Source organism: Mesoplodon bidens, assembly GCF_964165515.1.
Source record: "Mesoplodon bidens genome assembly, contig: HAP1_SCAFFOLD_186, whole genome shotgun sequence".
Lineage (NCBI taxonomy): Eukaryota > Metazoa > Chordata > Mammalia > Artiodactyla > Ziphiidae > Mesoplodon > Mesoplodon bidens.
The window spans coordinates 237-72,325 of record NW_027671824.1 but is presented as its reverse complement, the minus strand read 5'-3'; the positions used below and the strand labels follow the sequence as shown (position 1 = coordinate 72,325).

The following is a 72,089-nucleotide window of genomic DNA, read 5'->3' as shown; positions in this document are numbered from 1 at the left end:
ACTCGGAGTCCCCAAAATGTGTTTTCTTGCTGATTCTCAGCTCTCCCTTCTCCAGAGTCCACTTCATCTTCAATCCACACAAGGGGCCCCTTGGTCCTGAGGGGTGCCTTCATAGAGCCCCATGTTATAGCATCCTTATTATTACTTAAATAGAGGATGCCATTCAGAGAAGAGAACAATAGCTCTTGCTTAAGTCCTGGGTTTCGTTCCTAGTGCCCAAGTTAGAGCTTGTGCCCAACTCTGAGCCATCACTGTAGCCACAAAAAATAGGATGGTCTTCAACCCATCTGGGCTCATGTCTGGAGCTCGGATTTAGCTCAACCTGCCTTAAATGGCTGAAAGGGTAAATACCCCTGTGGACAATTGTTCCCAATTGTCATCTCTATTCTGCATTGTTATCACCATACAAACAAGCCATGGTGTTAGCTATCTTTTTTATTTTTATTTTTATTTTTGCGGTACGTGGGCCCCTCAACGCTGCGGACCCTCCCGCCGCAGAGCACAGGCTGCGGACGCGCAGGCCCAGCGGCCATGGCCCACGGGCCCAGGTGCTCCGTGGCATGCGGGATCCTCCCGGACAGGGGCACGGACCCACACCCCCTGCACTGGCAAGCGGACCCCCAACCACTGCGCCACCAGGGAAGCCCAGTATTAGCTATCTTTGATTCTATACAGGTAGAATCAATTACCACTTTCTGCTACACTCCCCCAACTGCCCCCAACTTCTAAATGCTCATGTTCCTCGAGACTTTTTGGACTCTTCACATTCTCCCGGTGCCTCGAAATAACATCTATGTGCTGATGGCTCCCAAATGTGTAGTTATAGGTCAGATTCTCCCCCAAACTCCAGGCTAAAATATTAATCTACCTACCTGCTATTTCCATTCAAACGTCTGAGCTGTTTGACCATAAGGTTAAAAAGGACTTTAGTTTCTCAGAGCAGTTTTAGGTTCACAGCAAAATTCAGAGCAAGCTACAGAGATTTCTGATATACCCGCTGCTGCCCCCCGCCGTATGCATAGTATCCCCCATTACCAATATTCCCTACCAGTGTAGTACATTTGTTACAACTGAGGAACCTGCGGTGACACGTCATTATCACCCAGAGTCCATAGTTTTCATTAGGGTTCACTCTTGATATGTACATTCTATGGATTTGGACAAATGTATACTGACATGTATCAGTCCTTTAATATCAGAGTACTTTCACTGCCCTAAAAATCCTCTGTGCTCTGCCTGAAAGCTCAGTCAGTTCACAAAGAAGATACAATAATTCTCAATCTGCACATGAATAGATTTTCTAGGGCTTCCCCAGTGGCGCAGTGGTTGAGAGTCCTTCTGCCGATTCAGGAGACACGGGTTCGTGCCCCAGTCCTTGAAGATCCCACATGCTGCGGAACAGCTGGGCCCGTGAGCCATGGCCGCTGAGCCTGTGCGTCCGGAGCCTGTGCTCCGCAACAGGAGAGGCCACAACAGTGAGAGGCCCGCATTCCACAAAAGAAAAGAAAAGAAAAGATGTTCTACATCATTATTCATTAGGGAAATACAAATGAGGCACCATTTTAACCCATTGGGATGACTGAAATTTAAAATACTTACAATAGGGATAGTATTGACAAGGATGTGGAGCAAATGGCAGTCCTATACTTTGTTTATGGTAATTGAAGATGGTCAAATCACTTTGGAAATGGCTTGTAAATTCTTGTAATGTTAAAGACACACCTACCCTGTAATCCAGCAATTCCACTCCTGCTTATTTATACATGTTAAATGAAAACATATGAGCATAAAAAGACTTGTACAGTAGTGTTCACAACGGCTTTATCTATTAACAGTGGAAAACTTGAAACCACCCAATATTCATCAGTAGATGACTAAAAGAAAAAAACCCAATCGTGGTGTATTCATTGAATGACACCCTTCTCTGCAATAAAAATGAATTGCTGATACATACAGTAACATCTGTGGACTTCATACACTTCCTGTTGAACAAAAGCAGATGGTCAAAAGAATACATAGTGTATAATTCCATTGATAGAGTTCTAGAATAGTCTAAATTAATCTATGATGATAGATATGTTGATAGAAGTCAAATCAATGTTTCCATTGGGTGAATGGGGAGAAGATTTTCTGCCAAGTGTCCCAAGGGCACTTTTCTGGCAGGAAGAAAATGTTTTATATCATGATTAGAGATGGTTACATGAAATTATGGAGTTGTTAAAATCTCTCAACCATACACCTAAAATGTGTACTTATTGTGTATAATTGTATATAAATTATATAAAGTTGACAGAATAATGGACTAAGAGGCTACAATGAAGGTTAATGATGATGAAGTCAATAGAAATTATAATATAACAAATATGTTAGTAATTCATTAAGAACAGATCCATTTCAAATAGAAATAATGTGTAACATGTTCTTGGAATGTTGATGATCCAAATAATGATGAGTAATGAGTCAAATGATCAAACTGGAAAAAGTACTGAAATTTTGACATAAAATACTGACATATAAAACTCACAATCTGTATCTAAAAATGAGAAAATCTATGACAACCTAGTAGTAATGTGTTATCAATTCCAAGTACTTAGGTTCAATCATTACACCAGAAACTTTATGTGTTCTGAATTCTTACAGCTTATCTGTGAAAAAAGGCTTGATCCAAATTTTTTAAACTTGACAATCCTAAAATGTGCATATTATCAAACGAAGTATTAATTTGAAATGTTCATAAACACAATAAAATTTCATCAATCTTACTAGAAAAGAGACTGAATTACATTTGTGTTCCTTGTATAGAAAATGATCTTCAACCTCATTGCTGAGATAAAAGTGTATGAAGCCCAAATATATAACTTTTATAGAGTTGTGTTTGCAGCTTAAATATTATTTTTTTCTGAATTTTTAGTATTTGTGGGGTTTGTCCATTTAAAAAATTTGTAATTTGTGCTATTCATTTCAAATAAATATTAAAGACACCCCTCAAGTTGTGTAAACTTTGGGCTCTACAACTCCTGAGCATACCTTGGGTCAATAAATCTCTGAGTATAAAAAGCAATTCACGGAAAAATGCATTCAGTCTAATTTGATAAAGCTCAAAAACACGCTAAGCTTCAAATATTTACAGATTAAAGACAAACGTGGTAATATTATAAGGAAAGACCCACAGCGGGCTCCAAAGCAGGATGAAATTATGGCTTCAGTGGCCCTAGGCACTTTTTGCCTTCAGGGGCACTCTCCTCCTTAAAAATACCAAAATTTATATTTTATGACTGTATTGGTATAAAGACAAATAAATGGTAAATATTACAAGATTTTCTTCAACGTAATATTCCACTTGTTTTTCTGATTTTATAAGAAGTTAAAACATTTCTGTGTGTCCCTAGCCCAAGCTACCCTGTAAAATGGAGGAGCCCCTCTGTTCAGGATTCACGGTAATATTCCGTTTCTTACACTGTGGTGAGTAGCTTAGCATTTTATAAATATCCTTTCATGGCTACTTTAATAAAAACGTATGTAATACATTCTTCAAGGATACACATTAAAATGGTTATCTCAGGGAAATAGAGATTCCGGTGATTTTTTTTCCATCTTCTCTTTCAGAAAAAGTTTTTTTTTTTTAATAGCCAGCCAGATCCCTATTTTACAAAAGTATTAATATTATTTTAAAAAGGATACCTACCCAATTTATAGTGCAATATAGTTCCGCACAGTTTTGTAACTTTCGTATTTAAACACTGGATTTGAATTTGGCCAACACAGTCCGCCTGACAGAGAAAAATCTAGAAACGAGAATAACAGTCTTTGCCTCCCGCTGGGATTGTTAAATTTCCATAACAGGCATCGGGGCTTTCCGATAAGCCACGCCCTCTTTCTGGAATGTTCTTCAGCAGGACCCTGCCCACTTCTTCCCTGGCTCACCCCTTCTCATTCTTTGGTTAGGGTTTTCTGCTCAGTAAGATCATCGCTGGCTGACCGGTCTGGATCGGGCCTAACTCAGCCTCTGCTTTCCTTTAGAGCCTTGATCAGAACTAGTAATTATTTGTTTTTCTGTCTCCTCTATTAGAGTATAAGCTAGTGGTGACGCCTCATCGTCGAAGTCAGCAGTAAGCGTTAAAAGAAAAAACAAAAAATGGGTAGGCTTCCCAGGGGGTTTTACTGTTATATTCTGTACTGTTTTTCCTCTTTCCAATACTTAATGTATCCCTTTTCTATGATACAAAGTATATACTTCCCCCAAAGTACGTGTTGATTACATATTATATTTTAGGTCTCTAAAGGAAATCGAAAGAGAAAAACAATTCCTTCGCAACCCGTAACACCCCTGCTGAAACTCCTGAGGCGTCTAAAAGGGAAGAAAAAGGACTGGGCAGAAAAGACAGCAGGGTAAGCGTCCAGGTCGCCGGGGTGGGCGCATCGGTGGGCGGCCGCTACCGGAGAAATCCGGGTCAAGGCCGCGGTGTACCCTCGGCCTCAAGCTTTCCCCCAGACCCCGCCCCTCACGGACGCTCCTGATTGGGCGGCCCTGGGAGCCCGGAAGTGACGCCGCGCCGGGCTTCCCGGCCTCCAGGCGGAGCCCGGGCGTGTCTCTTCCCGCGCCCCGCCCCTCGGGGCACCAAAACAAGAAAGCGGCGGCCGGGGCGGGGCCTGCGGACGGCCGACGCCACGCAGAGGGCGGGTCCTGCGCTCGGGGCTTCTTCGGTTGGGTGGTCGGTTACGGATGTTGGCGACTGATCGCAGGCCCGCACTTCCGTTCTCGGCCGACTGTTGAGTTGAGGCACGGAGGCGGAGGCTGTTTAGCGGCCGGGGGGAGGCCGAGACGGGTGAGGAGAGCATTGAACTCACGGCTGCTGGCCCGGTGAGCGTGGGAGTGCGCACGGTGTAACCGTCGCAGCGTGTGAGGCCCGGGCGGGTGGGGTAGGGGCGGCGTGAGCTCGGCCGCGTCCCTCAGGACAGTTGCGGCGCCCATTGGGGCGCCCTCCGGTCCTCTCCCTTCGCGTCGTCTGCAGTGCCGTCCCGTGTGAGCTCTTCTGAGTCTGGGCGCTGCGTAGTTTCTGTGGGAGTGAGTGGGGTGTCTCACTACAGAAAGTCTCTGTCCGCTCGGCGCCCCCTGCTTTCTCCTGCTGGGGTTCGTGCCTTTGGAGAGTGTGCCCCTCCCGAGTGGCCACCTGAGCCCTCCCTGCCCCACCTGAAGGCGATGGAGCGCTGACAGCCAGCCAGAGGGCCCTTTGCCGTCCTCCCCACCTTCCAGGAGCGACGATGTGCCAAGACCTGTGTGGCCCAGAAGGAATCGGGCCCGAGGCTCGAAGGAAGAAGAACCCTTGGCTGGTCAGTCAAAGCGGCAGAGGTGTTAGCTACTGACGATCGTAGGGCTGAACTCACCTGCTAATTGCGGGACTTAATGACAAAGTGCCTCGCTGTCCCCAGCGTGGAGACGAGGTCCCCCGTGGAGCCACTCCCCCTGTGGAGTCAGAATGGCAGTTGCACTGTTTCTTCATTCCTTGTTAGATCCACAGGCATGTTGTCTAACCTCTGGGAGCTTGAGCCCTGTCATCAAATGGTAATATTGGTGGTTCTTTATAAGGATTGATGTGAAGCCCAGGTGAGAGAGCGAGTCTAAAAACCACTTCCTCAGTTTTGTTTTGTTTTGCTTTTTCAGAAATGTTGGGGGCCAGAGTCTGGTTATATATGAATGCAGATCCTCACCCATTCTCAAATAAACCCAGGAATCTCGACTGAAAGGATGGCTTCGCTGTAGGCCATTACCCCAGGTAATTATTTGTTTTTTTTTAATTTTAAATGTTTACATGTTTTATTATTTATTTGGTTGCATTGCGTCTTAGTTGCAGCAGGCGGGCTCCTTAGTTGTGGCATGCGAAATCTTAGTTGTGGCATGCATGTTGGATCTAGTTCCCAGACCCAGGGATCGAACCTGGGCCCCCTGCATTGGCAGCGCGGAGTCTTAACCAGTGTGCCACCAGGGAAGTGTCGGCAGTTATTTGTTAAATAGACATTTAAGACTTTTTTTTTCAGGCACTTAATATGTGCCAAGCACTGAGAAGTAAGACAAAAGAAAAAAAAATACAGAACGGATCCTTGCCCCCTAACACACGCAGAATTGCTGAGGATGGAGCTTGTAGGTGGGAGACAGATAAGTAAACAGCTCAGCCTAACATGGTAAATGCAGTGATAGAGACCATGTACAAAGTCCTGAGGGGATAGAGAAAAAAGTCATCAAAGACAGATTGGAAGGGAGGGAATGAGTCAGACAAGCCTCCAGGCATGATGATGCTCAGAGGTAATTCTCAAATCTGGCTCCTCCCACCCCCGCCCCCGAAATATTTACTTATTTATTTATTTTGGCTGTGCTGGGTCTTAGTTGTGGCTTGCGAACTCTCAGTGGCGGCATGCATGTGGGATCTAGTTCCCAGACCAGGGCTCGAACCCCGGCCCACTGCATTGGGAGTGCAGAGTCTTACCCCCTGGACCACCAGGGATGTCCCCCAAATCTGGCTTTTTATCAGACGTACTGGTGGAGTCTTCTTTAGAACGCATCTGAATTTTCTCAGTGGTATCTCACCATGTGCCTTTGCTAATTTTTTTTGCCAAGTTCCTTTGGTGAGTCTGAGGCACATCCAGGGTTAAGAAGCAGGCAAAGGTATGAAGAGTAGGTGTCCAAGGCAGATGGAAGAGCTTCCATAAAGGCAGGTAATGCCAAACACCAGGAAGCATTTTAGGAAGTGCAAGTGAGGGGGAATGTCAAGAGATGATGCTGAAGCCAGGTCATGGAGAGCCTTGTGTGGTGAGGTCAGAAATTTTAATTTTATCGGCCAAAGGTAGAGGAGTCATTTGTGCTTTTAGAGTCTGGTTTTGGCTTTGGCCTTTGGCAGCACTTTGGAGGAAGAATTGATGGTGGATCAAACAAGAGGCAGATCATTTAGGTTTCTTCTGTAATCCAGACAAATAATGAAAATGTATTGAACTAAGGAAATGGCAGTCTCACTGAGAGTAAAGTACAGAGGTAATCAAGGTGGTAGACTCTATAGAACTTGTAGAGATGGGGGCTAAGGGAGGATAGCATAGGAGAATTCACAGGTTACTGGTTTGAAAAGTGAAGTCATGGTAATACCGTGGATACAGAGAATACAGGACAGATAACACATTGACGGGAAGGACTTTGTTCTGTTCTGGTCCTGTTTACTTTGAGGCAACTGTCAAGTGAGTATAGATTCACTGTACAGTTGGATATTGAGTACGGTCAGCCTTCCATATCTTTGGGTTTCCCATGTGTGGATATAGAGGGCCAACTGTGTTCCCTGTACTCCACTATTTTATGGAAGGGACTTGAGCATCTGCAGATTTTGGTGTGCATGGGGGGTACTCCTGGAACCAATCCCCTGCAGAAACTGAAGGGCAGCTGTATATCTTTGTGGAATTCTAGGCTAGGCTATCATTTATTGAGTAGCTGAAACACAAACATGGCATTGAGTTTTACCTACGTTCTCAGTCTTTGGGGAAGCTTCATTATAAATAGTAGTTGAAGAAATAGGTTGAATTGTCACCCACAAAGAGGATATTGAATGAAGGGTTAGAGTCCTGAGGACAAACCTTTGGAAATGTTGATATGAAGCAGGGGGAAAAGGAACAGATGATTATGGGGGCTGGGTAGAGGAAGTGAGAGAAGAATGCTGTGTTGTCGTAGCTAAGGAATACATGCTTAGCAGTTTCATATGCTTTAGAGGAGTCCATTAAAGAACCTACTGGATTTGGTATTAAAGAGATTATTAGGGACTTTTGTGAAAACATTCAGTGAAACATAAGGTAGAAGCCAGAGTGCAAAGGAGCTAAAGAAGTGAATCTAAATTATTTTTTCAAGGGGAGTTCCCTGGTGGTCCAGTGGTTAGGACTCGGCGCTTTCACAGCCGTGGCCCGGGTTCAATCCCTTGTCAGGGATCTAAACTAAGATCCCTCGAGCCGCTCAGCGTGGCCGAGGAAAAAAATAAATAAAAGCAATTGTGAAGAAGTTTAAAATAAATAAATTTTCAAAAAGTTTAGCTAGGAAGGATAGAAGAAAGTGATTGTTATTTGAAGTTTCTGGCCAGCTATTATTGATAAATGATATCCCCTGGATAAGTCAATAGAAAATTACAGTTATACCTCTGGTGAAGCATCCTATGTTATTGGCAAAAATACTGTCTCTCTGATGCACAGGAGCCGCTCTTACTTCTGTCATGCAGCTTGAGGATTCCCTGGACTCCCCCATTTGTGGTTCAGTAATGATTCCAAGCAGTAAAAACACTGATGAACTTAACAAAACTGTCCTCCAGAAGAACTGAATTGTACAAAAATTTGCAAGATTCATAGTCATCTACCAGCAGTTTTCCCTTAAAAGAAAAATTTCAGTATACCCTGTTCAGATTTTTTTGGGCTTAGCTATCAGGCCAATGATGATTTTAGTTTTAGGAACATAACCACACCCACTTATGGCCTTTGAGAGAACTATGGAAACATGTTTCTATTGTTGATTTGCTGTAGCACTGTTCTCTCTGTTTTCTAAATTCCATGGCACTTACCTGTTATATGGCAGTAACTCCTATCTACATTGAGAACATTTAGTTTGCTTTCTGGAATGTGGAAGTAAGCCAGCTCTCTGAGTGAGTGAAATAAAAAGCAGCCTCCATAATTTTTTTTTTTACTAGAAAGTTTATTTTGGTAACTAACTTCTCTGTTAATAATTATTTTAAAGTATACAACATTTTGGGCTTCCCCAGTGGCGCAGTGGTTGAGAGTCCACCTGCCGACGCAGGGGACACTGGTTCGTGCCCCAGTCCTGGAAGATCCCACATGCTGCACGGAGCGGCTAGGCCGGTGAGCCATGGCCGCTGAGCCTGCACGTCCGGAGCCTGTGCTCTGCGACGAGAGAGGCCACCGCAGTGAGAGGCACGTGTACCGCAAAAAAAAAAAAAAAAAAAAAAATGTATACAACATTTTATTTGTACTTCAGTACCTTGATTTTTTCAAAGTTGCAGTTGACTGCAGTCTTGTTTCCTGCTCAAGTCAAGCTTGAAACAACTGATGTTTGAGAAATCTTCCCTGAGTTTCATTTTCTGTCCTTGCATTGTCTAGAAGGGTGAAACTTGTTGAATTAGATTACATCACTGGAAAAACACAGCTTCTGCAGACTTTTAACTTCCTGGTATTATATTACTGGTTTTTCAAGTATGAGAAGTTCTTTGAGTGAAATTTATATTCTGCAGAAACATAGTGTCTATTCTGTTACTTCATATTCCCTAGTTTGCAGCACCCTTAAAAAATGTAATTGAATTAGAATTAGTGTTAGGAAAGGGCAGGTCTCTCCAGCCGAACTAGCATATTACTTTTTTTAATTTTTCACACAAGGACTGTGTAACTCTTACTATTTTTCTGCTCTACTTTTCAGGAAGCTCCTAAATTAGGCCTTACTGAAATTAAATTTCTTCTACATAAGTTTTGATTTCTCTCCCTTTCTAAATTGCCTTCGAAAATGTCTTTTTCTTTATACTTTAATGTTGAAAGCTGCCCTGAATTCTTTTCAGAAGCCTGAAGAAAGTATACAGTTAATATTTAATAAATTTTAAAAATCAGTTCACAAGACAAATCCATGTTTTTGATTGTACAGAAACTATAAATACTGTCAAGATGTGATCAGTTTCCCATTAGCAGAGCTTATTATGCACTCTGAATTTTTGGGTGGTAATGCATTCAAAAATGTAACATTGTCAAGTTTCTGTACCCAAGTATTCAATGACTTGGGTCATGTTTCTTAACCTTTTATTGTCCCTTCTCCCTCTCTGAAAGGAAATGTTTAAGACATTTCTTTCCTATGAATTTCCCGTGAATTTTAATCCCACCAATATATATTATATACTTCTTTACGTAATGTCCATATACCTGTGCTTTATATGTAAAAAGAGTAGGATGTGTTCCACTAACCAGTTTTCATCTCCTTGAGGATGATGTCACTCCTGATGAGAATGCATGGGTTAGGATCATCCAGTTAGGCAATGAACTTCATTGGGTTTACAGTTGGGTTTGTAACTTTTTTCCCATCAGGCTGATATACATTCATTAGATAATGAAGGTCAAGTTTTCAAGACCGGTTTTGTTGGGTAATTTCCTGGCCCAATTCCCAATAAAATGTTTCCATACGATAGAACACTTGGTTTGATTTCCCTTGGGTGTGGTTTTCTCCATTTTTGTCAAAGACTGGCTAATAGCTGTTTGGCTAATACATTGAGTTTGTCTGATGTTTTTCGCATGAATAGACTGGGGTTGTGGGTTTGGGGAAGCATACTGCAGAGTTGAAGTTCCTGCCTCATCACTTTGTGTCAGGGGTTACCAACATGACTTAACCACTGGTGATGTTAACCTTGATCACTTGGTTTGAGGTTGTGTTTGCCAGGTGTCTCCACCATAAGTGTGATTTTCACTTTGCATCCTTTCTTATTTGGAAGTGTTTCACCAAGTCCAGCCCTCGCTCAAGGTAGGGTGGGATTAAGCTCCACTTCCTGGAACGGGGAGTATCTGTATATATTATTTGCAATTCTTCCATAAGGAAAGTTTGTTCCTTCCCCCACATTTGTTTATTCATTCATTTGTATCAGTATGGATTCATGTATATTTATACTGTGGGTTATAATCCAATATTACATTATTTTGTTACTCAGATTGTTTCAGCTTTGGCCGCTGGGAGCTCTTCAGGTTGGTGTCTATTATGTCCCTTTGACATGCCCCCATCCTTTTGTGTTTTGTGCACGTTGTTTCTGTTCCGGGCTTCCCTGGTGGCTCAGTGGTTGAGAGTCTGCCTGCCAGTGCAGGGGACACGGGTTCGAGCCCTGGTCCTGGAAGATCCCACATGCTGCGGAGCAACTGGGCCTGTGCGCCACAACTACTGAGCCTGCGCTACAGAGCCTGCAGGCCACAACTACTGAGCCTGTGCTCTAGAGCCTGAGAGCCACAACTACTGAGACCGCATGCCACAACTGCTGAGGCCCACGCACCTAGAGCCCGTACTCCACGAGAGAGGCCACCGCAATCAGAAGCCCACACGCCACAACAAAGAGTGGCCTCTGCTTGCTGCAGCTGGAGAAAGCCAGCACGCAGCAACGAAGACCCAACACAGCCAAAAATAAATAAATTAACATTAAAAAAAGTCCCCCACTATTATTGTGTTACTGTTGATTTCCGCTTTTATAGCTGTTAGCAGTTGCCTTACATATTGAGGTGCTCCTATTTTGGGTGCATATATATTTATAGTTATTATATCTTCTTCTTGGGTTGATCCCTTGATCATTGTGTAGCATCCTTCCTTGTCTCTTGTAACATTCTTTATTTTAAAGTCTATTTTATCTGATATGAGTATTGGTACTCCAGCTTTCTTTTGATTTCCATTTGCCTGGAATATCTTTTTCCATCCCCTCACTTTCAGTCTGTAACTGTTCCTAGGTCTGAAGTGGGTCTCTAGTAGGCAGCATATATATGGGTCTTGTTTTCGTATGCATTCAGCGAGCCTGTGTCTTTTTTTGTTGGAGCATTTAATCCATTCATGTTCAAGGTAATTATTGATATGTATGTTCCTATTACCATTTTCTTAATGGGTATGGGTTTGTTTTTGTAGGTCGTTTTCTTTTGTGTTTCCCACTTAGAGAAGTTTCTTTAGCATTTGTTGTAGAGCTGGTTTGGTGGTGCTGAATTCTCTTTGCTTTTGCTTGTATGTAAAGCTTTTGATTTCTCCGTTGAATGTGAATGAGCTCCTTGCCAGGTAGAGTAATCTTGGTTGTAGGTTCTTCCCTTTCATCACTTTAAATATATCGTGCCACTCCCTTCTGGCTTGTAGAGTTTCTGCTGAGAAATCAGCTGTTAACCTTATGGGACTTCCCTTGTATGTTACGTGTCGTTTTTCCCTTGTTGTTTTCAGTAATGTTTCTTTGTCTTTAATTTTTTGTCAATTAGAGTACTGTGTGTCTTGGCGTGTTTGTCCTTGGGTTTATCCTGCCTGGGATTCTCTGCGCTTCCTGGACTTGGGTGGCTATTTCCTTTCCCATGTTAGGGAAGTTTTCGTCCATCATCTCTTCAAATATTTCCTTGGGTCCTTTCTCTCTCTCTTCTCCTTCTGGGACCCCTATAATGTGAATGGTGTTGCATTTAATGTTGTCCCAGAGGTCTCTTAGGCTGTCATCATTTCTTTTCATTCTTTTTTTCTTTATTCTGTTCCACAGCAGGTGAATTCTACCGTTCTGTCTTCCAGATCACCTATCCGTTCTTCTGACTCAGTTACTCTGCTGTTGATTCCTTCTAGTGTATTTTTCATTTCAGTTATTGTATTGTTCATCTCTGTTTGTTCTTTAATTCTTCTAGGTGTTTTTTCTTTAATTCGTGTAGGGCTTTGTTAAACCTTTCTTGCATCTTCTCGATCTTTGCCTCCATTATTTTTCCAAGGTCCTGGGTCATCTTCACTGTCATTTTCCTGAATTCTTTTTCTGGAAGGTTGCCTATCTGCACTTCATTTAGTTGTTTTTCTGGGGTTTTATTTTGTTCCTTCATCTGGTACAAAGCACTCTCTGCCTTTTCATTTTGTCTGTCTTTCTGTGAATAGGGTTTTCCTTCCCCAGGCTGCAGAATTGTAGTTCTCCTTGCTTCTGCTGTCTGCCCTCTGGTGGCTGAGGCTACCTAAGAGGCTTGTGCAGGCTTCCTGATGGGAGGGACAGGTGGTGGGTAGAGCTGGGTGTTGCTCTGGTGGGCAGGGCTCAGTCAAACTTTAATCTGCTTATCTGCTGATGGGTGGGGTTGCATTCCCTCCCTGCTGGTTGTTTGGCCTTAGGCGACCTAGCACTGGAGCCTACCTGGCTCTTTGGTGGGGCTAATGGCGGACTCTGGAAGGGCTCCCACCGAGGAGTACTTCCCAGAACTTCTGCCACCAGCGTCCTTGTCCCCACGGTGAGGCACAGCCACCTCCCCTCCTGCCTCTGCAGGAGACGCTCCAACACTAGCAGGCAGGTCTGGTTCAGTCTCCTATGGGGTCACTGCTCCTTCCCCTGGGTCCCAGTGCTCACACTACTTTGTGTGTGCCCTGCAAGAGTGGAGTCTCTGTTTCCCCCAGTCCTGTCAAATTCCTGCAATCAAATCCTGCTAGCCTTCAAAGTCTGATTCTTCAGGAATTCTTCCTCCCGTTGCCGGACCCCCAGGTTGTGAAGCCTGACATTGGGCTCAGAACCTTCACTCTAGTGGGTGGACTTTGTGGTATAAGTGTTCTCCAGTTTGTGAGTCACCAGCCCAGCAATTATGGTATTTGATTTTATTGTGATTGCGCCCCTCGTCATTGCAGCTTCTCCTTTGTCTTTGGATGTGGGGTATCTTTTTTGGTGAGTTCTAGTGTCTTCCGGTTGATGATTGTTCAGCAGTTAGTTGTGGTTCCGGTGCTCTCGCAAGAGGGAGTGATGCACATCCTGTACTCCGCCATCTTGAACCAATCTCTGAAATTAATTTCATTTAACCCTTTTTACTTGAGTTTGGATGGTGGAGGCTCTGATGGTAGTATAAAACCCCAAATTGGAGACAGTTGAAAACTGTACGTTTCAAACTTAGTAGGAATAGGTTTGTAGCTATTATATTTGCAGCCATTACAGTTTATACTGCCTTGACGAGCAGTGAGTTATGGGCAGCAGTTCATACACACATGTGCAAATTCATGTGTATATATACTTCCAAACCAAGAGAAAATTCTTCTCTATATGAGTTTTTCTTATTGGTATGGACTAATATTTGGGGATTTCTAAGGTTTTCAGGGATTTCTGGAGCAGGGCCTCAGGGAATGTGAAAGGTTTCCTGAGCTTTTTACTTGACTCCAGTACATGATTAGAACACTCCAAAATCTGTACTTTGAAAACATTGATAATTCTATGTCTCTGTGTATAATTTCCCATCAGTACTGTATAGTTTTGAGCCGGCTTTATAACACAGCTGTATGTTGCCTTATGATGTTTATTACTAACTGCTTTCATTTCATTATTTTTCATTATTTTTCATGTGTCACAGGTAAAGTTTTTACGAGTAAGCCCAGATTGAGTTTAGCCAGTGATTGATAAGCTGGCCAGCAGAATGTTCTGGATGTGGTCGAGGCACATTGTAAGTTGAAGACATGATCATTAGTAGGAAATGTACCCATTCTCCACCAGAATAGGCCTGAAGTGTTGTGTGTTTTTTTTTTTTTCTTTAGTCTTTCCATGTCTTCTTTTCTGGATACAGGTACAGAATGAGCACATGTTGTTGGTGTACACCAGGTGGTATTTCCACCATTGACTTCCTGCAACGCTATGCATCCAAGACCCACTCCAGTGAATTTCAAACAGCTGATGAAGACCTCTGCTACTGCTTAGAATGTGTGGCGGAATACCACAAAGCAAGGGATGAATTGCCATTCTTACATAAGGTACTTTACATTAATTGGGCAGTATTTTTCAGAGCTTGATAACTAGGAAGAGAATAAATTTAAACTCTGTTGGAAGCATTCAGGGAACTGAAAACTTGATTTAAACTGTGAATGCTAATATACGTGTAGTATGTAACTCATAGCCTGGTAGATAGTAGGTGCTGAATAAATGCTTATTGATTGATGGAATTGAATTGAAATCTAAAGCAGAATTTTATAATCCTCCACTTTTAGACATTTTGATGTGAAACAGTTTCATGAAATGAAGTGACGTATGGGTTTTTTTTGGGTTCATGTTTTAATGTCGTTGTGTTTGACTTTCTTAACAGCCAGGTATCTGAATGGCTTGGGTTATTCTTTTATTGGCTAATAGTTCTTTTTTTCCCCTCTTTTCATTTTTTAATGTTAAGTGCTATAAATCAATAAAGACAAACATTTTTTTCATTCACAGGAACCAAAGTGAAACATATAATTTTAAATATGTGGCTTTGAATATTGGTTTATTATATTTATCTGATGAGAAATGGAATACAGACCATAGAGTTACGTATAATAATATAGAAGAGAGGAGGGGGATGATAAGTTATGAACCTTTTGAGGAAAACTTTACGTTTACAAAGTTGCCTAGCGATGAACCTAACCAATGCCTTTATGCTAAAGCTGATGTTTCAAGGTAATTACCTATGGCTGGAACGTAGGAGGGAAGTCAGAGAAGGCCCAGCTTGTGTAAAGAAGCTCCAACTTCTCATTTCCTTTTCAATAGAGTATAGTTGACAGTGCTGTTGATAACAAAACTCTGCAAGAGCAATGTTGTAAACATCTCATGCTCTATGTACTCATGTTCATGTATCATAAAAGCCACTTTTATGTTCAGTGACTGTTTTCTTTAAATCTAATATAAGAGGTTGAGTCGTTTTTTTTTTTTTTTTTTTTTTTTTTTTTTTTTTTTTTTGGTACGCAGGCCTCTCACTGTTGTGGCCTCTCCCGTTGCTGAGCATAGGCTCCGGACGCGCAGGCTCAGCAGCCACGGCTCACGGGCCCTGCAGCTTTGCGGCATGTGGCATCTTCCCGGACTGGGGCACGAACCCGTTTCCCCTGCATCGGCAAGCAGACTCTCAACTGCTGTGCCACCAGGGAAACCCTGGTACTTCTTTAAACTTCTGAATTTTTATGCTTAGGAAAAGGCTTTCTAGAAGGATCGTCATATCCAGTATATTTTGTTGCTAATAAGATATAAAGCACACTGCCCGTTTTTCTTTTCCTGTAGGTTTTATGGGAATTAGAAACCTCACGTCTCATAAATCACTTTGAAAAGGCCATGAAGGGAGAAATTGGAGACGATGACGAGTTATATATAGTAGACAACAATGGAGAGGCACAGCTGTTTGACCTTACTGGCCAAGACTTTGAAAATAAGCTTCGAGTTGCTCTTCTTGAAATACTGAAATATCCTTATTTGCTTTTACATGAGCGTGTTAGTGAGTATCTTGGGTGTTTCACAGTTGTATCATTTTTATATTTTAAGAATTGTAAGAATTTGGGTTTATCTATATTGAAAATCTGTTTCTTAAACATATACTTAGGATACATTTTTTTCCAAACGTTTTATTTTGAGCATTTCCAAACCTAGAAAAGTGAATTACACAGTGAATACCATATACACACCACATAGATTGTACAGCTGCTGATATCTTGCTGTATTTGCTTTATCACATATTTATTCTTCTATCCATTCAATTAATTTTCATTCTTGGAATTTGTCTGTAGCAGGGTTTTTCATACTTGGAACTGTTGACATTTTGGACTGGATAAATCTTGGTTCCTGAGGGACATGCTGTTTATTGTAGGATGTTTAAAAGCATCCCTGGCCTCTCTCCACTAGATGCTGGTAGTGACTTGCTCTCCCCATTACCCTAGTTGTGACAAGCAAAATTGTCTCCAGATATTGCCAAACGTCCCTTGGGAGTTGGGGGTCAGGGCCAGTGGGGGACAAAATCGCCAGGTTGAGAACCACTGGTCTGTAGTAGTTTTCAGTAATCACAATGGCATAGCATATTATGTCTGCCTAGATTTTGGCCATTTATATTTGCATTTCTTAATATGAATCTCTTGAAGACATTTTCCTGATCTGTCAAATCTAACGAAATAACAGTACCTTTAAGGCACCCACTACTGTATCTAGTCCACATTCAGATTTTCCCAGTAGTTGCAAAATGTGTTTTTAGGATGATTTATTTAAATTAGAGTCCAATCAGGGACTGTGCATTTGGTTCCATTTGGTTCCATATTTCTTACATCTCTTTTAATCCAGAATAGTTTACTTTTACGTATGTGTGCACAGGTATAGATATAGTTAGATAAATAGATAGATGGATAGATAGATAGATAGATTTTTTTTGTCATAACTTTGACTTGCTGAGACCAGATGGTTGCCCTAAAGAATAATGTGCTTCCTGGACTTTTCTGATTTCTTCCTTGTCATGTTATTTGACTTGTTTCTCTATCCTCTGTATTTTCAGTAAATTGAAAAGTATATCTAAAGATTTATTAGATAAATCAGTTCTTTCTAAATAAATTCAAAATAACTAGATTTTTAAATTCGAACAAGTCATTTTTCAAACATTTATTAAAGAGTACCATATCCAGAAAACTATATAAGCTTGATTTTTCATAAACTAAGCATACTTGTGTAGCTGGCACCCAGGTCAGAAACAAATCATCATCAACACACCAGAAGCTCTCCTCTTACTTTTCCAGTCATTGTCCCTCCTTCCCAAAGCTAACCACTGTCACTACAATATTCTTTGAAGCTTGACAAAATAAAGTTGATTCATCTGATATGGTAAACGTATGAGTCTATTCAGTATACTTTTGAAAGAGTGATGAAGAAATTTCCATGAAGCAACAGGGATTAAGATAGTGCTGGTACAGATAGACTCATGGAGCAGTGTAGAGACTCCAGAAGTAAACCGAATATATTTGGGGAATTTACTCTTTGCTGATGATAGCATTTCAAACCAGTGGAGAAAATGGATTACTCAGTAACTGAGAGTAGGACAAAATAGCCATTTGTGGGGCAAAGCTGATTTTATCCCTGTGGTACAAGATAAAGTCCTCATGGATCAAAATGTAAAATGCTAATGGAATTGGACCTATAGCCATACTTCTAAGAAGGTGCTCTCTGGAGATAATTATGCCCAGTGTGAAAAAAGATGTTTGTACTAGGAAAGTCAGAGCAATTCATAGGCACACACTATGATCAACCTACCGGTCTTTCAGCAGCTAAATATCATTCCTACATTTACAGCATTTTTATGCCTCAGTTTAAAAAAAAAGGAGCAACTTTTCATTTACTTACAGAGCAACTGAAGGAGCCAAATTTAGGGAATCTTGATACGTTGATAAGATTTATGTCTTATGTTTACTGCCTTATTTTTTCTATTTAGATGAATTATGCGTTGAAGCACTTTGCCGGATGGAACAAGCTAACTGCTCCTTTCAGGTTTTTGACAAACATCCAGGGATCTATTTGTTTTTGGTCCATCCCAATGAAATGGTGAGTGTGAGTGTTAGGCAGTGGAAGAGGGGATATTTTATTTTTGCACCTATATTACAGATAACTATAATAGAGGTTTTTGATGTGTACTTTGTTTAAAATATTTGCCAAAGTTATTCTCTTGTTGTTGTAACATTACTGTAGTTCAGGAGGGGGTGCTGGGGGGCTCAAAGAAGAGGGTTAAAAGAGTAGGGAAACAGTTCTGACAGGTGATGCTTCAGTTTAAAAGACAAATGAGGGAATAATCTGAACTTTCAGTGTGTTGACCTGAACTAACGAAGAAGGAGAGTTCTCTCTTGCTTTTCTTGCTTGCCTGCCCCGCTCCAAGCACATGGAAATACCAGTTAAAACACTTGAAATAATTATTTTGCTAATAGATGAGATTTTTAACAGGTGATGGGGTAGAGGGGAGAACAAGGAGATTCAGTTCTTAGGTGCCAAACAGGAAGAGGAACATGAGAATCAGAACAGTAGGTAGACAGAAGCAGAGAGCAACACCAGAGGCTTGGAACCTGACTTTGAGCTGGTTGCTCGAGTTTGAGGACTTAACATCATGTGGCGAGGCAGCGTGTGCAGTAGGACCTGTGCACATTGGCCTCTAGAACTGAGTTACAACGTTAAGACAATAGCCACGAAGGGTTGCTCTGCCAATAGAAGGATAGTAAAGAGGCTTTTTTTTTAAGTGGCGAAGAAAGAACACGGTAATGGGGTTTCCAGTCAGAATGGTGGTGAATTTCTGTCTCCTTTGTGCCAAACCCAAACAATGATAGAAAAGAATTCAAAAAGTGGAATTCTAAAAGGTATAGTCACACTTTTTAAAGGGTAAATGTTTCTTTGGACCAGTAATGGAACAGAAATACAAAGTGATACATGGTGGAAACCTGTATGTCGGCCTGGGTAGCTGTAGGTAGCAGGGGACTGAGTTTGTGCATGATAATAAGAATTACAAGTCTACTCCAGGCAAGGGTAGAACCAGAGTCGAGGCCTGTGCTTAAAATAAGGGTGGGGCTTTCCTGCCTGTGAAAGAAGACTGACAGAAAGTACAGCCAGCTGCTCTCCGGGACTGGCTTTCTTAAAGCTGCAAAGCAGTAGAGGAAGCAGGTCCAGCTGAGCAACCAGGACCTGGGCCAAGCACTTGCAGACTGGGTGACTGGGTCTGCAGGGCCAGGAATGACTGTATTCTTCATTATATATGTGTTTTTGTAGGTGAGGAAACTGAGTCAGGAGACTTAACCACAGTTACACAGGGTAGTATGGTGACTGGGATTTGTATATAGGCAGCCTGATCCAGAGCCCTAATGCTTTTTTTAAAGTTTTTATTTGAAAATACTTTAAAATTTTCAGAAAATTCTCAAAAATAAAAAAAAGTAGAAAACACCTGTATATTCTTTAGCTGTATTCACCAATTACTAATGTTTCACTCCATTTGTTCTATCATTTGCTTTCAGTTAACTACAAAGCTGTTTGTTTTCTGACCATTTGAGAGTAGGTTGCATGTATCATAGCCTTTTGCCCCTAAATACTTCAGTGTATATTTCCTAAGAATAAGTATATTCTCACAATATTATAAACTTCAGTGACTTTAACATTGACACAGTAAGGTCTGTTTTCCAGTTGTGTCGTGTGATCCAGTGTACTTTGTAGCATTTTCCCCCTGTACTCCAGTATCCAGACCAGGATCAGGATTTACATGTAGTTGTGTTACTTTAGTCTCTCTTAATCTGTAACATTTCCGCAGCCTATCTTTGTCTTTTATGACAATTACATTTCTGAAGAATAGTCATTTCTGCCTCCCTCCCATTTACAAAAAATAGAATGCTTTTCATTTTGGGTTTGTCTGATGCTTGCACATGGTTAGGCTTCGGTTATACGTTCCAACTGGAATACTACATAAGTGAAGGATGCTATGTCCTTCTCAGGCTGTCAGATATACGGCATGCCATATCATCCGGCCTCTCATGGTGATGTTAATTTTGATCATCTAGTTGAGGTGTTGTCCAGTTTCTTCACTGTACAATGTCTATTTCTTAAGTACTCTAAGATCACATAAATACCTTACTCCTCACCAAAATGTTCTCCTAAATTTAGCATTACCTGATGGTTCTTCCCTGAGCCAGTTTTTCTAAGATTGCAAAATAGTTTCAACCCCAGCACTTTACACGTTTACCAGTCAGCACTTGACATTGATTATACTATAATCAAGAGCCATTTTCCCTGCTCTTCATTTATTCATCTGTTTATCATAAGTTATAGACTCATTGATTCCTTTGTATTTTTTTTCGATAGCTTAAAATCCATTACTTAATTATGTTGGCATAGAGCCCATTCTTTTGTCCACTAGTTCTATGTTTTGCAAACTTTTCTGCCCATAACCTAAGTAAAAATATTCTTCATCGAGTTCACACACATATAGACATACGTGACCTAAACATTTCACAAAACAGTACTTACTGTTACTATGAAGGACGCCCACTGATTTTTTTTTAAAATTTTATTTAGTTTTTAAGGTTGGTTGTGATCACTAAATTCAGTTTGTAGTGCAGAATAAATTTAAAATCACTTCCCTATGCTATATCGCCATGTAGAGGTGACCTTTGATTTCTTCTGAGGTTTCTCTTTTCATTTTTCCTTTTTTAACTTTCTATTATGGAACATTACAAACATACAAAAATAGATTGGTGTAGTGAACCCCCACATATCCATCACTGTGCTTCATCTGTTATCAATATGTGGTCAATATTCTACTCCTGTTTAGTTACCACAAATCTTAGACATCAGAGCATTTCATCCATAAAATACTTTAGTTCGTGTATCAAAAAGGTAAGTGCTCTTTTAAAAGAACAATTACATCGACACACTTATAATAATAATAATAATATATTTCTAGTCAGTATTTGAGTGGAAGTTACTCTCTCAAAAATGCTTTATCAGGGTTAGATCAAATCAGGATCAAGTAAGGTTCACATGTCGCATTCCAGTTGACCCTTGAGCAACAGGGGTTTGAACTGCATGGGTCCTCTTATACACAGATTCTTTTTAATAGCATGTAGTATAGTACTACACAGTTCGAGGTTAGTTGAATCCATGATGCAGAACCAGGATATGGAGGGCTGCCAACTATGTTATATTCGAATTATATTAGTGTATTCAACTACGCAGAGGGTAGGTGCCCCTAACCCTTGTGTGTTGTTCAAAGTTCAATTGTAATTAGTATCTTCCGTCTTTTTTTTTTTTCTGTCATCATGGACCTTTTGGTTTATTTCCTTTAAATGTCTGAAAATCATGTATTTTTCCTAAAGTACTTTATTCTATATGATAGTTTTTTTCTTCCAGTTTTATTGAGGTATAATTGACATACAGCACTGTATAAGTTTAAGATATACGGTGCAATGATTTTTTTAAAGTATTTGATGTATCTTGTGTCCTCTGTAATCTGTAGAGAATCTTATTTTAACTGTATTCTTTCTGTAGACAATTGTGTGTTAAATGAAGTAATGAATGTGTTACACTTTTAGGTTTCACGTTGGGCTATCCTGACAGCAAGAAACTTGGGGAAAGTGAACAGAGATGATTATTATGACTTACAGGAGGTTTTGACTTGCCTTTTTAAAGTTATTGAGTTGGGGCTTTTCGAAAGTCCAGACATTGATACTTCTTCTGTCCTTGAGAAGGGTAAACTGATTCTTCTGCCTTCACACATGTATGATACTGCCAACTACAAAAACTATTGGTTAGGTGAGTATTGTTCCTACACACATATAATTAGTATTTTCCAATATTTCTTACGATTATCCTGCAAGGGAAGGGATCTCTTCTGGTAATCTGATCAAAATTGCTAAATAAAGGATTTCATAGTTCACAATTCTTGTTCTGTCATTAAATTGACTATTACAACATCTTGTCTTTAAACATTTCTTATCCTAGAAATCATCTGTGTAAGAGGTACATTTTCAAGTATGGCAAATAGATCTTTTATTTAAGGCAGTATTAGATGTTACCGTATTAGCACAGCAGCTGAACTTAATAGGGTTTTGATCTCTTGAAACAGAGGTTTAATACCTCTTTTCCCATCTGTAAAATATTTCCTGGGAGAAAGCGATACTAACTTTGGTTTTCATCAAGTTGTATATTGACTTAAAGTAGTTCTGTCCTACTTCATTGATTCAGAGTCTTACAGTCATGTGTATATTTGGCAGTGACTGGTACTTGAAATATAGTGATCTTAAAATTTAAGGGGTCTTTGATATTATGAGATGCAAATTGTGTGGTAGTCATTTTGGAAATGGTTTTCTAACCAGGTTCGTGCCATTTTCCCTTTTTATTCAATCTAAAGTTCTGTTCTTAGGAGGAGGAGTTGTATATGAATATCTCAGACTTCAATGTCTGAGGCACTGGATACTGTTTGGTTTCATCTTACTGCCTTGTTATTCTTTTTGCCAACTAAACTGGAGAAGACATTAGAACAGTTTTATTTAATCAATTCAAGAAAACTATACGTGATCTTACAGGTATCTGCATGTTGCTGACCATTCTTGAGGAGCAAACCATGGATTCACTGTTGTTGGGCTCAAACAAACAGAATGATTTTATGCAATCAATACTTCACGCCATGGAGAGGCAATCAGATGGTAATAAACTTTATTTGCTGACTATTGTGATGATGGTGCACTTTGAAAATACTAGTGTCACGGTAAGAACTTGGGTGTATGATGTGGAGGAAAGAAAGAATGACCGTTTTATGGTTTTGGTCACAGAGTCAGAATTTTTAATTGGAAAGGACCTTCAGAGTTTAACTCAGCACGTTACTTTCATAAAAGAAGAAACTGAAGCCCAAGGAAGTTAACTTACTTTTGAAAAAATTAATTAATTAATTTTTGGCTGTGTTGTGTCTTTGGTGCTGTGCATGGGCTTTCTCTAGTTGCAGCGAGTGGGGTCTACAGATTCCTTCTTTAACATCTTTATTGGAGTATAATTTCTTTACAATGGTGTGCTAGTTTCTGCTGTATAACAAAGTGAATCAGCTACACATATACATATATCCCCATGTCCCCTCCCTCTTGCGTCTCCCTTCCACACCCCCATCCCACCCATCTAGGTGGTCACAGAGCACCAAGCGGATCTCCCTGTGCTCTGTGGCTTCTTCCCACTAGCTATTTTACATGTGGTAGTCCATGCCACTCTCTCACTTCGTCCCAGCTTACCCTTCCCTCTCCCCGTGTCCTCACGTCCATTCTCTATGTCTGCATCTTTATTCCTGTCCTGCCCCTAGGTTCTTCAGAACCTTTTTTTTTTAGATTCCATATGTAAGTGTTAGCGTACAGTATTTGTTTTTCTCTTTCTGACTTACTTCACTCTGTACCACAGACTCTAGGTCCACCTACCTCACTACAAATAACTCGATTTCGTTTCTTTTTTATGGCTGAGTAATATTCCATTGTATGTATAGCCACATCTTTATCTGTTCATCTGTCGATGGACACTTGGGTTGCTTCCATGTCCTGGCTCTTGTAAATAAAGCTGCAGTGAACATTGTGGTACATGACTGTTTTTGGATTATGGTTTTCTCAGGGTATATGCCCAGGAGTGGAATTTCTGGGTCGTATGGTAGTTCTATTTTTAGTTTCTTAAGGAACCTCCATACTGCTCTCCATAGTGGCTGTATCAATTTACATTCCTACCAATAGTGCAAGAGGGCTCCCTTTTCTCCACACCGTCGCCAGCATTTGTTGTTTGTAGATTTTTTGATGATGGCCATTCTGACTGGTGTGAGGTGACACCTCATTGTAGTTTTGATTTGCACTGCTCTAATGATTAGTGGTGTTGAGCATCCTTTCATGTGTTTGTTGGCAAACTGTATATCTTCTTTGGAGAAATGTCTGTTTAGGGCTTCTGCCCATTTTTGGATGGGGTTGTTTATTTTTTTGATATTGAGCTGCATGAGCTGCTTGTAAATTTTGGAGATTAATCATTTGTCTGTTGCTTCATTTGCAAATATTTTCTCCCATTCTGAGGGTTGTCTTTTCATCTTGTTTATATTCTCCATTGCTGTGCAAAAGCTTTGAAGTTTCATTAGGTCCCATTTGTTTGTTTTTATTTCCATGTCTCTAGGCGGTGGGTCAAAAAGGGTCTTTTATGTCATAGAGTGTTCTGCCTATGTTGTGGCAGGCGGATTCTTTACCACTTCACCACCAGGGAAGTCCCCTCTTTAAGAAACATTCCATAATTGTCTTCACCTAACTAATGACTTTCTTCCTTATTTGAGAGCTTCCTAGACATAAGACAGCTTCAGTAGAGGATAAAAAAGTATATGAGCAGTTCTACACGAACGACTATGATAAAAAAAAAGTAGACTCTAAGAGCCCTGAGGGAAATAAAGCAGAAAGTTCTAAGGCTGACAGTAATTGGGTGAGTTAGAGCACTTGCCCCCTAAGAATACTGCGGAAGATGACAGGTGGTGCTAACAGTGAAGCCATTCTGGTTCTCACTTGGAAAAAGCCAGCTATCTGTTTTTTTCTGTAGGTGGTGTATCTTTATGTGAGTGTCAAAAATAAATCTGGAAAGAAAGAATAGAGTAAGATCTTACAGATGCTTGACTGAGGGCTTCTAATTTCCTTAGAAGACATTAAGGAGCAAGTGAAGGTCTTTGAGCAGGGCAGTGTTTTGCCCCTGCATGTAGAGAAGAGGGGAAGGACCGGGCATAAGAGTGTGTGAGTAATGGGAATTCCTGCCAGTTGGATGGAATGGAGATAACAACAAAGCCATGTTGAGAATGGATGGATAAAGAGTATGTATCTCTGCTTATCCAGTGGATGAGGGGTTCAGTCCTTTATTCCAACCGAATGACACACACAATTCAGGATTTCTCATATCATGGACTTTGTTTAGATCTGAAAATACCAAGTTTTTCTTTCTCTCCCTTTTTTTTTCTACTTTACCTCTGTTATTTATTGAAGGATGGGAGTATAAAGGTCTGGAAGAAGCAGAGGAGGAACGATTCTTTCAGGTTGGCAAATAGGGTGAGAAAGTTGAGTTTATCTGGACTATCTCAGTTTGTTCCACACTACAAGATTTCTTAACAGAGGTGTATTGCTTTAAAAAAAAATGCAGACATTATTTAAAAGTTTGCCAGGTTTCTAAAACCTGTAGTTGACAACACTTTACTTTAAATTACTTCCTGCTTTGCTTTCAGTTTTGTTGCTACCCAGGTAAAGAATGCTTAATTCTCAATATATTTTAGTCCCTTTCTCTAATTGTGTTGTAATTTGGCAAATTACTCCATTGTGTTTCAGATGATAGTGTGGATCCTTTCTGGCCAGCGTTACACTGTTTCATGGTGATTCTGGATCGTCTTGGATCTAAGGTCTGGGGTCAACTGATTGATCCTATTGAGGCATTTCAATCCATTATCAACAATGTGAGCTACAGGAAAGAGATCCAGAACATACGGAACAGCTCTGTGAGGTTCGTTCAGTTCCTGTGTCAGGATTTCCGACAATCTGTATGAGGAAGTCTACTATAATTGACTTTAACAGTAGGATTTTTCTCTTCTTTTTACCCTTCATTTCAGTAATTTCTATTTGTTCTTAATATTTAAGGACCAAGTCAGAACCGGAGTCATATTTAGATGATATGGTGACTTGCAGCCAGATGGTATACAATTATAACCCTGAAAAGACCAAAAAGGTATAAAACATTTTGAGAATTCAGATGATATTGTATTGCCTTTATATTGTATAGTCAGTGTTTTACGTGGTTAGTTGCATTGCTGATTTTATGATATGTAGCTATTCTGAATCAACTGTTGCATAAAACAGTTTCTGATTGAACAGTAGCTCATGAGGAAAAATGGTCTGTAATGAGAGCATGCACAGTTTGAGAGATTAATTTTTAAGTACATTTTGGAAGGGTAGAACATTTATGGCATGAGGGAGATAAATCACATGACTAGAAATCAAAACCAACTGAAGGAAAGAGGTCCAGAGTACATGGTGGTTTTGTAAATTTAACCTTTTCATGAAAGCTTCACCTCAAAATTGGACTGTTTTCAATTTCTTGGGGGTCCATATATGTACATCAACACAGGAAAGTTGAGCAGTGTATTTTCTTGTTGGCAACTTTTGTGTTAAACCTGTCATGAATGGTGCTTGTTTATCTGAATGTCAGTATCTCTTTCATGTTAGGATTCAGGGTGGAGATCAGCCATTTGCCCAGATTATTGTCCTAACATGTATGAAGAAATGGAAACATTAGCTAATGTGCTTCAGTCAGATATCGGTCAAGACATGCGTGTTCATAACAGCACGTTTCTGTGGTTCATCCCCTTTGTGCAGTCCCTCATGGATCTTAAGGATCTGGGTGTGGCCTATATAGTGGAGGTTATTCATCATCTGCATTCTGAAGTCAAAGACGTCCTCAACCAGACGGACGCCGTGTGTGACACAGTCACTGAGTTTTTCCTTCTGATTTTGGTGTCAGTGATTGAAGTGCATAGAAATAAAAAGTGTTTGCATTTGCTGTGGGTTAGTTCCCAGCAGTGGGTGGAAGCCATCGTAAAATGTGCCAAGCTTCCCACCACCGCGTTTGCTCGGAGTTCTGAGAAGTCATCTGGAAACTGCTCCAAAGGCACAACAATGATATCTCTGTCACTGCATTCAGTGCCATCTAACTCTGTACAACTTGCTTGTGTGCAGCTGATCAGAAGTCTCCTTAAAGAAGGCTATCAGCTTGGGCAGCAGACTCTTTGTAAGCGATTCTGGGATAAGCTCAACTTATACCTACGAGGAAATATATCTTTAGGTTGGCAGTTGACTAGTCAGGAAACCCATGAGTTACAAACTTGTTTAAAGCAAAGTATTAGAAACATAAAATTCAAAGTGCCTCAGTGTAGCACTTCTGTGGATCTGACTCCTCCATGTAAAACACCTCCTGCATCTTACAATAAAGAAGAAAGTGAACAAACAGGGAAGAAGTCTAAAAAACAAAGGCACTGTCTGGAAAACTCCAGCCCAACATTCTCTAAAGAACCGATGAAAGCTGATGCATGTCAAGTGAAAGAGAGTATTTTCAGCAAGGCACATAATGCCATAGAAGAGGATAATGAGCAAACTTATCTAAAAGATTTGAAACTCAAAGACCATCTCTCAGCTGAGTTGTGCTTGAAGCCGAGTAGTAAAAGGCTTGTGAATGAAAGAGCTCGAGGCCAAGTTAAAATAAGTACAGGGAAGCATAAGTCTGTAAAAGAGAATTCCTCATATACCCCACAGAATTGTACTTCAAGAAATGGTCCAGAAAAGGTATTTGACAGAGGAATAATCACATCAACAGGTTTGTTGACTGATTCTAGCAATGACTCTCTGGAAAAAGTGTCCACATCAGATGAGGATTTCTCTTTAAAGGATGATGCTCTTGGCAAAACCTCAAAAGCAAACACTAAGGCACATAAAGATGAAATCTGTGCTAAGTTATTGCATGTAATGAAAAAGCAAGACAGGAAAAGTACCACTTTAGAGGAAAACCTGACTGTATCTAGCATTGAAAGTTTCTGTTCACAGAAAGATACAGGAGCTCAGAAAGGAGATGGCTTCATACACAATCTCTCTTTAGGCCCTAGTGGTGTTCTGGATGATAAAAATGGACAACAAAAACCTGAAAACAGTTTACTGCTGAAAAAGAAACAAGTACAGGAAGAAGAGTTGGGCATTTTCTCCACCCCTGATATCAGTTGTCAAATACTAGAATGTCATGTTGGTAATAAAGATTTGGTCTCATTCACAGAAATGACCGATATTTTTGTGGAGAAAACACCTCCCTTTAAAGATCCTGTGACTGGACTTGAATCAAGAGATACGGGAATTAGCAAGAGTACTGTTGAGTTTTCTTCTGATTTAAGAGAACAGGTCCTTAGCATCAGTCCTAAGTCTGACCCTTTAACAGATTCTCAGATAGACAGAGACCTCCACATATTATCTTTAATAGCTCAAGCCAGTGTTATTAAGTTCCCATCAGGTTCAACCCAAAGAAGTTTATCCCAGCTACAAAGAAAAGTTAAAGATGATAGAAGATGTTTGACAGCCAACCAAAATAGTGTCAGGGAAACCTGCTCTGGACACGTCATTATTATTTCAGAATCTGATGAAGATGATGATGATGATGAAAGAATTGTGGGTTTTAAGAAACACATTAAACAGGGTAAGACATGCATTGAGAAAGGATGTCCAGAGCATCATACTTCAATAGCTAACACAAATGTGGAACAGAATGTAATAAAGGAAGAAAATACAAGGTCCCTTTTGCGGTTTGAGGAATCGGATTCTCATTTTTTTGAGTTTGAAAGTCCATGTGAAGTGTTTTCAGTTCGGCAAGATCAGAGACCAGACAACAAGAATTCAGTTCAAGAGAATGAAGAGAATTCGTGCTTGACTCATGTAGGGGATATCACAGATGATTGGGGTTATGGTCCAGCTTATGTACCTGAAGAGGTCATTAAAAAAGCAGCAGAGGCAGCTTTGAAGGAGGGAGAACCTGAATGCAACAGTGACATAGAGGAGGATAATATATTTTTAACACAATGTGATCCAGAAGATATGGATTTATGTTGACAAATGGAGAAAGAGAATGATGAACTCATTGAAGTAGTTCATGGAAGAGATACAGTCCAGGTAGAAGAAGATTCTGTGAGTCGGCCTCAGTTGGAATCTTGGAGTAGCACAAAATGTAAATACAAAGATTGTGTGGAAACACTGGAAAACCAGGGTGAATACTGTTCCAAACACTCTGAAGCTAAAGCAGCAGATGAAGATACATTTCGTAGACCTGGCTTGCCTCTCTCTTCATCTAAACCTTCGAGACCTCCCACTGCTAAGATATTTACCTCCAGTAGTACTTCACGAATTGCTGGTCTTTACAAGTCTTTGGTAAATACGTCAGCGCTCTTACCAACTCTGCAAAATAAGTCAAGTGGGGTACAATCTGCTTTGAAAGTACCACAGCCAGTCTCTGTGGTGTCTCAGAAGCCAGTGGCTGAAATGAAGGGTTTGTGCAACGTTCTCCAGTGTCATACTCCAAATAATTCCAACAGGCAAGGCTACAAAGTTCCATTTTGTGAAAACAGATCTTTTTCACCTTCCTCTCCGGTAAACATTTTCTTGTCAGCACAGTCCATCTCTGACACCTTCGTTAAAGAGGTCTTAAAATGGAAATACGCAATGTTTGTGGACTTTGATCAGTGCGGACCCCCTTCAACTCTTTGTCAGTCCATCACAAGACCTGTGCCTGTGAGATTTCAAGATGGTAGAGAATATTTTAATGTGTTTTTCCCTTTGATGATCCTGAATACTTTTGAAACTGTAAGTATATGTTCTAATCGTATACCTTCAGACTTTGAAATTACGTTTCTTTACCATGCTGAGTACGGCTAAAATAACTGATCGCATTTTGATTTAGATGTAGCTTGTAGATTTCATGTTGAACAGACATTGTGCCCCACAGTGTTCTAGATGCCGGTGATACAGAGGAAACCCTTAAACTCTGCCCTTCTGGAGCTTACAGACACAATTCAGAGTGCTAGTTTACCAAGTCCAGAGGTGGCACAGGAGGAGGAAACGTTTTTCGGTGTAAAATAAGGGAAGACTTCTCAGAGGACATAGTCTCTCATCTGCGTTTATTTTTTTGAAAAGTAGTGTAAACCTTTACTGAAGTTTTCTTGAGGAGGTAGCAAAGGGCAAGTTACACTGGTCAGCACAAAGCAGTAAATCCCAAATTTCTCATCTGTCTTCCCAACTTCTTAGGCCTCATAGCAGCCTTTAGCTGCCCCCCTACCCCAACACATCCCATTCTGGTTCTTCTCTCTTTCTTACTGCCTGACTGGGATTGCCAAGAAAAATATAGGATTCCCAGTTAAATTTGAACCTCAGAAAAACAGTAATTCTTTAGTGTAAACATCCACCTGCACTTTGAAGGATGTTTTTGGTGTTCTCACAGCAGGTCGATTTTTCCTTTTTTTCAAATTGGTTAAAAAACAAAAACCCAAAAGGTGAGTGTGCAACAAGACTCTTCAAAACCAAGAGCACTGAGGTAAATACCCACGTATTCAGTCAGCAGATCCTCGGGTGCCTGATACTTGCCCAGTACTATCACAGACCTGGCGGGGGTAAAGTGGTGAACACGACAGACAAGGCCTCTGCCTTCTGGGAATGATCATTTCAGATCGGGACAAAAGGCTCTAGAGTGCTCTAGAATGATCTAGAACAAAAGGGAGCAGGCACTTGAGACTGAAAGGTGAGACGGCCTCTGTGAGCGATGGTATTCACACCGAGACCAGAGTGAGCAGAAGGAGTTGGCCATAGGAAGTATATCACAGGCAGAGAGACTGCAAAGATCCAGCTTAGAATTGTTAAAGGCAAAGGAGATGTACTGCACAAAGAGGCAAGTTGGTGTCAATTTATGCCCTAAATTTCAGCCATTGTCGTAAGAATTATTTTACTAGTGTTTCAGAACCATTAGAAACAACTAACTGATAAAGGCTGTTCAGTCTCTCTCCTTAAGAACAATGTGAAATAGTATTACAAGAATGATTTTCTTACCTTACAAAATCGTTAGTTCAGTGAACAGTGTATACAGTTAAATAAGCTGGGGAATATACAGAGATTTTCTTCATCTTGGAGCTTACTTTTTTCTTGAACGTTTATCCTTTCCAGAAAACACTAAATTGCTTAGAGGCCATTCATAGCCCTTAAATTTAGGACACATTTGTGATTTTATTTTTCCCTTAGTTCAGAAGTATTTATATGTTTATCTTTAAGATTTCTTCCTTCAGGACATTTCTGTAGCTAGAACCTTTTCAAAGCAGAATGAGCACAAGTTCCGTTTGTATATACACAAAGTTTAAGATAGTCAAATACTTGTGGAAGGCCCATTATTAAAAAAAAAAATCAGCCACTCTCACCTCCCCAAGTAATTATTTTTGATCCTTGAGGGATCCTTTTGTTATTTACTTCCATATTTCTAAATAACATGCCACTATTTTGACTTGTTAATTTTTCAGTACTAGACATTTTCTGTAATTACCCACTACAGGAAGTACCCTCTCTTCCCAGCCCTGTGTTCACACACACCTCTCCTGTTTTCCCATCCTCACTATGGAGTAGTCTTGTAATTTTTAGGTCAGTATTTGTTATTATTTTGACGATATAAAAGGTGTCCACTGGGCTTCCCTGGTGGCGCAGTGGTTGAGAATCTGCCTGCTAATGCAGGGGTCACAGGTTCGAGCCCTGGTCTGGGAGGATCCCACGTGCCGTGGAGCAGCTATGCCCGTGAGCCACAAGTACTGAGCCTGCGTGTCTGGAGCCTGTGCTCCCCAACTAGAGAGGCTGCGATAGTGAGAGGCCCACGCACTGCGATGAAGAGTAGCCCCCGCTTGCCGCAACTAGAGAAAGCCCTCGCACAGAAACGAAGACCCAACACAGCAAAAATAAATTAATTTAAACAAAAGAGAATAAGGTCTTTGAATTAAAAACAAAAGTGTCCGCGACTAAGTCATGTGGTAGTTGTAACTACTTTTCGTTTCCGACTCTTTGCTTTCTCTGGATTTATTGTTTACTTAATTTTCTATGTACGTATTACTAATTTAGCTTCAGGCTGTCTCTTGGATGTTTAGGCCTCTCAGTATGATCAGGCACATCAGATAGTTGATAAATTTCATCTTCTTGGTTTAGGATGGTTAACCTGAAATGCTCACCATCCTCATCCTAGGGCTTGCATTTCCTTCTTTCCTGTGTTGGATCTTTGTCTCCTGTACCCAGGGTTGTCTGTTTTTGTCACCCTCTCATTTTAGTAAGGCACATCCTTCAAGCTTCCTGAGAAAAGAATGTGTAGGAGATAAATTTTGAAACTTTGCATGTCTTAAAATTTCTTTCTATTTTGCCATCTCTGTCTTTGTTGTTGTCATCGTCATTCTCCTTCCTTGGAGACTTTCTCAGCGTCCAAGTCTATTGAAACAATTTTTGAGCATATTTTTAGTTTCACAGTACTCTTGTCCTCTCATTATTCCTTTTTATAGGATTGTGTGCTTTCTTCATGTGCACAGTATTTTTTACTACCTGAAGTTAATTAATGATAAGTTTAAAGTTAGTTGAATGTTTTGTTCTCCTTTCATTGTCCCTGTTTTCCCAGTTGCTTTTTTCCTATTCATTTTAGTGTCTACAGACCTTTCATGTTAACTCCTTTCTTCACATGTCTAATGATTTTTGTTGGTTTACTCACATTTAAGAACAGGATACTAACAAGCAGATTGGAGCATTGTTCATAATAGCCAAAAGTTGTAAACAGCCGAGATGTCCATCAGGAGATGAATGGGTAAACAAAACATGGTATATGCCTACAATGGAATATTAGTCTACTATTAAAAGGAATGACCCGTTCTATGTACTTTTACCTGTTCTTTGATGAGCCTGGAAAATATTATGCTAAGTGAAAGAAGCCAGGTACAGAAGGCCACACATTGTGTAATTCCATTTATACGAATTTTCCAGAATAGGCACATCCGTAGAGACAGAAAGTGGATTAGTAGTCGCCAGGGGATGGGTGAGGGAGGGGTGTGGGAATTAGGACTGACTGCTAATAGGTATAAGGCTTGTTTTGGGATGGTGGGAATGTTCTGGAATTAGATAATGGTGATGGTTACACAAAATAGTGAATGTACTAAAAACACACTGTAGTGTGCACACTTTAAAGTGGTGAATTTTATATTGTGAACTATATCTCAACTTTTTAATGCTATAAGAAAAGAGGATGCATTTAAATAATGACAGGTCAAAAGAGATGCTTAGGAAAAGAGATACTTGTACTAAAATGGTCCTTTATTATTTGCACTGTGGAAGTCAAATGTGATCTGAAGGACACCATCACATGGTGAAATCCAAATTAGTTTCATTCTTTATATTAAGATTACATGCTTGGGTATAGTTATAATCTATATTTTGTTACATGTAAGATTTTAAAACAGATTAGAAGCTCTGAGTGAAAGGGATAGGCTTGTTGACCATTTGGCATTTTATTGGGAAGCCTCATCCCCACCCTCATGTCACTGTTTTTAGTCTTTTCTTTTCCCCTCTTAGTGAGGTCAGATTTCCCCAAGAAGAATCTTCAGATCGATTGCCTGGAAAGCATAGGCTTGATGGGGAGCTGACTGTGGGGTGAGGGTGGGGGCAGAGGGAAAGGTCCAGGCATTCAGTATCTAAATATTTGCTTAATTCCCTGTTTAAAAATTATTTTATTTTTAAAATTATTTTATTTATTTTTGGCTGTGTTGGGTCTTCGTTGCTGCACGTGGGCTTTTCCCTAGTTGTGGTGAGGGCTTCAGTAGTTGTGGCTCAAAGACTCCAGAGCGCAGGCTCAGTAGTTGTAGTGCATGGGCTTAGTTGCTCCACGGCACGTGGGATCTTCCCAGACCAGGGATAGAACCCGTGGCCCCTGCATTGGCAGGCAGATGCCTAACCACTGTACCACCAGGGACGCCCCCCCCCACATTTTTTTTTTTAAGTACAGTATCCCCTCTCTATCTGCTGCCCCACAGGCAGAGACGGTCACACTTTATAGAAGTGAAACCACTCTAGCTTTTTGCTAGGAACAGGGATGGGCAGTCTCCCTTCAGCCCTCCTCCTCCTAGAGGTGTATGTCAGACACTTCCTTCTTAGAGTTCAGCTTCTTGGACTTGCTGAGTTAGTTAACCATTCATCCATCTGCTTACCAGCTTCCCAGATTTTGATACTCTTGCCTCGTCTTCTGTTCTCTTCATCCTAATGAATTAATCCTGTTGTGAAAAATCCCTTGGGTGTTTTAGTGGGGTTTCAGGGGAATGAAAGGAAATGCCTGTGTTCAATCTGTCATCTTTACCGTGAAGTTTTATCTTGTTCTTTTTTTCTTATTTTTGCAATCTTGTTCTTTTTCTTTAACCATGTAGTGAAACAGCATTGTTTTAGCATTTGTAGTTTATATAGGCCAACATTTATTAATGGTATTATTAATATACCTTGATTCCTTTTTTTTTTCCCACTGTAACGTGTGGCTTGTGGGATCTTAGTTGCCTGACCAGGGATTGAACCTGGGCCCTCAGCAGTGAAAGCACTAACAACTGAACTGCCAGAGAATTCTCAGATACCTTGATTACTTTTAATGTTTATTCTTTCTTATAAGCCAGAGACTGTGGCATCAACCACAGTCTTGGGCCAAGGCTTCTTATCCTCATTTGGATGTAATTTGACTTCGTAATATTGTTTGTTAATGGAATGCTGAAGTGTGTTTAGAGTCCTTTGACAGAAATGTGGTTGGTATCCTATTTAGGACATGAAACGCAGTGTTTGGTTATCCATTTCTTATGTCTTATTGCAGGTGGAATGCAATGACATTGCGTAGAATTATCCCTTGCCCCAAAGGGCAAACGAGCAAATTCAACTTTTAGAAATATGAGTCTCTTGAATAAAAAAAAAATCCCACAGGACTCAGAGGCAAAAAGTATACAAGTCAATTTTCACAACAAAGTAAAGGAGCTGTTACAGTGGAGGATTCCTGGACTGAATGTCAATATTATGACATAGTATGAGTCTGTTTCGTGTTTGGTAATTGCAATCATTGTTGCTTTTGTTGTGGTCATCCATTTGCAATGCTTGGTGTCAGTTTATTTATCTCTTGTAAAAATAAAATACAGTGTGTGGGGGGAAAAAAAGAAATATGAGTCTTTTGTGTACTGATGTGACTGATAGAGGATATATTAGTTTTTAATCCTTACGTTTAACACACAAAAATATTAGATAAATGTGCACTATTTTGACAGGGACCAATTTTTTTGGTCAGTTTTGGCAAATACTCTATTTTCTTAAAGTTTTGGTTTGCTGGCTCTGTCTGCAGTCCCCTTCGGTTACCTGTGTGTGCATGCACGTGTATGCAGAGTGTAATTGGCAGCTGCTTTTTAGGTTGTGTAGACAAGGAGCAGGCAGAAAGGGGGCCCTTCTGGAGTACCAGCTGTGATTCTTAGTGCCCACACCCCTTATAGGGAGATTGCACCATTTTTAGCTAATTTCCTGTTATAATTTGTTCTGTGAAGGAAACAAAACAGGTTGATATGATGAGCGACATTGGGAGGCTGCTGTTGAGATCGGGCTGAGAGCCAGGAGAGGAGGGTTTTGTGCAGAGGAGGGGGGAGGGTCAAGACTATAATGCTTTGAAGTAGGCCTAACTGAGCATATGTGAGCAAAGAGATTAGGCTGATGTGACTGGAGTAAGGTAACTTAGAGGTAAAGGGAAATGAAGTAAGATTGCAGAAATCAGTCAAGAGCTGGATGGTATACAACCCTGTAAGTGCAGGTTGGGGTTTCATTCTCAGTACAGTGAGAAGATGTTGGAGGATTTTTAGTTGGTTGGTGTTTAGGCTGGGGGAGTAGCAATATGTAATAGTTTACTTTTTTGTTTTAAAGAAAACATTCTTAGTTGCTCATTAGAGAATAACTGTAGAAAGGTAAGCATAGATGCAGTAGACCTGTCGGGGGCTATTATAATAGCCCAGGAGAAAGATGATGGTAGCTTGATCTAGGTGGTAGCTATGGAAATAAAGAGAAGTGAATTCATTGGGCGTAAATTTTGGAGATAGTACTCAGTACTTATCTTTTTTAAATATATATAGAAATTTATGTGATTCATTTTTGGCTGGGTTGGGTCTTGGTTGATGCACACAGGCTTTCTCTAGTTGCAGCGAGCTAGAGGAACTCTGCATAGCATCCCCCATTATCAACATCCCCTACCAATGTAGTACATTTGTACAACTGATGAACCTACATTGACACGTCATTACCACCCAGAGTCCATAGTTTTCATTAGGGTTCACTCTTGATTTGTATATTCTAAGGGTTTGGACAAACGTATAATGACATGTAGCAGTCCTCTAATATCAGAGTACTTTCACTGCCCTAAAAATCCTCTCTGCTCTGCCTGTTCACCCCTCCACAGTCTCAACCCTGGCAATCACTCATCCTTTTACTGTCTCCATAGTTTGCTTTCTCCAGCATGTCAAATAGTTGGAATCACACAGTATGTAGCCTTTCCAGATTGGCTTCTTTCACTTAGTAATGTGCATTTCAGTTCCTTCTGTGTCTTTTCATGGCTTCATAGCTCATTTCTTTTTAGCACTAAATAATATTCCATTGTCTGGTTGTACCATAGTTGGTTTATCCGTTCACTCACTGAAGGGCATCTTGGTTGCTTCCAAGTTTAGGCAGTTATGAATAAAGCTGCTATAAATATCCATGTGCAGGTTTTTAACATAAATATAAGTTTTCAGTTCATTTGGATAAATAGTGAGGGCACTATTGCTGGATCCTACAGTAAGAATATGTTTAGTTTCATAGGAAACCACCGAACAGTCTTCCAAACTGGTGGTACCATCTTGGGAATTTCCTGGTGGTCCAGTGGTTAGGACTCTGCACTTCCACTTGCAGGGGGCACAGGTTCGATCCTCGGTCAGGGAACTAAATCCCACAAGCCACGTGGCTCAGCAAAAAAAAAGAAAAAAAAAAAGGTGATGGTGCCATTTTACATTCCCACGAGCAATAAATGAGAGTTCCTACTGTTCCACATCCCCGTCAGCATTTGGTCCTGTCAGTGCTCCAGATTTTGGCCATTCTAATACGTGTGTAATAGTATCTTGTTGTTTTAATTTGCATTCCTTTGATGACATAAGATATGGAGCATTTTTTCATATACTAATTTACGGTCTGTATATCTACTTTGGTGAGGTGTCTGTCCAGGCCTTTTGCACATCTTTTTCATCAGGTTGTCTGTTTTCTTACTGTTGAGTTATTTTTTTCTTTTTTAAATAAATTTAGTTTATTTATTTTTGGCTGCATTGGGTCTTCATTGCTGTGCACAGGCTTCCTCTAGTTGCAGCGAGCAGGGGCTACTCTTTGCAGTGTGTGGGCTTCTCATTGCAGTGGCTTCTCTTGTTATGGAGCACGGGCTCTAGGCATGTGGGCTTCAGTGGTTGTGGCATGCGGGCTCAGTAGTTGTGGCTCACGGGCTTAGTTGCTCCGTGGCATGTGAGATCTTCCTGGACCAGGGATCGAACCTGTGTCCCCTGTGTTGGCAGGCAGATTCTTAACCACTGTGCCACCAGAGAAGCCTTTCTCCTTCACTTTTAAAGGATAATTTTTCAGCATTCTGAATTCTAGATTGGTAGGATTTTTTCTTTCAACAGTCTAAATATTTCACTACTCTCTCCTTGCTTGCATGGTTTCTGAGGAGAAGTTAGATGTAATTCTTATCCTTCCTCCTCTATAGATAAGGTGTTTTTTCCCACAGGCTTCTTTCATGAATTATTTTTCCTTTATCTTTGATATTTCATATTCCTGAAGGTTGAATATGATATGCCTAGGTGTAGTTTCTGGCATTTATTCTGCTTGGTCTTGGAGCTTCCTGGATCTGTGGTTTGGTGTCTGATGTTAATTTTGGAAAACTCTTGAGTCATTATACCTCAAATACTGCTTCTTTTTCGCTCTCTCTTCTTCTCGTATCTCCATTATGTGTATGCTGCATCTTTTGTCATTATCTCACAGTCTTGGATATTCTGGGGTGTGGTTTTTTTTACCCATTTTTTTCTCCTTGCTTTTCAGCTTTGGTAGCTTCTATTGCTGTAGCCTCAAGCTCAGAGATTGTTTCCTCAGCAATGTCCAGTGTACTAATGAGGCCATCAGAGGCATCCTTCATTTCTGTTACAGTGTTTTTGATCTCTGGCATTACCTTTTGATTCTTTCTACTTTCCATCTCATTCATTACATTACCCATCTATTATTTCATGGCCTCCTTTTTTCATTAAACTCTTAGTATATTAACTATAGTATAAAAAAAATCCTGGTCTGATAATTCCAGTATTCCTGCCATATCTGACAGGTTTTAGTGCTTCTTTATTCTGTGCAAACTGTGCTTTTTGCCTTTGAGTATGCCTTGTAATTTTTTGTTGCAAGGCAGACGTAATCTACTAAGTAAAAGGAACAGCAGTAAATAGGCCTTTAGTGATATAGAAATGAGGTATGGGGGAAGGAAGACCATTCCATAGTCCTATGATAAGGTGTCACTCTTTTAGTGAGCCTTTGCCTCTGGACTAAGAACTTTACACCACATGCTTCTTAGTTTCCCCCCACCTCCTTGGGTGAGACAGGATGGTTAGAATGGGCTGGAGCTGGTTTTCTTCCCTCAAGTAGTTTAAGCTCTGATAAAATCCCAGCAACTTTGACTCCGGAAAAATAGCATCTCATAGATCAGGCCTTGTTAAGAAGGTCAAGAATGCTCTGGTGTATTACACAATGGTTCCTTTACCCCAGTCCCCACCAACCCCCCACCCCCGCTGGAAGCACACAGGGAATTTTCTCCAGTGTTCACTGTGAGGGCCTGTTCGAGCTCCTAGAGGTAAGACTCACCAAAGTGTGGAGTCCCTTTTATGACTGGGTCCCCCTAGAGTTTTTAAGAGAGGTCATGCTGAGCCTCCAACAGTTTGTCGCATCCAGTTCAGGATTTCCTCCTGGCATGGAGGTTTCTACTTCAGAGTTTTCTGCGCTGGCAAGTTGTGATTGTCTGTATCCACCTTTTTGTCTCTTTTTACTTGTTAGGATGGAGTGGCGACTTCTAAGTTCCTTACATGCCAAGCTGGAAACCAGAAGTCCCAAATTAATTTTTAATGTTTGTGTCACACAGGAGTTCTAGGTTCTGGATTTTATGGTTGCTTACTTTGGAAAATTTTGCCGTTTAACATTGGCTTTTCAGATGTTTTTGCTTTCTTAAGTTGCTTTTTTTTGCTTTGCGTAGGTGGCACAGGAATGGATCAGCTCTCCAAACAAAGAGAAATTCCATCAGTTGCATTTACAAAAATTTCCTGCTGATTATAAAAAATACTGGGAGTTTGTGGGTAAGTTGTTTCTTATGTAACTTGGGCTCTATCATATAATAATTGGAGATTGCTATTTGAGGGAACATAATAATTGCTTGAATTTTCTGGGATATAGGTTTCCTGAGGTGAATTTCTAAGCTCTTACAAAGAGTATGTTTAAAGTCTTTACTTAATGAGGATAATTACTGGGACAGTTATAAAATTCATGGTTTTAACCATTGTGCTAGCAGAATACCACAGGCCAAAGTGTCCCTAGTTGCTGGGCAAGGGAGAGAGAAGGTGAGTGAGGGAGGTTGATTGGCGGGGGCGAAGGGGGTGTTGACATGATCATGAGTATAGATTCTGAGTAAATCTCTCTGCCATCTCTGCTCTCACTTCATGAGTTGTCTGGAGCATGTGTCACATTTATGTCTTAGTTATAAATAAACCAAGCATTTAGAACCCTTTAAAATAAAAAGTATAAATTCTCCGTCTGTCTCCTTCCCCCTTGCAGTCCATCCCACTCCATAGATTCACTTAAGAAAAAAAGCGTGTACATATATTTGGGGGGGAAGGTATTATATGTTCACTGTAGATTATTCAGATAATATTAGCCAATAGTAAAATAAACATCACTCACAGTTCCCATCATTCAGAGATCATCTTATGAACATAGTAGTGTATATCTTACTGCTAGACTTTCTATTCATCTGAGTGAAGGGTGGGTGGGTAGGGTTATTTTACCTAAGTGACTTTTTTCATGTATTTATTCAGCAAATATTTACTGACTTTATACTACCTGATAGTGTATGATTCTAGATGCTAGGTATGTAGCTGTGATGAAAACATAAAATTCCACCTTCGTGAAGCTTACATTTGACTTATTTTCATTTAGTCTATTATAAATGTCTTTTCAGAGATAAATAATAATAGCATGTTCAGTGTTTGTAGTTATTCCATTGTAAGTGTATTCCATAGTTCTCTTTAACCAGTAATTTCTAGTTAGACATGTACATTACTTATGATTTTTTACTGTTACACTGAATAAATCCCTTTGCTAGATCAAACAGTGTGTGCATTTTAAGACTTTCGGTTCATATTGCCTCTGTCTACCAAAAAGAATACCATTTTCACTTCTGACATAAGAATGTAAGAATGTATCTCTTCTCATTTGCTAGTTTAAACTTATCCCCCAGTTTTATATGGAACATGTATCTCATTTGAAGTTGTAGTTTTTGTCCTCAAATCTTTATTGGTCTTTTATATTCTTGGGGGGGGGGCGGATAATTGTCTGTTCATGCCTTTTGTCCTTTTTTTTTCTCTTAGGGAGGTTATTTTCTTACTTGTATGCATTGTTAATTTTTTTTCAATTTCATTATTTGCTGTTCAGTTTCACATGCAGTTTTTGAGGCAGACAATTTTTATCTTCACATGTTCAAAAATACCGTATTTATTTCTTTACTGTTCAGTTGGTTTTAGAAATCAGATAAATACTTCCATATTTTCTTGTAGTAGTTTTATATTTCTTTCTAATATTTAAATCACTGATTTATCATCCATTTATCTTGATGGTATGATAGAATCACATAGCATTTACTCTTGTGTCTGACTTCTTTCACGTAACATGTCTTCGTAATTCATCAATTTTGTGTGCATCTTTGGTATTTTTTTCTTTGCTGTGGTGGTATTTCAATATGTGACTGTGTCACAATTTTACTGTTGATGGACATTTTTGTTATTATTATTTTAAAGAAGTTTTTTTTTGTCAGTGCCATGCAGCTTGTGGGATCTTAGTTCCCCGACCAGGGATTGAACCCGGGCCACAGCAGTGAAAGCGCCGAGTCCTAACCACTGGATTGCCAGAGAACTCCCGTTAATGGACATTTTTTCAGCAGTTTAGGCCTCTGTGTCAGGGCTCTCCAAGTCCATGCCCAAGTTCAGTGATTCGCTAGGAGGACTCACAGGAATTATATTCCTGCTCATGGCTGTGACTTACTATGGCAAAAGGATACAAAGCAAAATCAGCAAAGGGAAAAAGGAAACCAGGAGCAAGTTTCCAAGAGTCATTTCCCAGCGAAGTCACACAGGACACACTTAATTTTCCCAGTAGTGGGCTGCGACAACCCATGTGACACATTATCTACCAGGGAAGCTTAGAGACCCAGTGCCTAAAACACCCTCTGCCTAGCCCACATTCATGACTTTCACAAGTGAAGTGGGTGTTTGACATAAGCTGTAGAGAAAAAATTTGGCAAACAGGTAAGGTACAGTGAGCCATTGTCATCAGCAAATGATGAGAGCTGTCTGGAAAACCAAGTTCCCAGATTCCAAGGGGGCCAACCTTGTAAGCAGGTCTTTCTAATGATAGCAGCCACAGGCCTTCTTCTACACACAGCATTTTATGAATAATGCTACTATGGTCATTCATGTGTCTCTTCGTGTTATGCGAGGGCATTTTTGTGGAGTCTGTCTCCTGAAGTGGGTCTCAGAGTCTCAGGGTATTATGCATGAGCTTAACATGAGTAGATAATGCCAAGCTAGTCATGCAGAATGACACACCCCACCAGCGTATGGAAGTCACGTTGCTCCATGTCTCTGCCAACACATTTGTGTTGATTGTGCTGTTCATTTTAGCCATTGTAGTGTGTGTGTACTGATGGCCATTTGTGGTTTTATTTTGTAATATCCTGGCTATCAGTGAGATTGAGCACCTTCTCATATATTTAGTAGATGCTCAAGTAACCTCTCTAGGGAAGCACCTATTAAAGACTCTTGTTCATTTTCTGTTAGTTGTCTTTTCCTTACTGATTTGTAGCAAGTTCTTTATGCAATCTGGATATAAACCATCCTCCCACTTTGGCTTGCATTATGTCTCTCTTAGTGATGTCTTTAAAATTCTTATTTTATTCTTGTTTAGACTTTATTTTTTAACATAACAAATGCATCTGTGTATTTTTTATGGTTAATGGTCTGTGCCAAAGGTTTAAGAAACCTTTCCCTGCTGCAGGTCATAAATATATTATCTTAACATCTAGAACAGGTGTCAGCAAACCACAGCTTGCAGATCTACCCTGTATCCTGTTTTTATGCTGCCCAAGAGTAAGGTTCTTACATTTTTTTAAGCTTTTGAAGAAAAGATGATGATGAATATGCAACAGACACCATGTGTAGCCTGCAAAGAAAAATCTGGCTCTTTACAGAACGTTTGCCAATCCCTTTTCTAGAGGCTTCGCTGTTTTGCCGACCTGGAATGGATTTTGTACACGAGTAAGATGTAGGGGCCATGTTTCATTTTTTTCCCTAATGGAGATGTAATTACCCCAGTAGTGTTTATTGAAAAGATTATCCTTTCTCCATGGTCTGCAGTGTCATATTTGTTACAAATCTAAGTCCATTTAATGCACTCGCCTTTTTCTGGACTCCTTTCTTCTTTGTTGGATCATTTGCCTACCTTTCTGCCCATATCACATTGCTTAATTTTACTTAATTAAGCTTTATTATAAACACTAATGAGCAAGTCTGCTTACCTTGTTTGGCCTTAAGAGTACGTTGGCTATTCTTGTCCCTTTGCATTACCATGTAAGTTTTAGAGAAAAAAAAGATGTGGACATTTGTTAAGAATTGACATCTTTCTAATACTGATTTGAATACGATACATACTGTCAGTTATTTAGGTTTACTTTCAGTAATGTTTTACAGTTTTCTAGGGAGAGGTTTTGCAGATCATCATTGGTTAGATTTTTTTCTTTTGGTGTCATAATTATTTAAGTGACTATCTCTAATAGAGATGGACCTAAAAATTCATAGTATTTTTGCTAATAATTCATTATTTTGTTGCTAAAGTATGAACCATGATTTCTTAATATTAGATAGCTAGACAGTGTTCAAGTTTTCCGTTTCCTCATAAAGAACAATTTATTTCAGCCTGCTTGAATTAAGAACCAAGTTAGGTCCACTCACTGACATTGTTAATATGTCTTCTTCAATTACAATTGTCTGCTTCATGGATCCCTCCCGCTTTGTAATTTATTTGTTGAAGAAATTGTGTTGTTGACCCTGTAGAATTACAGGGTCTGTGTCTGTGTCTTGCTGATAGCATCCCCCTGGTGGTGTTTAGTATGTTTTTCAGTCCTTTGTACTTTTTGTAAATTGATAGTTGGATCTAGAGGCTTGATCAGTTTCATTGGACCTAATATTTTTGGCAAAACTAGTTCATAGCTGAGGTTGGTGTGTTCCTTTATCAGGAGGTGCTTGATCTCTAATTTGTCTTTTTGTAATACTTATAACCGTTGATCCTTAATGCCTAGATTAATTATTTTACTAAAGGATACAAAATGGTGATATTTTTATTTGATCATTTCTTCATTTATTTGCTATTGTAGTTCTGTAAAGAAAAAGTGCTCCATTTTATTTGATTACTCAGTAGTATACTTTATAAAGAAGGGTAGAATAAGTATTGATACTTGACTCCTTACCAGTTTTCAAAATAATGACTTAATTCTCTGCAAGTGCTGGGTTGACCAGTGAACTTTAAAAAAATGTTTTTTCGTTATGAACACATGGCCTTAAATACACTTGTTTCAAGTCTTTGTAATTGGTTTCTTCAAGTTGGCTCCTGAGCCCTTTAGACAGGCTAGTCTTTGAGAGCTTTCTTGCTACCTGATGTAACCGATACCATCTATATGTTTTATCCTGTATGTGAGCTTTCAATTTTCTAACTAGCCGTAGTATCTTTGGGTAGAAAAAGTTATTTCAAGATCAGTATTGGCATGTTATATGCTGTTTACAAGTAATACATGTAAACATAAGGATACAGAAAGGTTAGAAGAGGAAGATTGGAGAAAGCTACTCATGCAAACCCAACTAAAAGAAACTTGTTTTGCTCTGTTAATACCAGACTAAATAGACTTTACGGCAGAAGAGCATTATTTGAGATTAAAAGCGAGTATTTCACAATGATAGCAAGTTCAGTGAACAGAAGATAGGACCATTTTGAATACCTAATAAAATATATAAAGAAAAAACTGATAGAACTAGAGTGTACTCTTTACATATATGTGAGACCTTTGAACCATTCATTTTTTCTTTTCTTTTAGTTTGGAAATTATACGTCAACTTATACCTCTTTTGCCATTTAGTAGTTTAGGTGAAAACTTAGAGCGTACATGATTCAAAGTTTACAGATTTCATCGATACTTTAAGTGTCTCCATAGATAAGGCAAAATCTTAAAAAACTTTAACCCTGTTTATCTGTTCCACTTTGTATATTATTATTGTTACGTATTTTAACTCTATATTTTAAACTGTGTTATACATACAGTTGGTCCTCTGTATTTGCGGGATTTGCGTCATCGGATTCAAGCGTGGATTGAAAATATTCAGGGAAAAAAAATTCCAGAAAAACATGTTTGCACCAGCACCTATTTACATACCACTTATGTTGGATTTACAACTATGTCCATAGCGTTTGCATTGTATTAGGTATTATAAGTAATCTAGAGATGATTTAAAGTGTACTGGAGGATGTGCGTGGGTTATATGCAAATACTATGCCGTTTTACATAAGGGACATGAGCATCTGAGGATTTTGGTGCCTGCGGGAGTCCTAGAACCAATTCAAGGACTGTACTCTGTGTAGTGCCTTGTGCAGCCCTTTTTTGTTTGTTTGTTGATTCTAGTAGTTCATGTATTCTCTCCTGGTGCTTTGCTTATTTCTAATATGTTGGTCATTGTCTTTGGAAAGCTATTTAAAAAATAATCAGGGGCCTAGGATGATAGGATGTCCTCTTCCAGAGAGGATTTTTCTTTGCTTCTGCCAGGATTCTGGGAGTACTAGCAATGTGGGATCAGCTTAAAGGATTGAGCTTTCCTGAAGTACTCGGGTGAATTGAAGCTGCCTTCATTGTTGGGTGTAGTCCTTCATGGTCCCTACCTGAAGCTTGAGGGCTACCAGGATGCCTACTTTATCTATGCAGGCCCTGGACTCCAGTTTTTGTCTCTTTTTTTGTACAAGGCTATCCCAGGTACTGCTCAAATTCCTGGCTGCCACTCCCTGAAGAGTTCAGATGTTTCTAGGTAAAATACTGGGCTGACCCTTACGGATCTCCACCTTGTTCTGGATCTCAACAGAGTGATTCTTCATTGTTGTATTTGCTCTCTGATGCCTTCAAATAGACATTTCTTACATGATGCATTTTTAAAATTCTTTTTTGACTTAGTAGTTCAGTCTACTTAATCCTAGTACTTCGTGCTTTGGTTCAGTATGTTGCTGCTGGATTTGGCAGTTGGTACTGAACTTTTTTTAATTTTAGAGCTTGCTCTGTTTTCCCAGCCCCATTTATTTTACTACTGTCCTTTCCCCCTTGTTTGAAATGCCACTAGTAGGCTCAAAATTCTTACGTGTACATGGATCTGTTTCCAGATTTTCTCTCGGGATTTTGAAAGCAGGGCACAAAAGTGAAAATTCCTTGATTAAAAACTAAGGTAAACTTCAAGGAAAAGAAATGTATTAGCTACTTTTGAATATTATGACTTCATCTATTTTGGCTTTGTAGCAGGTTTTAAGAAGACTTTTATAATGCTGTGTGATCAATATTTGTCAATGCTGACTAGCTTAGACTATCATTTTGAAGTATGTACAAAGTCCGCTAGTGCTGTATACTTGCTTGAACTTAGTACAAGCGTTTAATATCCTTTAATCTCATGTAAAATAATTCTGTTAGAATAAATGCTGGCTTCTTCTTGTGTTATAGTTTATCTTGAGGAATGTGAACTAGCTAAACAGCTTCATCCAAAGGAAAATGATTTGGTGTTTTTGGTTCCTGAAAGACTAAATGGAGAGAAGAAGGATATAGAGAGACATCGCCTGCAAGTTCCCCGTGAACATTACTGTGGCTATGTTCATACGTTCCGCCGCACTTCAGTCAGTAAGTACCTAATGAGACATGGAAGAGAAATCTGTCAGCAGCTCATCTTTTCATCTCCCTCTAAATTAGGCTTTACTACCCATGTATTTGCTATACATTTACCAGCCCTCTATTTGCTGTCCATTTACCAGATGTATGTTTGCTCTATGTTTACCAGACTGTATTTGCTAGGTTGATTACTTACCATTCAGAGTCCTCTTTTAGTTTTTCTAGACTCAGCTGGAAAAGGCCCAGCACGTATTGCTTTAGACTTAGGATTTTAAAGCTTTCTTTTGTAATGTCTTCTCCTTCTAGTAAATGCCTTCATCTGTCAGTGTGTTTGTTATAAAACAGACAGTTTGCAAACCATCTGTTTGTTAAATCACATTCCAGCCTTGGTTTGGGGGCTAATTATTGATGAGCAGACCAAACACAGAACTAATTGTAAGGCAACTGGAGGGGTTTACTGTTTCATCACTCCCATCCATTGTGGTGTAGGGACTTCTCTCCCTAAGGTAGCATAACAAAAATAATGTTAGCTTGAATTTAAGGACTACTGACTGTGGCCAGCCAGTGTGCCCTGTCCTTCCTGTACACATTTATCATCTTTTCCCAGAGCCCTGCAAAGCAGAATGGTTTGTTCCCTGCTCATTGGGAAATCAGAGTTCAGGGATGTTAAGTAACATATCCAAAGGCATCCTTACTATTAAACACTCGGTGCAGAATTGAAACCTAATTTTGTTTGACTACGAAGTCCACATGCTTGATATATGCCAAGCTGCCTTTTTGACATTGCTGCTCTCTTAGTCTCTGTTACGGGAAGAGAATATGTGATCATTATTCCTTCCCCTTTTTGTATCATACCTTAAAAATAGCAACAAAGCTCTTAGAGTTTAACATCGTGCCGCATCATAACTGGTGTGCCATGTCCACTATTGTGTGGTCAGAGCTCAGTTCTTTGTGCAAGATGCGTTGAGCACCAGGGATATCTAGCTTCATCTGTGCTTTCAACTCTTACAAGTGGTTACATTTGCCAAAGTTCTGTTTCTAAGATTTAGCAATGGTTTCTGTCTCCTTCCCGGAACTCCTCATGCATCCAACTACCTGACGTCTCCATTTGGAGATTATTAGACATTTCAAACCTACTCCAAAAGGAAGCACTTGATTTACTGCCTGACACCTGCTGTTGCTCCGTTTTTTCCCAACTCAGCATGTGGGACCTCCATCCCATTCTTCCAGTTGCTCAGCCCAAAACCTCAGCGTCATCCTTGAGTCCTGCTTTCCCTCGCACGCTCCATCTAATGCATCAGGAAGTCCTGTCGGATCTTCCTTAGCCATATATCCTACATCCAAGTGCCACCTCTCCTGCTGCCTCCTGGCCCACGTGACCATTCACTTTTACCTAGATTTTAGCCTCTTAAGTTGTCTTCTTGTGCTTTTTCCATTGCAGTTTATTCTTCATTCGCGATAAGTGATTCTTTTAATGTGTGACTTAGCGTGTGTCACTTACCTGCGCGGAGCTGTCCTGTGCTCTTGACCTGACTCAGAGTCATGTTCAGAGCGGTTAACTGCAGAGCCCTCTGAAGTGTAGCTGCATTTACCGTCTTGGTCTTCTAGCTCGCTTCTCCCTGCTTTTCCTTCTAGCCATTCTGGCCTTCTCCCTGTTGTGAAAATAATCCAGGCACCTCGCTGCCCCATTGTCTTTGCAGTTGCTGATTCTCTGCCTGTAACCCACTTTCCCCGGTTACGGGCATGGCTCACTCACTTAATGCCATGGCTCTGCTCAAATATCATATCAGGAAAACCTCCCCTGACTCTCCTGTCTACAACAACACTCCCTCACAACCCTCATCACTTCCTCATCCCCCTTCTCGGCTTTCTTCCTAGCACTTACCATCACCTGACATGTTTATTTGCTTATCTGCCCCCTTCTTCTAAAAAATAAGCCTCCAGAGGACAGAAATGTTGCCTGGTTCTTAGGAGGCAGTCAGTAGATACTTACTGAGAAAATTATTTAAATGATGTATAAAAAACATGTTACAGGGCTTCCCTGGTGGCGCAGCGGTTGAGAGTCCGCCTGCCAATGCAGGGGACATGGGTTCATGCCCCGGTCTGAGAAGACCCCACGTGCCACAGAGCGGCTAGGCCCGTGAGGCATGGCTGCTGAGCCTGCGTGTCCGGAGCCTGTGCTCTGCAACGGGAGAGGCCACAACATTGAGAGAGGGCTGCATACCACACACAAAAAAAAGTTACAAAACAGCTTGTTCTGAATAACCTTTTTAACTGGACACTGTTATTCACTGGTAACTGAAATTGCTTTTTCTCCTTCTTGATAATAGTGCGTAATGGGAAATCTGAGTGTTCCCTTTCCATCCAGACTCAACATAATTTACCAGTCAATTTAAATGAATTCGTGAAATGTCTTGTAATCAGCTCTCTGGTGACTACACAGAGGAAGTTGAAAGCCATGTCTTTGCTGAGTGGTCGGAACCAACTGGCCAGAGCCGTTCTGAATCCAAACCCCATGGACTTCTGTACAAAAGATTTACTAACTACAGCATCTGAGAGAATTGTGAGTGACAGTCATTTGATAACAGGGAAAGTCAGAACATTTCATGTCAAGATGTTAAAGCATGTTATTTTTATCTGTCACACATTCCCTGTTGTCTACAACAAAGACATAGTCACCATGTGTGCCCAGTGACGTTTTTAGTGCTTAGTTTTCTTTAATATTGCAAAGTAGTTCTTTGTGTTAAGTTAGTCAGCTTACCTCAGGAAAAAAGGTAGAGTCCAAAAGGGAATTGAAAACATGCTTGCAGAGCAGCATTAAAATGTGAGGTGAACATCCTACTTAACTGTTTGTTAGGTAATTAAATACAGGAGTAAGAGGAGGTTTAATGGAATGACTTTTGCATTTGAATGATCAGTGGAGCATTGACTGGTACTGTTGTCAGTGCGACGACGAAGTTGTGATTTTTGTGTGAACACATATTTCTCATTGTTGTAAGAGTTGGGTGTAAGTTCCAGGAAATTAACACAGAGACAGGCGGAAGGAAAGGAATGTTATTTGAACCCCTGTCTTGTGTTAGGACTTTCATATGCATTTTCTCAGTCAGTTCCCACCCTCTAAGGAATCCCAGATTTAATGATTGTCAAAGCCTGAAGCCCAGAGAGGTTAGGAGTTTAGAGACCTAGCGTTTGAGTGAATCTGAGGTGTAGACTCAGATCTGACCCCAAATCCCTGTTGTTTTGACTGTATCACTTGTGTTAGGAAAGGAAGTCTTGGAATGTTTTTACTGTCTAAAGAGAGGATTGACTAAAATGGGAAGAACCACGGAATAAAAAGAAGAAAAGTACAAAACAGTTTATTGTGATCATCTTTATAAGAATCACAAATAAAAATATAGTTGTTGTGGTTGTAGGTGGACTGAGGCCTGTAGACTCATCAGTAGCTCTTTCCAGTAGTGAAAGTGGTTCTTAGATTAAGGGTCATTTTGGGGTTTTGCCTGATCATCACCAAAGCTTCTGTCTGACAAAGGTCAGCAGCAGTTCAAACAGATGTCTTCCACTCTCTCGCTCTCCTGTGCCATCCCAGGAAGAACCGCTCGTTTTCACTAGTGTCTTTTGTATAGATTGCCTACCTAAAAGATTTCAATGAAGACCAAAAGAAAGCGATAGAAACTGCATATGCCATGGTGAAACACTCCCCAGCAGTTGCCAAGATCTGTCTGATTCATGGACCACCCGGGACAGGAAAATCAAAAACCACTGTGGGCCTCCTGTACCGCCTACTGACAGAGGTAGAGTGTGCACGAGGGCATCTGTGCCCTTAATTGAGTATGTTGTTTTACTTTAACGTGTAAATAAGTACTAAAGTGTGTTTTTCCCTTCACTTCTGTGTATCTTTTTGATACTGTGTGGAACTATATCAGATAAAGCGGTAGCAGAGGTAGAGAAGGTTATAAGAAATAAAAGGAACAGAAAATGTTATCTTGTGTGAAACTAATTCTAAGGGCTAGAATAGTGGTCTTCGGGCTTTATTATAGGTCACGGCTAATCCCAGGAGACAATCTTGAATGTATTCCTGGGTTACATTTTGGATTGAACATTGAATAAAATAAGTGGATAGTAAGGTAAGGCTCAGAGAAGTTAGATTTTATGCCAGAGTAATTTATTTTTTCGGGCACACCATGCGGCATGTGGGATCTTAGTTCCCCGACCAGGGATCAAACCTGGGCCCTTGGCAGTAAGAGCACTGCGTCCTAACCACTCGTTGGCCAGGGAATTCCCAGCCAGGGTAATTTTTTAACGTCAGTGTAAGATGTAGGTGCTTTTATTTACTTTTAACTAGTTATTAGGGGAACTTTCAAATATATGTGACAGTAGAGAAGAACTATAACACTGCACAATAGAGCTTATCAGTATTGTTTGTTTTTTTGTTTGTTTATTTGTTGCAAATTGTCGAACCAGAGGAGGGGGCATTCAGATGAGAACTCCAATGCCAAAATCAAACAAAACCGTGTCCTTGTGTGTGCACCTTCCAATACAGCTGTTGATGAACTTACGAAAAAAATTATGCTTGAATTCAACGAGAAGTGTAAAGACAAGAAGAATCCTTTAGGTATGATACTTATGTGGGCTTTTCATTTGTTTTTGTTTTCAGTGTTTAGTGTGGTAACTTTGAATGACAAAGAGCAAGCCAGTTCTGGTCATTTTTTCTACTTGAGGCTGTGGCCCATGTGTACTTACTGCTTTGTTTACTGAATATTTTGGAGCATTTATTCTGTGCCAGGCCCTGTGCCGTTTGAAACACCTTAGAGCAGCCCTTGATTCAGTTGTGTAGGGGTTAGGGAAGACTTTTAGAGGAAATGATATCTAAGATGAAACTTGGAAGAGCAATGAGGAAGTGAAGTGGGGAGAGGACTCTGGTGGAACTTACTGTACATAAAAAGGACCAGAAGCCAGAGAACCGTGGATGGTTCAGTCTAGCTAGAATATAACGAGGTCCACCAAGGCAAGGGCTTTTAAAAATGTGTTCATTGTAGTAACCCCCGTGCCTGGAACAGTGCCTGGCACTCAGTTGGGACTTAGTAGATGTTTAGTGACACAAAAGCTAGAGCAGTCATCACTTATGGTTACCGAGTGCTCACTATGTGTCAGTACTCAGAGTAATGCTCTGAGCCATGCAATAAATAACCTATCTACATTTTATAGGCGGAGAAGCTGAGGAGTTGAGATGTAAAGTATACCACAGGGACAAGTCTTTTCAGTACAGTTGACAGATTGAAGAGCATTGCCACCGAGGATTCGGAATGCTTGAGCGAATGTGTAAAGTCATTTCTGTGCACTTAACCTTAACACCTCCTCTCACACCAGCCATCCTGAGTGGCGTGGTTATGGCTCTGGGTCGGGCTGCTCTTCTAAGCACATGTATCTCGTCTTCCCTAAGCAAATTTTATTTTCCTTGATGTTACCTGGCAGTGACCTAAATCAGTTAAGATTCAATTAGGCTTCAAATAATAGACACTCCAACTACAGTGGCTTAACTATGATAGAAGTTTATTTCCTTCTTACTCAGAAGCCCAGAGATGGGCAGCTGAGGGATGATACTGGCGTGATGACTCTACTTCCGAGTCTTCAGAGACCTAGGGTCTTTCTACCTTGTTGCTGCACTACGTGGGACCCCCCCACTCCTTAGTGCACCTCATGGTCAGAAACAGCTGCTCCAGCACCAGTAGTCCCATCTAGCAAGTGCAAGGAAAAAGGGACAGATATACTAGCTGTGCTTTAAGGAAAGTTCTGAGACGCTGCCAGTAGCACCTCTGCTTATTTCCTTTTGGCCAGAACTTAGTCCCGTGGCCACACCAGCTGCAGGAGCAGCCAGGATGTGTCGTCTGTCTTCGCAGGGATCACACATATTTCCCCTTTTATTGCACATGTATTAGCTACATCTAGAGGTCATTTGCTTTTAAAACTGAAAATGCATTGTGAACGGCAACTTTTCTACTCACCATTATGTTTGTGAGAACTATGACTTTATGTATCGCTGTATATGGATACGGTCATTCATGTTAACTGCTATAGGGTGTCTCATCTATGAGTGCACAGTTCATTCGTTATCCATTGATAGAAATGTAAGTTCTTTCCCTTTTTTTTTTTTTTTGTTATTTCAAACTTAATTCCTGTACTTGTGCCTGTTTCTCCAGTGCAGGATGAAAACGTTTACTGCAGTGACTGAGTTGTATTGTGTTGTACTGTACAGCAGCTGAAGGGAGTACACTGGAGTACTGTGTTCTTACTCACATCTCCTGAGTATTCATACAGGCTGCTAGGGCAGTGCTTTCACACTGTGGCTTGTGACCAGTTATTGGATTGTGAAATCAGTTTAGGGAGATCAGAACCAGCATACTTACACAAGATAAGATAGAACAGAAGAGAACAGAAAAGATTAGAGTGTAGGTAGTGAGGGGTAAAGTATTGTTTTGTGAAACCTGTTTTATTGGTGAGGTATGAGTGTGCTGGCTTTCAATGTGAAGTGTACCTCATACTACAGATCACGGTCAAAAGAGTTTATAAAAACACTGGTCTAGTGTATATATACCTAGAAATGAGAATGCTGGGTTGAAGGATTTGTGCTGATTCTAGATAGTGCCCGGTTCTGCTCCAAAGTAGTTGTATCAAATTATACAACCGAGAACAGTTCCCGCGTGGTTTTCACTTTCCTTTCCCTGAGGGAGGGTAATAAGCCCTTTTTCAGGTGTGGGCTGACAACACGAGAAGGCTGGGACGAAGGTGGCACAAGTGTAGTGTCTAGGTTGGATTTTTAATATTTTTGTTAGAGAGAAAATGACATCTCTTGTCAGTAAAGACGGCTTTTTTCTTCTTATTCAGTACTTTCATTTTTGCTTCTTTTCACTATGTCCAGTGGTCCTGGGTGTCCTTTACAGAAATACTTTGGACATCTCACCATTAAGTGTGATGTTTGTTCCTGGGGTTTGGTATATACGCTTTTATCAGGTTAAAAAAGTCCCCACCTAATTAGAGTTTTTTAATGAATGGGTGTTGAATTTTACTGCATGCAGTATTTTTTCATTCATATACCCCTCCCCCTCACCATATGGCAGTGCAAGCACAGAGTCCTAACCAGGGAATTCTTCTTTTCTTTTCTTTCTTTCTTTCATTCTTTCTTTTCTTTCTTTTCCTTTCCTTTTTTTTTTTTTTTTTTTGTGTGGTACGCTGGCCTCTCACTGTTGTGGCCTCTCCCGTTGCGGAGCACAGGGTCTGGACGCGCAGGCTCAGTGGCCATGGCTCCCGGGCCTAGCCGCTCCACGGCATATGGGATCATCCCGGACTGGGGCACGATCCTCTGTCCCCTGCATCGGCAGGCAGACTCTCAACCACTGCGCAACCAGGGAAGCCCCTTTTCTTTTCTTTCTTTTCTTCTTTCTTTCCATACCCCGAGGCTTAAGGGATCTGAGTTCCCCGACCAGGGTTTGAAACCAGGCCCATGGCAGTGAAAGTGCCGAGTCCTAACCACTGGACTGCCAGGGAATTCCCTACAATGCTTTACTAATTTGAAAATATCTTTGATTCCTAGAATAAGGTCTGCTTGGTTGTGTACTATTATTTTTTTTACCACATTGCTGGATTGCTATTGATTTTTTTAACTGACGGCAGCCTATAATTTTTCTTTGTCATATCTTTGGTTTCAGTATTGAAGTTATACAGACTTTAAAAATGAAGTTATACAGGGCTTCCCTGGTGCCGTAGTGGTTGAGAGTCTGCCTGCCGATGCAGAGGACATGTGTTCGTGCCCTGGTCCAGGAGGATCCCACGTGCCACAGAGAGGCTGGGCCCATAAGCCATGGCCGCTGAGCCTGTGCGTCTGGAGCCTGTGCTCCACAATGGGAGAGGCCAGAGCAGTAAGAGGCCCGTGAACCATAAAAAAAAAAAAAAAAAAAAAAGAATTTATACAGACATTTATTTGGGATGTTTCATATATGACAGGGAATTACCTGTTACTTGAAGGTTAATTTGTTTTTAGTGTTGTTTTTTGGGGGGCTTCTTGTTTGTTTGTTTTTTGTCTGTTTTTTGACAGATGGGTAAGTTTCTGTGTGCTGAATGTCTTTAATTGTTGGTTTATTCACGTTTTCTACATTTGAGTGAGTTTTGCTAATTCATATTATTCAAGAAAAATCTCCACTTCACCTTAGGTTTTCAAATATATTGGTATAACATTGTTCACTGTATTCTCATTTTTAAAATCTCAACTGTATTTTGGTTGGGTCACCTTTGTCATTCTCTGTATTATGTGTTTAGGCTCTAAGTCCACATGTGGCATGGGCCTATAGTTGGAAAGTCCTAGAAGAGAGTTTTTTTTCCCAGCTAAGCCCAGGCCAAGATAGATTCATGTCGTTTTCATCCCTCCACCTCTTCCATGCCCTCTTGCTTTCTAGTGGACGTTAAAATCCAAGCCCCCATTATACAATTTCTATATGTTGATTGGAATGGTAGTTTTGCTGATGTAGATATTTGTCAAACTCTGTAGAACTAAGGATTTTTAAATCTCTGCATTTGATTGTATGTAAATGAAAAAACAAACACCTAAGCATCTAGAGAGTGACCAGCCCTCACCCTGTTCCCTCCAGGGAAGCCACAGCAGCTCAGGGGCTTTCACCTCTGTTTTTCACCTTTCTCTTTGTTTTTGGCCCCTAGGAATTTCTCTTACATCCTTCTGAGCTCACCCTGCAATTTAAAGGATGTCTGTTTTAATTTCTAGAGCATTTTTAGATGCTTATAGTGGCTATAAATCTCATCCACCTTTCTGGTAGAAACACAAGTTAGCAATTTTGACACCTTCAAGTAAATGTTGGTCAGAGAAGATGGCTTCAAATTTTAGAAGAATGAGCTGAACTAGGAACAAAAATATGTGTGAACAGCTGTATAATGAGTTCATTTATTCATTCAGTGTATGTTTATTGTACTTACGTGCCAGCTGCGCTTCTAGGCTGTGACCAAAACAAAACCTGGTTCTTATGGGACTTGGATTCAGTGGAAGGAGATAGCAAACAAGTATGTGATGTGTCAGATTGGGATAAGTGCTAATAAACGCTGCATGATTGCTATAGTTTAGTAGTTCAGTGAAGCAGTGGGAGACTTTTAGATTAAATAATATCTGAAATGTGCTAACCTAAAATTAAAATGTGGTTAATAAACCAGTTAAATGATGCTGACAGTTTTTGGAATTACCATATTCCAGAATTTCCAGCATCTTGTGTCCCTTAGATCCTGGAGTGGCATTGTGATGTGGAACAGTGTTTCAAAACCGTGGTTCTCAGTATTCTGCAGAAAAGCATTTGATGGTCCTGTAAGATTCTGTTTGGGGAATTCAGACCTGCATTAATAGAGAAAAGTCTTCATCTTCGAAATATCCTATGGTCAAGAAATTTGTTTTATTTTCACTCGCCATTTCCCAAATACATCTTACCATGGAGTGATGTATAGAACATAGTTTGAGAAGCATTAGTGTAATAGAATCTCAACTCTGCAGTGTACTGCTTGTGCAACCTCAGTAGCTTTTATTAGGTGGAAATAAATCCTTGCCTTATAGGATTCTTATGAAGCAAATCTAAAAGAATGTGTGTGGAACCTCTAGCGCAGTTCCAGGTATTTGGTTGATTAATAGTTCATGTTAGCTCCTTTCTCTGATTGTTAATATATTTGCTTAGAAATAATTATTATGTACAGAAATTGACAGCATTCTTATTAACCTCTAAGTGTGACTTCTATCAACAGGAAACTGTGGAGATATAAATTTAGTACGTCTAGGTCCAGAAAAGTGTATTAATACTGAGGTCCTAAAATTCAGTTTGGACAGCCAAGTTAACCACAGAATGAGTAAGTACTGAATAAAGGTATATATAAATTGATTTCTGTTTCTTTTTGTATGGTAGAAAATGGCATAGGCATTAAAGGTAATTTGGAGACCCTAGAAGTAGTCTAGTTTTGAAAGCTAGTTTTTCTTCTCATTTGTATGCATATGTGTGTATTTGTTAGAATCAACAGCTTTTTATCTTTTTTTTAAAGAAAAAGACTTACCTTCTCATATTCATGAGATTCACAGAAGAAAGGAATTTCTAGATCATCAACTAGCTGAACTTTCTCGCCAGCGTGCTTTATGCCGAGGTGGAAGGGAACTACAGGTATCTAAACATGTCTTGATCAGTGTTTTTTAAAAGCTCATAGATAAACTAGTTGGTGAGTATTTGATGCCATTCTTTCATTGTGGAATAGCATAATTTGTGTACAAAAATGTACACAGAGATGGTATGCCTTACATTCGGGGTTAAACTTTTTTTAAAAGAACAAGATAGTAAATATTTCAGACTTTGCAGGCCACGTGCAGTCTGTTTTAGCCACTGAACGCCACTGTTAATAGCATGAAGGCAGAGTAGATAACACGTAAGTGGTGCCCCAAGGGTTGGCCTGCTTAAGCAGAAAGCGTACCTGCAGTACTCTGAACAGAACTGAATCATACACACTATTAAGAATTTATTGGACTTCCCTGGTTGTCCAGTGGTTAAGAATCTGCACTTACACTGAAGGGAGCTCAGGTTCGATCCCTGCTCAGGGAACCCTAGTTCCTCATGAGCATCCCTCATGCTGCACAGGGGGGCCACAAAAAATAAAAGAATTTATCAAATTAGCACCTACTGATTGAAGCATGGGGTGCTGGTTGTCGGGTTGCTGGACAATGAGCTGATGTTTAAAAACAGACCACAAGAGAAAGCGAAATAGAGAAGTTTATTTTCACAGGTCTTGAGGAAGGTATAAGGCATGTCTCGTGGGGCATGACAGGCAGGTCAAGGGAGAGTGCAGACAGAGAGAGGCAGGCCCTGGCACACATGTCATTATCAGAGTCCATGCGTGGAGTACTTTGGGGTTCCCAGGCTAGGGCTGGATTGGCCAATTTTAACTGAAAGAGCAGGGTTTTGGTAAGTAGCTTAGAGGGTCTCTTATCTAAAGGGCATATAAGGGGAAGGCACTGGATGGCAGAGGAGACTGTTGATCACAAGAGCTTATGTTGGCTGGTGGGCCGGTGACTCCACGGGCTGCCATCTAGGGCGTGCATGTGTGTGAAGGGGCCTAGTGTTAGTTTGGGGTCTCTGCAGGCTGCTTGGCCAAACAAAATGGATGCCAGGGCATCAGTACCATGGAGTAGCTTAGCTAAACTCTGACACACAGCAATACAGAAAGACTGGTATAGAGAAAACACACTGGGCGAATCAGTTTTTCATTGGTAAAGTACTGGCTCACCCTTTTGAAATGTGAGGCAGTCCATTGGAAAGCATTTTAAAATGCTTAATTTAATGTTAATGATGGCATTCTGATTTTTTCCAGAGGCAAGAATTAGATGAAAAAATGGCCAAAGTTTCACAAGAAAGGCAGGAGCTTTCTTCTAAAATTAAAGAGGTAAGTAGTTCACCTGTAGCACTTTACTGGTATTACTTTTTCTTTTTTAAAATTATGAAATAGTTCAGACAACCTGTGGTCTTTTCTCAATTACATTTAAAAATTTGGGGGAATTCCCTGGCTGTCCAGTGGTTAGGACTCTGCTTCCATTGCAGGGGGTGTGGGTGTGATTCCTGGTCAGGGAACTAGATCCCATGTGCTGCAACTAAGAGCCCGCATGCTACAACTAAAAGATCCCTCATGCTGCAACTAAAAGATCCCACACGCTGCCGGGAAGATCCCACATGCCACAACTAAGACCCAGCGTAGCCAAATAAATAAATAAATAAGTAACTATTTGAAGATACAGGAAAAAAAAATACACATCTGAATTCAGGTAGAGTGACAGTGGCTGGGATGTGGCCCAAGAAATATAAGCACCTTTTTTCTCAGTTTTTGGCTGAAAGCATACACTCCTTTTCCTTGTTTCTGATCACAAAAAATCCTTCTATAACATGTATAACTTTTCCCAGTTTTCTTTGGATATAAAAATATCAACTAACATTTATATTGGTCAAAGCTAGAATGAGCCAGGTGTGTACCCCATCACCAGCATGCAGCCCTTAATGAAATGAATTGGCGGTCAGGGAAAGAGAGGGTAATACTCAACCGGTAATGGTATTTGTATTTTTGAGCTGTGGTTTTCCTCTTGAATGTATTATTGACCTTCTCTGTGTGGCTAAATAAATATAATTGAACTTAATGTGTATTTCCACTAGCAGTTTGTTTATTTAAATCAAAAGTTATGTGGAAAGCTTTTTATTAAAACTTTAAGCTGAGCCCAAAATTAATCTTGCCACATTTAAGGATGAAGTCCATGTTTACCAGTATTATGGTTTTTGCCGCTGATCACATTGTTCTGTGGGCCATTAAATTAACTGTCCTTGGCAGTTTTACTCATTAGAGAGCTGAGAGGAGAGGTATGTGACAGTTAACATGTGAGCACCAGAAGGCCACAGTTGCCACCCTCTCTTCACATACATGCCTTGGCATCCATGGTTGAATCTATCACATGTTCAGGGATGATTCACGACAGCTTTTTCAGGAGGGGAGATAGGCTACCTGAATCTATGATGAGAGTACTAGTTTATTAATTTGAACACTGAATGATATGCATTGTGAGGTGTCATTCATACTGTTAGTCTCCATCACAGTTTATTCCCTTATAGTCTGGACCAAGGTTGTTGGATTCCACTGTGGAACTAGAATGCTTGTCAGTTTCACAGGCGTTTTTGTTGGTACTATCCCTTATAAAAGAACAATATTACATACTTAAAAACTAACAGCAAAGTGTATGTTCAGGCTTAGTTCTGATCCTGGTTTTACTCAGATAATTGCTTCACAACTCAGTAGAATTACTTAATCTTTGCTTATTCTGATACCTTCCCTCATACGTCAGGCTGTAAGAATTGTAATCCACTTCGACCAAATTAAACCTGAATAAATTTTTCTTAATGTGCTTATTATTAACTCATGTTCTGAGATTAGACTCCACTGCAAAGTGTTCTTTCTGGTGGCTTCTGATTATCTTGAATGTTTCTTCTCTTTTCTAGGCTTGAGGTTCCTACCTAACATTTACTAGACATTATTCTGCCACATAATAAGTGTAGTTAAGAATTTATATACAACTGAATGTTGATGAACTTTTATTCTCTTAGGTTCAAGGATGCCCACAAAAGACACAGAACATCATCATCTTAGAGTCCCACATCATCTGCTGCCCACTGAGCACGAGTGGTGGTTTGCTGCTCAAGGCTGCTTTCCGTGGGCAAGGGGGTGTCCCCTTTAGTTGTGTCATTGTTGATGAGGTCAGTAAGCAGTCGGCCATACAGCTTTGCTAGGAGTAAGGAGTAAGTCTTAGATGAAGAGTGGCTGCCGAGATGTTGACAAAGTGGTCTTTGCATCTGATTTTGACCTGCCATTACATATGTATTCTCTTATGTTGAAATACGCTGCTAATGACCCACCATGATGAAAATTGCTTTTTCAGTATCGGGACTGTAGTCTTGGAGATTCCTGATTGTTCTTCATAAAATCCCTCCCAAGGATTATTCTAGCTCCTGCTTGGGATATCTCTGGTTACCTTTTTTTTTTTTTTTTTTTTTGCGGTACGTGGCCCTCTCACTGTTGTGGCCTCTCCCGTTGTGCTGCACAGGCTCTGGACGCACAGGCTCAGCGGCCGTGGCTCATGGGCCCAGCTGCTCCGCGGCATGTGGGATCTTCCCGGACCGGGGCACGAGCCCGTGTCCCCTGCATCGGAAGGCGGACTCTCAACCACTGCACCACCAGGGAAGCCCTCTGGTGACCTTTTGAAGCATTTTTAATATAACTCTGGACAGCTCTGAGCCACCGTATTTTCAGCTAACATCTTTATTTCTACTTCATTCATTGAGCAATCATTTATTGGGTACCTACTGTTTGCCAGAATGTAGAGCCAGAAGACAAAAGAGATGGAAAATGAGGTACAGAGAAACCATCCAGGAGATCCAAGATCCAGTATTCACCAAAACGAAGGAATAGAAAAGATGGAAGTGATGAAATAATTGAAGGAAATGCCATTGAATTGAAAAGAAGCTTGAGTCTTGCAACTGAAGCGGCCTACTGAGGAGCAAGGAAGAGAGAGGGGGTGGGGCACACAGACACTCAGTCCCCCCAGCCATGTGCCCAGCAAGGACAAAGAAGACAAACTGGGGACATGACATGGCCCTTCTTGCTTATGGGCTGCTTCCCAGGTGGTAGTGGCACCTGAGTGGTGGCTGACTTCAAAACGTGTGTGGGTTTTTTTCCCCCGCTTCGGCGTTTAGAATGTTTTTGTTGTTTTGTTTTCTAACCAAAGGAAGTTCTTATTTTTGATCTTTGGTGCAGAAGGAGAAAGTGTATGTTTCTGAATGGTTAGGACACTTATGAATTGGATAGACTGTATATGGATAAATAAATAATAGAGATAATTCTGATTATGTCTCCATTCTGTACTCTCTTACCAAGGCCGGACAGTCTTGTGAAGTTGAAACTCTTACTCCACTCATACATCGTTGCAACAAGCTCATCCTTGTAGGAGATCCTAAGCAGCTCCCTCCCACAGTCATTTCTATGGTATGTTTTTTCACATTCGTGTTGCTTTAAAGTGGAAGGGGCTTGTTTTTTTGTTGTTGTTGTTGTTTTGGGCGGCGGGGCGGTCTTTCTTGGATCATCATCTCTTATTTGCAAGGATAAATAGGGAATGGCTGAGAAAAGAGAACTACTGTTGAGAGCCTTCATAGTGAAAGTCTCCGGAAATGTTCCTTTGTTCATAATGTGCTTATGTGTGTGAGACAGGAGCAGTGTGAGTGTCACAGACTAGAAGTTTAGGAGGAGGATGTCCCATGTGCAGTGGGCTGTTCCTTTGGGAAAGGCAGTGTGCAGCTGTTTTAAGGGCTGTATCTGATTTATTTTAGTAACATAAGCACCAAAACCATAATAAAAGAAAAACTTTAAAAGCAGGGAATAGAATCCAACCTCCTGATTTATCTTTCAATATGTGCAAATTTGAGGAAAACAGTATAAAGATAAATTATTCTTACAGTAACGTTTTCAATTTTAGGATTCTGTATCCTATAGTACAGGAAAATGCCGGTGTCCCTCACATCCTCTGAAAGGGAAGGTGGTGAAAGGAAAGAGGTTGTGGGCTGTGCTTGTGGGAAGATGAGCACCAAAGTTGTGGTTCCCTTCACTTCGTTTCTTAAATGTCACTAAAGATGGCTCCTAGAAATGCACAGCAGAATCAGGATTCAGATGTTTTGGGTAATCTTCATAGGTCTAGATGACCGTTTTGAAGTTTAATGAAATTTGAGCATTTTACTGATACATAGATTATTTGTACAAATATAGAGTAGTGGCTGCATAAACTGTCCCAGAGAACAGACCATTTTCACAGCATTTCTGTTACGTTATGGAAAGAAAGCAGGTTTTTTTTGGTTAGTATTATTTTTGACTTTGGAATCATCAAAATGATAGTGCAGTTCTTTGACCTCTGAACACCCGTGCGTGACTGTTCAAGGGAGTAGCCTAGGAGTGCCCATGTCCCTGAGTGAAAACCTTGTCCATAGGACAGAGCTGCTGTGGGGGGTTCTGCTTGTGGAGACCTAGGAGGAGCCAGCTCTGCCCTGCATTCTTTGAATAGTTGCAGTATTTCAGAAACCTACTGATTTAACTTCCTGAAGGGCCTTAGCACGTGGTTAGTGAAATGGGTTGTCGATAGGCCTCAACTTCACTGTCTCCTTTGGTGATTGATTAAAAACAGCAGAAATGAGAAAAATCCACTTGGGCTTTTCTTATTGTTGCAAAAATAATAGAGGCTTATTGAGAAGATTCAGAAAATAATTACAAAGTTAATTTTCTCAGCATGCCTTTCTAACCCTAGGGATAAGTACTATGAACAGTTTAGTGAGTATTTGAACAGTTTGTGGGCATGTGTGTGTTGACTTTTTTTCAGTCTGTGTTCATTGAGTGCCAGGCTAATTCAAGCACTGTTTTTAAGTTCTGGCGTCATTACAGTGACGACAATTGACAAAAATCCCTGGCCTCTGGCTTCCCTGGTGGCACAGTGGTTGAGAGTCCACCTGCCGATGCAGGGGACACGGGTTCGTGTCCCAGTCCGGGAAGATCCCACAAGCCACGGAGCGGCTGAGCCATGACTGCTGAGGCTGTGTGTCCGGAGCCTGTGCTCCGCAGCGGGAGAGGCCACAACAGTGAGAGGCCCGCATACCACAAAGAAAAAAAAATATTCTTGCCCTCATGAAGCTGACATTCTAGTGGGTAACAGACAGTAAATAAGTTACTAGATTCAGAATGTCAGATGGCTATAGGGAATGTATAAATTTGTGTATATGTATGTAGGTTTTTTTTTTTTTAATTTATGGCTGTGTTGGATCTTCGTTTCTGTGTCGGGGCTTTCTCTAGTTGTGGCAACTGGGGGCCACTCCACATCACGGTGCGCGGGCCTTTCACTATCGCGGCCTCTCTTGTTGCGGAGCACAGGCTCCAGACGCGCAGGCTCAGTAATTGTGGCTCATGGGGCCAGCTGCTCCGTGGCATGTGGGATCTTACCAGACCAGGGCTCGAACCCTTGGGTCCTGCATCGGCAGGCAGACTCTCAACCACTGTGCCACCAGGGAAGCCCTGTATGTAGGTTTTGACCTTGTTTAAAGGTGGAAGAATCAGTCTGTACCAAATTACCTTTTTTTCCAGTCAGTAAATAGATCAGGGATATATGTTCATGTCAAAACATAAAAATCTCCATCATTTTGTAGGATGGACTCAGTTTTTTTTTTCTGGAAGTAGATGTGCTACCTCATATAAACCTCTTTCTTCTTTCCCAGAGTGAAATAAATGAGTTTTTTTAGCCAACTTGAATAGATAAACTTTGGGGGGTATAGATGAAATTGCCAAATGTCTACTAAAAATATTCTCTTTAATTATACAAACCTATTTAATATCACATATGTAAATAATCACATATATAACTAATATAAATAAGAAGTAACGCCTGTTTTCTCCACTCTGATAGTTTGTGAAACAGGTTTATTAAAACTTTGCACATACATCTTCAACGCTCATATTGTCAACGTCCCTCATAAAGATTGCATCATCCTAGTGGGTTTTCCAGAGCACATTTTTTGCTTCTAGATTATTTAAGACGTAATATTTTTTGAATCTTGATATGATGCTACCATTGAAAAGTATATCCAAAGGCACGACCGTGATAACATTAAGACAGTTTTCTTCGTTTGTCAATTAAGTCACTGTGTTTCAGATCACAGGTTTGTAACCCTTTCTTGGATTTATGAAATCAACTTAATTGCCTGTGTCCTCCACTAGAATGTAAGCTCTGTGACATTTGATCTTCACTGTAGACTGTCAGCACCCCAAATTTTAGCTGCTTGGTATATGATGGATGGATGAAGAAAGTGGTCTTTCAGAGGCTTATTTACAATGGCATTCATTATTTCTAGTTGTGATAGCATAGCCCAGAAATAATTGTTAAAATCTGTGTTACAGTTCTTTGCTGCTTTTATCATTGATTCTTTCAGGTGACCCCTGTTAGCACCAAAATAGCGACAGTTGTGGTCATTCACAAGATCACATCTCGTTCATAAGCAGTATGTGGGTTTTCTAAATAAGGGGAAAATACCTTAACTTTTGTAGTCAAGCTACATGACTTTTCTAGGGCTGGAGTCGGAAATATCTTCTCTCTCTGAATCTTTGGTTGTTGGTAATACCTTGTACATTTGAGAGCTCAGTGATTGTTTTTTTTAATAGTGGGAAAAGTACACATGAATTCTTGCAGATTATTGTTTTGTTTTCCTCCTTTCAGAAGGCCCAGGAGTATGGCTATGACCAGTCGATGATGGCCCGCTTCTACAACCTTCTGGAAGAGAACGTGGAGCACAACGTGATTGGCAGGCTGCCTGTCTTACAGCTCACCATTCAGTACAGGATGCACCCAGACATATGTCTCTTCCCTTCTAATTACATTTATAACAGGAACTTGAAAACAAATAGGTGAGCTCTGTTCATTGCATGTTCACCTGTTTTATTTGTAGGTTTGGCTGCTTAGGAAGAATAGCTCTTTTGTTGTGCTTTTAGGTCTTGTTATTAAAAACACAAAGGTTTAATAATTTTAATTAAAAAAAGTCCTATTGATTGTAGCAAATGCAGATAAATGAAAAGAAAGGGATAAACCCAACCCCTATTGATACTACCCAGAAGTAATCACTGGTAACATTTTGTTATATCTACTTCCAGTCCTTGTACTATGCACATCTTTTTTTTTTACTTTTTCTCCTTTTTTTGGAGGAAAAAAGCACACCATGCTCTACATAGTATACTGTAGCATGCTTTTTTCACTTACTGTATTATGAGTAACTTTCCAATCATGATTGTTATATTTTAATTTACATGGGTCATTCTCCCTAGTACTAGAATAGAAATGAAATTCACCTGCTACCTCTCACTAAAATATGTTATTTACAAGTATTTAATTTTATTTAAAAAGAAGGTCCTTCTTGTCCTCTTAACTTTCCCTTGCTCTCTTCCACAGAAAGAACAAATAGTAATAATAATTCTAAAACATTTTCTCTTGTAATTTGACTTGCATTCTAAATGGTGGCTGCTCTTTTGTAGAATGACAGAGACCATTCGGTGTTCATCTGACTGGCCATTTCAACCCTACCTCGTGTTTGATGTTGAAGATGGTTCAGAAAAGCGGGATAATGAGTAAGTTCTCCTTTTTCTTCAGTCCCCACTGATGGTCCCAGAATTTTTGTATTGTTTCTGTTCATATTTAAATTCAAAATACTTTCCATATAAATCTCTCTGCCTAGTGCCAGTGCACAATCATTTTCTTTTAGCTGGGTTGATAACTTCACCTTTTCAATCATAAATTACTGATGTCTTTATATATTTCAGTCTTGATTTTTTTTTTCTTAACTGGGTAATGGGGGTTATGTTACCTAAAATGCGGTCAGCACTTCAGTAGATCCATGCTGAGATCCCAGCTGTGAGTAAAACAGACGTGGCCCCAGTGCAAGGCTGCTGTGGTCCAACAGGCGAGACAGACATTAACCAGGCCATCACCGTGGTGATTAATGGTTCCAGTTGGGTTAAGTATTGTGACGGATAAGTACAGATACAGTTGAATCAAGGTGTGAGGCAGAGGGTGGACAATACTTCCAGCATGTTGGATTGTGAATCAGGTGGTTTGTGAATGACAGCACAAAAGGAGCAGTGGTTGCTAATTAGCAAGCACCTCAGAGGAGCCGGGGCTTCTTGTGAGAGAATAAAGGAGGAGGAGCCCGGAGGCTGCATTTGTTAGCACAGATAGAAATGCCACCCCTGCATCATGACGTATGAAGAAATAGAAATTCCACCTCTGTGTCAAGAGAGAGCTGCAAAGCAAGTGGTGTCCTCCATGAGAATAAGATATTAGTTAATAGTGGTGGAAGGAGGGGCCCCTCAGTGAAGAAGTTAGAAATACGGAGCAGTTGGCTGGGGGGTTGCTATTCCAGAGGGACTGTGGAAGTTGTAGTGGGGTCTGTTGGAATGGAGCAGGGGATTGAGAGTTTACCGCATAAGTATTATGGAGATGGATGTTCACGGGAAGAGAGTTGGCCTGAGAGGTGACCAAATAAAGCTTTCAGGTATGGAAAAGAAAGCTAGCTGACTGGCTTGTCCGTATAGTAAGTCTTGAAATTAGAATAGTGAATATTTAAGGCTTTAAAGTGAGACAGATAAGGTAGCCTCGGGAATAAAGTTGCGCGTGCAGGGCATCCCCCAGTGTGCACACATGTTGCATTTGGTATGGTGATGAGGGAACGCATTGTAGTTCAGGAGATGAGTTGGGAGTGCAGGATGAGGCCAGCAAGGACAGAGGACGTGATCCTGCTGTAGGGCCCCGTGTTTGTTCATCTCTGGGAGCCGGGTCACATTTAGTCCGTGTGGCTGCCATTCTCTCGGTCATGTGGTGCATGATCTGCATGACCTGTGGTGGGGAATGCAGGAAGGTAGTACATCTGAAGCACTTTTCTCAGTGTTGGGAAGATAGTCAATCCTTAATGTTAGCTATTCATTAGTCATATCTTCATTATTATTATGAATACTTTCGTTCTCACTGTGGCTATCCCTGTTTTAATAAGTGAAGAAACTGGTGCCTTAACATCACGTAACTCGAACCACTTTTCTCTCCTACAACTTTGTGTTTCACTGGGCAGTTATTTTTATATTTATTCATATGTACAATATTAATGGTCATTATAACAGCCTCTTTGAATCACTGCTGACTGAATAAAGATGAAACCTACCTATGTACCCTTTACTGTAGTGGAAAACCAAGTGGAACTTAACTTAGCAATTGGACTGCTATTAGTTTTGATGTGTTGTATTTTTTTGTTTTCATCTTATTTAGCTCATATGTAAATGTTCAAGAAATAAAACTGGTAATGGAAATAATTAAACTTATGAAAGACAGAAGAAGGGATGTTACTTTCCGAAACATTGGCATAATAACCCATTACAAGGCTCAGAAGACGATGATTCAGAAGGATTTGGACAAAGAGTTTGATAGAAAAGGGTGAGGCATCTCTATTTTTACAGAGATTTTGAGTTTTTCTGTTGAATTAAAAAGAAGAAAGAGGGGATAGAAGGAAAGAAGCAAAGGAAACTTAACTCTAGGGAGTGGTCTTAGACCCTGGTAGTATAGAACAAGGAGACTAGGACCCTGGCTCCATAGACTTGTGCTGGGAGGGAGTGTGGTTACACGTGTAGCCCCTGCAGATGGAGTGCCTCCTGCCAGTTCAAATGTCATCACCGTTACACTTGACAATGGAAGTGACTGAGAAATTCTTCAGGCCTTTACCTTTAGTTGGATGACTTGTTATCTGAATTCTAACTCTACTGAGAATCATGTATTCACATTTTCACTTACAATAAATTATTTAACCCTTTTAGTGCCTTCATGTATAGGGTGAAGATCATGTTTTTGTCTCCTTTATGCCTCAACAGTAAAATAAAAAAATTAAATATTAGAAATCCATTAACTCAAAAGTTTCTGCACCTAGAAACACACAAAGTACCAAAATTGACTCTAGGAAAAGCCAGAAACTTTGATAGACCTATTAAATGTAAAAAGAGTGAGTTAGTAATCACTTTCCAACAGAGAAAAACAGAGGATCAGGCTTCACAGGTGAATTCTGTCCAACATTAAGAATTAGCACCAGTCCTATGCAAATGCTTCCAAAAAATAGAAGGGAACACTTTCTAACTCATTTTATGGGGCCATTATTACCCTGATACCAAAGCCATGGAGACATCACCAGAAAAGAAAACTATGGACCAATATCCTTTATGAATATGGATGCAGAAGTTCTCAACAAAATAATGGCAGCTGAACTCAACAGCATATTAAAAGGATTATTTACCACAGCCAAGTGGAATTTATCTCAGGAATGCAAGGTTGGTTCAACATATGAAAATCAGTCAGTGTGATATACCGTATTAAAGGGGGAAACCCCACATGATGGTGATCATCTGAATAAATGTGGAAAAGACATGTGACTGAATGCAGCAACCTTTCATGATAAAGATACTCAACAAACTAGGAAGAGAAGGGAACTTCCTCAACCTAATAAAGAGCATCTATGAAAAACCCACAGCTAACACATCATACTTGATGCTAAGATTGAAAGCTTTCCCCCTATGATGAGGAAGGATGCCACTCTCTACTCTCTCTACTTGCACTACTTCTGTGCAGCACTGTATTAGAAGTTCTATGCAGAGCAATTAAGCAAGAAAAGGAAATAAATGGCATCCATATTGGAAAAGAAGTAGTAAAAGTGTCTCTTAACAAATGGCATAATCTGGGACTTGCCTGGTGGTCCAGTGGTTAAGACACCATGCTTCCACCGCAGGGGGCATGGGTTTGATCCCTGGTCAGGGAACTAAGATCCTGCGTGCTGTGTGGCCACAAAAAATCCAAAAACCAAAAAAAAAAAAAAACACACACACAAAAAAAACTAACAACAACTACAGCAAAAAACAAACGGCATACTCTTACATCTAGAAAAACCTAAAAAAATCTATGCAAACTACTGGTCCTTATAAACAAGTTCAGCAGAGTTGTAAGGTACAAGATCAGTATACAAAAATCAGTTGTATTTCTTTACACTCTAGAGAAGTCTGAAAAGGAAAATTTCTTAAAATTCCATTTACACTAGCATCATAAAGAACAAAATACTTCGGAGTAAATGTAACCAAAGAAGTGTGAGCTCATACACAGAAGGACAAAACGTTGTTGAAAGAATTTAAAGTACTAGATAAATGTAAAGACATTTCATGTCCATGGATCGGAAGACTTAATATTGTTAAGATGGCACCATTCCCCAGGTTGATCTACAGATTCATTGTTACCTCTGTCAAAATTCCAGCTACCTTCTTTTACAGAAATGGACAAGCTTATTCTAAAATTCACATGGAAGTGCAAGAGACCCTAAATAGCTTGACAGAGAACAGTGTTGGAGGGCTCACACTTCCCTCTTTCAAAATTTACTACAAAGCTATCAACACTGGTACTGTCATAAGGGTAGACATATATAGACCAATAGAATAGAAGTGAGATTCCAGAAATCAATCCATACATTCATGGCCAGTTGATATTCAACAAGGGTGCCAAGCCTACTCATTGGGGTAATAATAGTTTTTCAACAAATGGTGCTGGAATAACTGGATATCCACCCACAAAAGAATGAATTTAGACCCCTGTCTCACACTGTATAGAGTAATTAACTCAAAATGAATGAGTGCTCTGAGTCTAAGAGACAAAACTATAAAACTTACAAGGAAACAAAGGTAAATTTATATGACCTCAGATTAGGCAACAGATTCTTAGATATGATACCCAGGCACCAGTAACCAAAGGAGAAGTAAATTGGCCTTCATAAAAACTAAAAACTTATGTGTTTCAAAGGACACACTATCAAAAGAGTGAAAAGACAACACACAGAGTGGGAGAAAATACTTGCAAAATATTTATCTGACAAGTCATATCCAGCATATATAAAGAACTCATACAACTTAATAAAATGATAATCTAACTTTTTAAGCAAAATATTTATCTGACAAGTCATATCCAGCATATATAAAGAACTCATACAACTTAATAAAATGATAATCTAACTTTTTAAGCGGGCAAGGGATGTGAAGAGCATTTCTCAAAAGAAGATAAACAGAAATCCAACAGGCACATGAAAAGCTGCTCCACATCATTTGTCATGAGGGAAATGCAGATCAAAACCACAGTGAGGAGATATCATTTCACACCCACCAAGATGACTATCATTACAAAAAAAAAAAATAACAAGTTTTGGAAGGGATGTGGAGAAATTAGAATACTTACACATTGCTGATGAGAAACTGCAGAAAACAGTTTGGCAGTTCCTCCTAAAGTTGAACATAGAATTACCACGTGACCCAGCAATTCCACTCCTAGGTACATACCTGAAAGAATTGAGAAAGGGTTCACACAAAAGCTTGTACATGAATGTTCGTAGCAGCATTATTCATGATAGTCAAAAAGTGGAAACAACCCAAATGTCCCAAAATGGTACATAGGTAAGAAGTAAATTGTGTATCTGTACGAGTGAATAGTCAGTCGTGGAAGGAATGAAGTACTGTTACCAGTCTACGACACGGATGAACCTTGAAAACATTATGCTAGGTGAAGGAAGCCCAACACAAAAGGTCCCATATTTTATGATTCCATTTATATGAAATTTCCCATGTAGAAAAGTCCATAGAGACAGACAGTAGATTAGTGGTTGCCAGGGCCTGGGGAGGGGGAGATAGAGACTGATGGCTGATAGGCACAGGGCTTCTCTCCTGGGTGATGGACATGCTATGAAATTAGATATTGGTGATGACTGCACACTGTAGTGAATGGACTCAACACCACCAAATGGTGTGCTTTAAAATGGTGAATTCTGTGTTATGTGAATTCTACTCCAGTTTAAAAAGATAGCACTACAAAAGTAAGAAATACTACTGTATAAATATGTATATTTAATAATTATCTTTTTTCAGCAAATATGTTTCTCTCTTCGTAAATAGGCCAGCAGAAGTAGATACCGTGGATGCCTTCCAGGGTCGTGAGAAAGACTGTATTATTGTTACATGTGTCAGAGCAAATGCCATGCAAGGCTCAATTGGGTGGGTAACTGTCATCATTGATTCTTTGCTTGTTTATGATCCAGAGTTAGATCTTTTTAATCACTGTTAGAGAATACCATCATTTGCTCTATTTTCTTTTATAAAAAATTGAGTAATATCATGAAGGTTTCTTTTTTAAGTTGTGAAGTTGATCCACTGTTAGGTCTGCTTCTCTTGGTACCTTGTGTATTAACCCATGTCACAGTGTGAATCTGTTGTTTCACTTGATAAGAGTGAAACAGATTATTGAATCCAGTATATTTTGCAGGGGCATGCTCCTCTCCATGGTATGTGTCATAATTGATCTACTATCATATTTTTAGGATCTTTGAAGGCTTAAAAATCATACCATTAAAATTTCCAATATCTCATCCAAGTCAAAATAGGAAATCGACAGACAGATGCATCACTTTGAAGGAAAGCACTGGGCCTCTTGTTTGTTTGCTGTCCTTAATGGGAATTGCTTCTGTGTCGGGTCCTGCACCACGAGCTTAAAGCAGGAGCCCAAGAAAAGCTGTCTGAAATGCCTGTGTCTCACCTACACTGACATGCCGAGTCTTTCTGAAGAAAGAAGTAACTCTTTTTTTTTTCCTTCTATTGCTTAGGTTTCTGGCAAGTTTGCAGAGATTGAATGTCACCATCACACGAGCCAAGTACAGCCTCTTCATCCTGGGACATTTGAGGACCCTGATGGTAGGTACATTCTAGAGGACCGGGGAACTCCAGAGTTTGCTCATGATGACTGATACCGGGTTGAGGTTTTGTTTTTATTTTTCATCAAAGTGGAAATGATTTTGAGGCTACAAACAATAATGAGCCTCTTCCCACTGGTTGTTTTGTCCTCCAGCAGCTTCTTCCTGGGAGCTTTTATAATGCCTAAACCGCTCACCCTTTCTTAGCCCAAGACCCAGGTATCCGTAGTGTACTCTCAAGATGAGCTTTAAAAAAATTGTATCTACATCGTAGAATTGTTAAGAAGACATGTAAACCCATATATGTAAAGTGCTAGAAGATGGGTTAGCACTTAGTAAACACTCAGTAAATGTGGCTATTAGCCTAGCTTAATGCCAGAGAGAGGGGGAATTTGCAGGAAAGTGCTTGGATCTTCATTTCTGTCTTGGCACTTAGAGCAGCACTGCTTGCTGTTTCCCTTGAGGGGTGAGTGGCATCAGAGCTCATCCATGCGTACAGATACTCCTGTAGAAGGAGGGGCAAGTTTACATGTGTAGTCGACAAATAGTAATAGTACAGCTTAATTTGGTGAACCACAGCTAGATAAAGCATGTATTTGCCTGCCTCATTAGGTGTAATAACTCAGTTTCTCTAATTTCTGTATTTAACAGAGTCATTGTTTTATCTCAGGAGAGGTGCCAACTCAGTAGGATTTTCCCCTGTTTTGGTTAGTTCCACCAGAGGGCGCCCAAATACAGTCTTTCTCATTCAGCTCTTACCTAGATTTGTGGTCTTCAACCTTTGTTGTTTGTGTACCCCCTTGAAAGAATGTTTAAAAGCTGTGTATCCTCCGCTTTTAAGTTTATATTGAAAATGTTTCATCGTTAAGTGTTGATAAAGATTTTGTTTCTAATGTATTGTAAATATTTGACATTTTAAAAGAAAGCTATTAAAAATAAATCCATTATGCCACTCTGAAATATATCCAGTGGAATAGAGAGCAGTGCTATTCTTTCTGCTCTTTAAAATTGAATTGCCATTTATACTGTTTAGGATAAAATTCAGTGGGGGTAGTTTATATATTTTCATAATTAAAAGGCTTTCTGTTAATATGACTATTAGGCTTTTCTGCCACAAAAACTTTACATGTAAATTTGAAAATTTAAAGAATTGGTTTTCATAACGATTTGGGGAAACTGTGTGAAGGGTGTGTGGAACCTCTGGACTGTTTTGGTAACTTCCTATGAATGTATAGTTACCTCGAAGAGTTTTTTAAAAAAATATATTTTTCCTGTGACCATAAGGATCTGAGTATTAACAAATGATATCTTGTCA

The 72,089-nt window shown here is 40.1% G+C and overlaps 1 pseudogene across 1 annotated transcript; it reads left to right on the top strand.

Annotated features, from left to right (window-relative positions):
* Window positions 1-14,125: 14,125 nt before the first annotated feature.
* LOC308610969 (putative helicase senataxin) lies at window positions 14,126-70,871 on the top strand (annotated as a pseudogene). Its single transcript has 23 exons — window positions 14,126-14,470; window positions 15,738-15,948; window positions 17,917-18,026; window positions 21,542-21,761; window positions 22,535-22,654; window positions 25,316-25,487; window positions 25,622-25,709; window positions 26,207-29,371; window positions 38,871-38,970; window positions 45,684-45,857; window positions 48,176-48,408; window positions 49,469-49,636; window positions 50,307-50,457; window positions 55,632-55,733; window positions 55,923-56,038; window positions 57,237-57,308; window positions 59,006-59,155; window positions 60,333-60,440; window positions 63,700-63,887; window positions 64,509-64,601; window positions 66,289-66,453; window positions 69,984-70,082; window positions 70,688-70,871. The product of its transcript is annotated as a putative helicase senataxin (transcript).
* Window positions 70,872-72,089: the final 1,218 nt, after the last annotated feature.